This window comes from Arvicanthis niloticus, chromosome 3, assembly GCF_011762505.2.
Source record: "Arvicanthis niloticus isolate mArvNil1 chromosome 3, mArvNil1.pat.X, whole genome shotgun sequence".
Classification (NCBI taxonomy): Eukaryota; Metazoa; Chordata; class Mammalia; order Rodentia; family Muridae; genus Arvicanthis; species Arvicanthis niloticus.
Genome location: NC_047660.1, coordinates 106,955,853 through 107,027,941, shown reverse-complemented (window position 1 = coordinate 107,027,941; position 72,089 = coordinate 106,955,853).

Sequence of the window (72,089 nt, the reverse complement as noted above, 5' to 3'; positions counted from 1 at the left end):
TCTTTTATACACACCAATTCTATGCAGACATTTCCTTATCAAAATTAGGGTTCAGTGGCTGTTCTACTGTGGAAAGAGAGATTAAAAATATTTGAGAACTAAGCTCCAATTTACATGAGCTCAATTGTGGTTTAAAGTAACTAAATAAAAGTACCGGAGTCTAAGGCTTTTTATGGCTCACATGAGGAAACGATTCTAAACCCCTGTTTTCTCTAACAAGGAATTCCTTCGGTGTATTTTGGAAACAATTCTATAAATGTCAGTATGTTTTATGCTAATTCTTCATATACAATGCATTAATTTTATGGGGATGTAAATCACTAGATTTTATTATTCCTTTTACATTGTGTTCTTCTTTGAGAAGAATCATGGCTCCTTGATTTATCTTTATACAATGCTCTAATTGTCGGTACTAGCTTTTTAATAGTGGGTCAGATTTCCTCAGAATTGAACATGCTGATTATGTTTGTATAAATGCCAATACACAGACTCATCATATGAGTATTAATAGTGCCTCCTGGTTTGCCATCTATTATTAACATTTAACTTTGCATTGTGTGTGTTTGTGTGTGTGTGTGTGTGTGTGTGTGTGTGTGTGTGCATGTGTGTGTTTTAATATGTGTTCATGCATATGTGTGTAGATGTACAAACACATGTATATGTGCATGCACATGGAGGCCAGATGTCAATGTTATCTCCTTCTCTATCACTTGCCACCTTGTGTTTTAAAGCCTGGGTCTTTCAGTGAGACTGGAGCTCACCCATTTCTCTAGACTAGCTAACCAGTAGGTTCCAGGGATCTTGCCCTTTGCCTCTTAGTGCTGGGATTACAAGTACATGGTTCAATGCCTAGCTTTCTATGTAGGTGCTGGGTATCCAAACTCAGGTCCCCATGCCTGAGTAGCAAGTAATTTACTGACTGAGCCATCTCCTACCCCCTAATGCTTTATTTTTAAACTCTTAAGTGCACACATATACACATATGTGTGTGCGCACACATAACTTTATTGAATTATGTCAATTTTCTCATAGCTGGTTAAACATTCCCATCACTTTGTAAGTGCTGAAATTTTAATTTAGAGAAATTACGTTCTTTGCTCGAGATTAAGATAAGATTCCGCATTAGCGCCACTCTGCTGTTAGCTCCCCACCCCTAAATCTGGACTTGTATGCTGCCCAGATGGATAATATTTCCCTCCTCGTATTCCAGTGGAGATCAGTCCATCATATCCTAAAGTTTCTTTATAAGCTTTAGACTCTGGATCAAAAGATTAGCTTCATTTAATTTATTACCTTCATTTAAAAGAGCTAAGTAAAGACAGGGCTTAGTGTTGCCAGCCTGCGTCTCTTAGAAAAGGATGAAAATCACCTTCAGAGAATTATAAAAGCTACAATCTCCTAATAATATTTATATTAAAATGATTTATGGTTTGTTAATACTTATAAAAAATAAAAATTAACCACCGCTAGGATTTTAGTGTGTTCTTTAAATGTCATTTTGCTTTCTACAAAACATACACATTGTCTTCACTTAGAGATATATTGTAAGCACTTTCATTTGACCATACACACTCTGCTGACATATATTTTGTAATCATATATATTGTGTGATATATTTCATTTTTAAAATGTACTGCAATAGCCTGAGGCAATTTCTTACTAGTCTCTTCAGATGCTTCCATTCCCCTCCTGTGTTTCAGAAAAACAAATTTTGTTGTCAAAATATTTCTATAGTTCAGAAAACACCTCTATACAATAACCTTACAAAGGAAATCACTGGCAAAAGAGCTCATGTCTCTTTAAGATTTTTGGAAAACAGTTTCTATGCTTACTGGTCAAAACTAGAATGAACATTTGTCCTGAAAAGTCACTCTTAAGACTTCCCAGACCCCAGCTGACTTGCTGGCATTTTTCAAATCTTAATAATTTCCATTTTGATAGCTAGAGACTGATAATTGCTCTTGATATGATTTGAGTAGCCATGCTAATATTTTCCCTACACATCTGTCCTCCCCAGTTTTGTTATAGCAGTACTTTTGTTTGTCTTTTGGGCATAACTTACTTGTCATTATGTGAAAAGAGTTCCATTTCTGTTTAAAATGTCTGCCATATTCTAATATTTCATAAATGCTTTTATCCAAAGTTGTCTTTGATTTTATTGGTGAGCCTGCAGTTTGGATTGGTGTAGTACATAAATATTTCTCATCAACTTTTTTCTTTTTTATAAAGAAGGGTTTTTTTTCTAAATATGTTTACTGAATCACAACATGTGGTTTCATAGATTTTCCAAGTAGCAACCCTGCAGAGCCAGCTTCTGATACGACTGTGATTAATAGAGGGAAAGCCTTGCGTAGAGCCTCTTGTTATAAAATAGACACATATGAGTAGGAACTTCCCTGATGCCAACAGTACTGCTCTGAAATATTTATTTTAAAATTCATTTAAATAAATGAAAACTCATGAAACTTCATATTTGAAATGTCAGGTTTATCATACTTTAAATGTTTTTATGTAAATAGTTTTCCATGGGTATCCATTCTTTCCCATAAATTACTTTTTTACAAAATTCACCAATTTCATGACTCTGGATTTATCCCTATTTTATTTAAATTATAGTTGCTTTATAAAGTATTATATAATCTAATGGTAAATATCGTTCTACATTCTGCTTTTAGAATTATTTTCCTAAAATTTGAATCTATTTGATTCTTTCCAACAAAATTCAAAGCCATTTTGTCAAGTTCCTAGAAAGATTTTATGGATTATTAATTTAAATAACTTTAAAAGTAAAACTGAGTTGAGAGAAAATTTTTTGGTTTTAGACATTTTTCTAGGAAAAAGTATATTTCCAAAACATTTATTGGCATTTATTCAATGTACACAGTGTTTGGTTTCAGACAATTCTTTCAGCCACATCAGGCATTTGATCATAATCATTTTCTCCCACCCACCACCCCTTAGTTCCCACCCCACTGATCTTTTTTCTTCCATTCCAAAGCCTCCTACTTATATATTGTTTTACATATCTATAAAGAACTCTAGGATGAAAAATTGAGAGAAAACATGGTATTTGTCTTTCATTTACTTAAGATGAAGATTGCCAGATTTATCTGGTTTTTTATTTTAATTTTGTTGTTTAATTTTTATGCCATTAAACTATAATAAGACCTTCTTCCCCTTATTTATTGAAATGGTATAGTTGTCATCTTAAAGCTCATTATTCCTGTGTGTATATATTATAACAAAATGCCCTACGGAAGACATTACCATCTCAGTGACAGTTATGTGGAAAGCTGGCTCAGCTATGTGGCTGGTTAGAAAATCTGATGAAATCTTACAAATCTAACAAGTTTGCAAGGTTCCTCAACCATGACTAATGACACCTTTATTATTAACTAATTTAGACAGACTTTCATTCATTCACTCAGCAAATATGTCTGATTCTTCTATAGTCTCAAGCTATAACAAACAGGAAGACAAATGGGGCATAGCAGCCTTGGGAAAGTCTTCTGGGGCCACCATAGGGGCAGTGGCAGTTTCTAAGATCCATCTCATAAGTCATCTCACTCTAAGGGCTTATACTAGTACTCACACTTTATAGAACATCAAAATCACATATCGAACTCAGTAAAATGCCCATGCCCAGGCCTAGGTTTCTTTTCATGTGCCTGGGAGTTTATATTCTTTAGTCCTTTCTAGATGGTTCTGGGATGTACCCACATTTAAGAACTGTAACCTAAAACAACCTCAGAAATTAACTGCAGGGAGGATTAAGCAAGTTTTGCTTATATTAATAAGGATAATAATGTCTCGTTTTATTTACTGAGCACTTAAATATTTTACACTCAAAACCAATTTAAGTGTTAGCTACCACCACTATCCTCATTTCCAAGTGAGCCCACTGAGGCTCAGGAAGGAGAGGTAAAACACTTGGACACTTGCTTCAAGCAGGTGGGACATGCAGTCATGTCGTTCATTCTCCATAATGACTCTCCTGCTTCCTGTTAACGTGCACCTCACTTAACTGTTACATTAATGTATTTTTATATTCTTTTTGCAGAATTTTGGTGAGAGTGGATCAAAGAATTAACTTACAATGCTTAAACAATATAGACAATATGATAAAAAAAATTGTTGAACGCTTAGCCAAGCAAGAACTTTATAGACTTGAGAGCAATAAAAGTAATGAGAAAATCATCCATTTATTTGATTATGAAATAAGTCTTTTTAAATGGTGTATATGAAAAGTAGTGGTTTGAATGAGAATGCTCCTTATTGTATATTCCTGGGTCTTTAGTTATTGTAGCTGTTTGTGGAGACTTGGGAGGTGTGGCCTTGCTGGAAGAAGCAGATCACTGGGGGCGGGCTTTAAGAGCTGAAAGAGTCAAGCCATGCCTGGGTTTGTTTTCCCTCTGATTTGTTGCTTGCATTTGATGGTGGGAACCTTCATATTTTGCTCCAGCTGTGGTGCCCCGTGCCATGAACGCAATAGACCCTCTGAAATTGTTAGCCTACATAAGCTCTTTTTTTCTGTGGGTTAGCTTGATCACAGTGTTTTATCAGACCAATAGAAAGGTAATTAGTACACCAAGTAACCAAATGGAAGGATATGAAGAAGAGAGGATGAAAGAAGGGGAGGGGAGGAAGGGAAGAAGGGAGGGAAGGAGATCAGTACAACCTTCCTCAGAGTCTCCAACTTAGAACTGCCTCTCTAGGTTGCTTAGAAGAACTTTTCCAAGCCTATCAATGAATTTAGCACCTCTGCTGGGACTATGATAACTGGCATTTGTTTAATTGCAGAATACAGAGCACATAATACTGTGATTTTTCTAAAAGAATGTGCTCACATAAGTGATTTTTAAAGTATTAAATTAAAAAAATAAATGAAGAAATCTGAAGTCAGGAGTTAGTTTTTCCTCCAGATCATGGTTGAATTGCTTTATTGCGGGACATTTCTACATTTTTTAGTTTATTTTTTTTCAAGTGTGCATTGTCTCTGTGTTCTGAAAAACTCCTCAATAAACATTTTGGAGAGCAGAAATATAAATGGGTTTATAAATAGAGACTCGTGGAGACAATATTTGCCAGACAGGGGGCTTAGTGAGAGAAAATTAATTTACCTATACTAACTGGGAAAACATAGTCATATATTAAGTCTATCAAATCTGGCTTTTAAAAGTCTGTTAATAAAATTTTGTTCTGCATGAAAAATAAGGTAAGTATGCAGAAATAAAATGATAACAAAATTCATCTCTCTGTGTCTCTCTCTGTCTTCTCTCTGTCTCTCTCTGTGTGTCTCTTTTACACACACACACACACACACACACACACACACACACTTCAGGTTTGTAGAATACCTCTTGGTTCACTAAGGAACCCAATGTAAGTCTTAGTATCCTGAAAAAGTTGTTAGGATGGTGTCAGTTCAACTTTCGTATGCTGATGAAGATGCAGGCTCAGCCTCTCCAACTTAGGACTGCCCCTTTACATTGCTTTGAGGAACTTTCTCAAGCCTATCAATGAACTTAGCATCTTTGGATTGGACTTTGATAACTGGAATCTCAAGTGAGTCTCAGATGATTTAATGTGCACCTAGGATTAGAAATAAAAAAAGAAAGTTTCAAAATATACTTTTTAAACTTGAATTCCTATGCTAATTTTACTGTTTCTAGCCCTGGGGGATAGAGTGCTCACATAGAAAAGTCATACAAACATTGCTTATAAGATATGTCATCTTTATGATATTTAAGGGGCAGCAAGGTGGCTCAGCAAGCCTGACGACCTGAGTTTGAGGCCCAAAGCCCACATGAAGCAGGAAAAAGAGAATACAACAAGGTTGTTCTCCGAATTCTATGTGCATGCTTGATATAAGTGTCCACATACAACATTACATGCATCACACATGCATGCATGCAGGCACTGATAAAAAAAAATAGTGTGTAAGATAGTGAACCATGTCTTTCTTCTAGAGTTTGGAGTCTATGCTCCTTGCCATTATAAATTCCTTAAGAAAATAGCTATTTAACTACAATGCTAATAAGGGGTATTCTAACATTACAATTTACTTACATATAAAAATAAATAAATAAAAATTTTAAAGTCCCCTTCTTGAAAAAAGTGATGAAGAATCCACTGTGACCTTTTTCTGTCCCACTGAAAAAAAAACCAAAACTTTGACATCTTAGGAATTAAGAAAATGAAAGCTAACCTTTGTTGAAACATGAAATTATATTTCTTTAATGTATTTATGATTATACTTTCAATTACAAAGTATTTATAATTTATAGCAAAATATCTGATATGATTACTAAATGTTCAAGTGTTTCATCAGATCTCATGTGTTAATTTTTAATAACTATACTAATAATGAGCTAATGACCATGTTTAATAATTAACATACTGAATTATATATTCAAGAAAATGTCTTCTTTATACATTTATTGGGCAATTGATATTCACGTTATTTTAGCATATGTTTTGGCTGGCCAAATTTATGACACCAAATTTATGTGGTAGAGTTCATGTTTGCCAATAGTGCTTCGTTTTCTTTAATGTTTTGTAGTACCAATTAATAACCCTCACAGGGTAGAGACCATTGATTTATTACAGATGCTTGGAAGACTTTCATTCCATCAGCAAAATATGGGAGAATCAACATCATCCTTCTGCTTCTAAAAATGTCTAATACGGGTTAGCAATTGAAACAGAATTCTATATGCAAGGAAGAAGAAATATCCCACAGAGGAAGAATAGAGTGAAAATATAATCTCAGTTTAAAAGTTCAGTGGGGTGCAGAGGACAACTCCCAGGAGTTTATTCTTTCCCTCTAGCATGTCAGACCAGGGATAGATCTAGTCCTTTGATTTGGCAGTAAGCACTCTTGCTAAGCTGAGCCATCTCCCTGGCCCCAGGAGGAGATTTTATTTATTAAGACATATCTAAGTTCTGAAGTTCAGAAATCTGAGTTCAAGTCTTAGGTCAGTTTTGGTAAGTGAATTAATGAATATTGATTAGGTTTCTTAAACAGTCTAGACCATGTTCTATACTTTCAAGATAGTGATAAAAATATCTACTCTGAATTTGTTGATGTTTATAAGAGATGGGAAATATAAAGCAAGTGTTGTAGCAGAACTTGAAAGAATTTAGTACTTATTTGATGGGACAAATTTTATATTTTAATTGATGGCACTTAGTGCTGAGCTATCAGAAATGGACCCTTCACTATAATGCAAACATGCGGAAGAATGGATCCATGTGTCACTATGTTTACTGCAAGTATGATGCTGTATGTAACCACAGTATAGAAGCATTCAAGTAGCGCTGGCCATATGCCTTGTGGTAAGACATGTTGCTGGTGCATGTGAGGCTCTTCAGCACTGTATAAGTAGGGGGGCTTGTATATAATCAAGGTCAATATTCAACCTACATTAAAAATATCAGATCCTGGGGGAGCTATGAATGATGGTTCCAAATGAAGGGCTTTTCCTTTAGCTCTGCAGTCAGTTTCATACTTTTGAGGAGTGATTGAACCTGATTCAATTAGCCATGACAAAGCCCAGGAGACACACCATTAAATTGCACCTCCTGGAGCCCATTCATAGATGTGACATGTGTTCTTGTGATGACATAGTTCTATCTGTTTCTTCCTCTCACCCTCATAACTACACTCTACTATTCAGTACATTCTCAGGAGAGATGGACTCATGAGCTAATGTTTTTTATAGGGATCAACTACATGGCTTGCTTAGATGGATGGATAGTAACAAAAAGAATACAAGAAGAATTCTGATTAAATTCAGACTTGGTCTTTTGTGCCCTGGAACATTTTCATCAAAACATGCCTGGACTAGATTGATGAGAAGCTGCCCAAGTGACAGACATCTGACATCCAGATATGTTTAACTGCTGTTCAGAACAGGAAGAGCCACCTGGCCAAACCCCAATATTCTCCAAACATATGAAGGCAAGTGGATTGAATGACGCTAAAGCTTAATGGCTATTTGTCACACTGCTTATTTTGACAGTAGGTAACTGTTAACATCAATTCTATAAATTATAAGTATATAAGTATATATTCTATAAATTATAAGTATATATATATATATTAGTATTTTGAGCTGAGAAAATATCCCCCAAATAATCTGTTATATGCATACTTTTTAATCTTTCCAAAAGCTTATAAAATAAATGGAATAATTTCAGATTTTGATTACTAGCTGTTTCTAAAGAGGTACAGGAAAAGTGACTGCTTGGATGAATGTCTACTCCACGCCCAAGGTTAATGGTCTACACCTAGAAATAACAAACTTCTCCCCAGTGCCTAATCTTCCAATGGTAAGATGAGTCTTTATATAAGACTTATATAAATATTTTCAAAGGATTAAGTCCCATGACATGTAGCTCATACACACAACTCTTGAATAGATGCTGACGTCAAAGGCACTTTTCTTTCACAAAGCATTTGTATCTTTAGGTGTCCTTTTCTAAAGCTACCAACAAACAATTCAAAATGTTCACATCCTCTCAATACTTCAAATCCCATGGTTTCCTGAAAATTCTGGGTCTGGACTACTTGCTTGAGCTCCAGAAAAATATTTCAAACTGCCAACTAGGCATTTCCAGTGGAAGAGGTCAGGTACCTGCAACCCAACACAGTGTAGAAGTCAGTGGTTTTCTACTGAAACCTGTAATCATTTCTAACTCTGAGTGAGTCCACCCATCACCAGGACAGGACTTGAAAAGCATCCTTCATGATTCATGTGCCCATCGCCCCAAGCTCTAAGATGATAAAAATGAAAATAGCCTTTTGAAAATATCCCCAGTCTTCTTAGCCCATGAGAGCTATGTTTTGTTTATTTGTTTTCTTTAGTAATTCATTCTCATCAGGAGAAAGAAAATCATGCTCATTTATTTTATATGATAATCGGTTTAAGTGTTTTACCATAATCCTAGGAGATGGGAGGCATAAGGCTCTTTTTTATTTAACAATAATACAAATTCACCATTTGCTTTTATGGTCCTTAGTCCGTGGACAGTTTTGAGAACAAAACTTCAGAAAAATCTTGGGGAGTAGGGTACACCATCTCTAATTAATTCCCCCTCTGAGATCAACTCTTTCCATGTAAGAGTTAAGAAGAAGAAAAGAGAGAGAACTTGAAAGTTAAAACACACTCACAAGATCTGCTTTGAATGTACATTTCTAATGCCTAAATGTTCCATGCTTTTCAGTGGCCTGCTGCCTGAACTTAAACAGAGCTTCAATAAAAGTCACACCGAAAAAATAAATGGAATGGAATCCAAGGAGCTCAGCAATTATGTTAGAAATGTTTATCTAAGGAAGAAAGAAACTAAACATCAAATTTTAAATCCCTTTTCATTATAAAATTTAAAGGGACTGAAAGTTTATCTCTAGATTGAACTGAGCAAATGAAACGCATGTGTGTTTGCATTAGCCAGGTTTCTCCAAAGAAACAATATACATACATACATACATACATACATACATACATACATGTTAGAGATTTATGATAGATTATAAATATATTTGATATTTTTATTAAAGAAATATATATAATGAGATTTATTATACAAATTGGCTCAGATGGCTATTTAGTCCAAAGTTTCTGTTATCTGTCTTTTGCAAGCTAAAGAATCAGGGAGCCTAGGGTATTTAAAAAGCTAAGGAGTAAGAAACGTGATGGTTGTATTGATGCTGTAGATCTGTGTCTGGGTTCTGAGCCCAAAGCCCAAAGTTAATTTTCCAGAGATGCGGTTTCAACTCTAGCATAGGGGACATTCCCTCTTCCTTCTCTTTCTATTCTATTCAGCTCTGAATAAATGGTTGGTGCCTACCTTCAGCTACTTTTCTCAGGTCACCAATTCAAATGTTAGTTTCTTCCAGAAATATCCTCATTAACACAAAGAAAAGTGATTATGTTTTTCGAGTTATATGGGTACTCCTAAGAACAGTCAAATAATGTTTTAACAGCTACCTATATCATACCTAAGTCCAGCCAATTTGTCATATAAAATTATCCTCTAGAGTGTGCAAGATATATTGATGTTCCCCAAATAATGAAACTGCCACATGACTTATTCACACCCCCACCAATTGTGAAATGTTAAAGGCTCACTTCTGATATTCAGCCTAGAAATCTGAACATATGAGGAGTCTCGACGATTCATCTTTTTTAAAGATGTGTTTCTGCCCATGTGGAAGATAAGTCGCTAATGGAACCAAGATCGTGATCACTTTGATTCACTTGGGCTTTTTAATGGTAGTATCACACTGACCTAACGCACCTGGATGTGCATGTCTGTGTCTGGTTGAAGTGTTATTTAATGATAGGATACCATGCCCATTGTAGGATACATAGTAGACGAGATTCGCCTTTCATCTCCTTTCAAAAAAAATCACAGATTTATACATACCTGCCTTTATGTCTACAACTTGAATACAGTACAGAGGGGTCAGAATTATTACAGTCATGATCTTAAAGGGTCAATGAAACAATAGAACAATAAAATGATTTTAAGCAGAAATTATATGTGCAACAGATAACACAAAAAGTGAGTTATACATTCCGGGATTCAAGTACAGTGAACACCAGTAAATGCCAAAACCTGAGACTTGTTTTTGTCTTGACATGATACTGGTCCTGACTAAACTCAGAGACATCTCAAAGCATTGGATCAAGACAGTATAGATACAAGTAAAAGTGTTTCAGGCTTAGATGATATTTGGAGAACAAGAACCCAGCCTGCCCCTAAACAAAGTCATCATACTGGGTAGTTTAATCAGACAACTGGAAATGAACATTCAAGTTCCTTAATTAAATACTGACAATGTGATGGATTAATGGTACTGAACTTAAAATATCTCCATGAAGTAATGAGAAATAAATGCTTATATTTCTGTATCCGTGGTGCAAGGTGAGTACATAGTAAATGCCAAATGAATAGAGGTTTGTTTGTTTTGTTTTGTTTTTTTTTTTTTTTTTTGTACTTTGATGCAGGAATTTATGATTCTCAACAAAATCTTTAATTGCTTGATTACATTTTGCTTTTCATTCTCTGTAACCAGAAGATGCATGTTCTAGCTTTGGATTTGTTTATTATTATTTGTCTTGTTTTACTGTATAAAAAATGGTCCTTTATTTATGGATGAAACAGTAGTTCTCTCACAATTTCTACATGTCAGGAATCTGGAGGCCATCTGAGTCACAAGAAATATGAGAGGAAACTAGGGTTATCTCAAGACCTGAATGTGGCAAATTCACGCCCAAATCCCTTTGTGTGATTGTTGGCAAGGTTCAGTTTTCTCCAAGTGGTTGGACTATGTAGCTCAGTGGAAGACTAGCTTCAGGATAGAGGGTTTTCTTTTCTTTCTTTTTTTTTAATATGTCATTTGGACCCCTCTCTATGACTCTCATGACTGCTTCCTTTATCAAAGGAGCCAAGACAGAAGACCCAGGCAGAATAAATGCCAGGGAGATGCAGGGCATGGTCTTTCCTGACCTGATCTTAAAGTGACTTCCCAGTGCTGACTTTATATTCTATTCCTTAGAAGGAATTTGTGCCTCCAGTTCACACCCAAGGACAGGAATAAACAGGAATATAAGCATTATAGGTCAAGAACCACAAGGAGCCAACAGGAAGCTGTTGACCACAGAGTATGTTGAAAATAACACTCTGCAGACTGAAGTCTCCTGTTTTATCTTGGAGATTAGAACTACCCAATTGCTTGGTTTAAGCAAAGCCTTCAGTGCTGCTAAGGTACTGTGATCAACATGCAGGTCTGGGGATACCTCAGTAGCATTTCAATCATGCTTCATACACAATGAAGTGCAACCGAATGAGATATTTTAAATTATTTTTGTGCTTTTGTTTCTGGGATGCTAGGGATAGCACCAAGAGCTTCACATGTTATAGGCAAGGGCTCTTCCACTAGCCTTCATTCCAAGCTGCAAACTGGAAAAATTATTATACTTCTCCATAGTTCGCTTATCTATAAACTGTGAATAATTGTAATAATACTTCATACTATTCATTGAGAAAATTGTATGAATTGATACTTTTGAGTAATTTAACCAATAGCCTGAGATAACATCTGTATGTAGACTGTGTGATTATTGAAAGAATATAACAGAAGAGTAAGTGGCAGTTGTTATCACTAGGCCTGGCTAGTTCACTTCTGACCAGTGCTATGTGCTCTCTAACTGTTCAATCATTACCTGTAAGAAAGGAGCCTCCAATTCCACTTGTGCTCTGGGTTCTACTCCTTGTTATATTCTTCCCAGCTTGCTGTAAGGAGAATTATCTGACTCTTCTTACAAAACACGAGTCAAAAGCTCATATCGTGTCAGCCTGTAACAGGGTAGCTCTTTGACCTCTAGTGGTTTAATGATGCCCAGCCCAGTACTAAGGGAAAATCAGTATAAATTTGTGCAGCTCCTCATGAAGGGCATAAAAGAGGACTCCACAATAATTCTAGGGGATTAGAGAGAACTATAGGAACATAGACATGGCACCAGGTAGGCCTGCAAGAACATATGAGGTTCTGCACTGGAGAAGTGGCTCCTGGAGCAGGGGACAGTGAGACATGGTTCTAAGGCTCTGGGAAGAATGGGAACATTTCACACAGTTTTGTGGTCCTGTGGAGCAGTGGATAGGGGAAAAAGCTTCTAAGCAGTCTTCACAGAAAGGAAACAGTGGCATTTTCAATAGGGAAAATGAAGTCCCTCTGTTACTTAAGTCCAGACACTAGAACAAATACTAGAATCTTGGGTCCTTTTAATGTCATTTCAAACCTACAGAAAGACACACAATAAAATTGAGTAAGGATTTATGTTCTATAGCCATCTACACGAGCAAGTTGCCTGACTGGCAAACACAGCACAGAGTCCATATTACAAGGTAGATCCCAGACAGTATGTGCAAGGAATTTACTGCACTGGGGAACTAAGCCTCTTATATTAAGTGAAGCACCCTAGACATTTAATATGCTTTTTACAGCCAAAACAGCTCTTTAAATTGAGAGCAGTGCAGTCATAAGGCAGGGGATGGGTTGATCAAACACTGAATTCTAGGGTGACCATATAGTCTATGTTTCCCTTTACATAACAGTAAGATATATTTTTCTATCTTTTTCTTAAACTACAATTACCCCCATGACCTCATTGACAACCTTTGGTCTTGGAGACCCCACATCATGGATAACAAAGACACATGAGAACTTGACTGAGAGCCAAGCAACCACAAAGTATCTTTTAAGTGTAATCTGTTAAACAAATTTGGACAACAATGGAAAAGCCCATAAGAAAAGTCCCTTGAGAGGAAAAAAAAGAATGCTTCTTATATATTATATGTAGTTTCATATACATACATATATTATGTATGTACCAGACATGTAACCATATATATTCACAAAACAAGCATATATATTCACATATATACATACACATTAAGATACCAAATTTGTGTGTGTATAAACTTTGTTGTAGTTATATGCATATATAATGGTGGTCCTAAATATGTAGTTAAAAAAGAAATAATGTATAAATATTAATTTGTGTGTTATATGTGTGTACATGTTTGTTTGTGTGTATGTATGTTTGTGTGCATGTGTAATTCAAAGGTTAGTAAGTATCAACTGTCTTCCTCAGTTGTTGTTCATGTATGTATGCTCATGGGTGTGTGTGTGTGTGTGTGTGTGTGTGTGTGTGTGTGTGTAAAAGAGACAGACAGACAGACTGATAGACACACACAGAGAAAGAGAGAGAGAGAGAGAGAGAGAGAGAGAGAGAGAGAGAGAGAGAGAGAGAAGAGGCAGTATTTCTCAGTGAATTTGAAGCTCTGCAATTCTGCAAGACTGGTTACCCAGCAATCCTGAAAGATACCTGAGTCTCTACTTCCCCAGTGCTGAGGTTACATGCATGTGCTATTGTGCCCGTGCCTGGCTTTTACATGGGTGATGGGAATCCAGACTCAGGTCATCAGGCTTGTACTACAAGCAGTTTACTGACAAAGCCTTTGCCCCAGACCACATACATAAACACTTCTTGATTTTCAGACAAAAAGGCATACTGGGTTTGGCATTGCAACGGAGTCAGTGACAGGCCATCTGCAGTTGCATTTTCAAGGAATAGCTATCAATGGCATCCTTGGGCTGAGGCTCCAGTGTTTAAAAGCTTGAGATTTTCTAACAACTAAGTGGATGACACTGCCATGTGATGAGAATATGAGGGGTTTTTAAAAGCAGCATTTCTCAGAAGGAATGACTAAAATCCTGAGCATCTTTTTGAGAATCGTGATTATTTTTGTTCCGCAGACAGACATTCAGCTTAAAACCCTCCTTTGATCTCATAAAAGCAGACAATACAACAGAGGTCTCCAGAGGCTAGGGGAGGAAGAGGGTTTAGAGGGGTTGGATACCATTAGGCAAAAGATGCTGATCCGGAGTTGATGGAATCCCTAGGTCTAAGATGTACTTTTACTAGATACAAGCAAAACAGAGTCATTAAGTGGAACTGTGTCTACCTTGGGCTGGATTAAAACCAGATGCTTTACAGTAAAATATTTGACTTCTTACAATTCATTATAGCCCATTGGTTTAAGTTCAGTGACATATTAACTGTATGTATAATCATTCCTGTATGCAATATGGAATAACCAAATCTTGGTAATTAGCACTTGTGTCTACTTATACATGTATCATTTTTATTCTAGGAATCTTTGAACTTTTCCAGTTCATTAAGAGATATATGACCCATGGCTGTACACTATAGGTTCCCTACTGTACGGCAAAGCATTTGAACTCTCCCTTCCTATGTAACCTGAGGGATACTTTCATCTAATTGTCTTCTGCAATTCTCTCATCTCTAACCTCTAACAGCCGATACTTTATTCTCGGCTTCTATGGACTACCAACTGTTTAACGTCAATCTATTAGTAAGAACATGCAACATCTGCCTTTCTATGGCTGCCTTAATTCACTTAAATTACCACCCTACACTTCTTCCATCTTTGTAACCTAAAATGACAAAATGTGGTTCCCTTTTATGGTTACTGGACTTCTGAGAAATGTATGTGCCTCAGGTAAATGTTGTGGCTCTTCTGATACTTCAGACTTCCCTATTATGCTTTATGCCAATAAGACAACATATTCTTCTGAGCTGATACCCAGGTTTACAAAGTCCATTATTCCTATAATTCCTCCTGTGTGAGACAAGTAATGACTGCAGGGTGGCTCAAGAAAATTCCTAGTGAGTCTCCTCCATGTATCTATGACAATGGGCTGGGAAAGCGCTTTGGTGAACTGAGGCAAACAGTGGAGCTCCATGCAATGAGAATATTTTACTGTTGAACACAGGGTGTTATCTCTTATAATAATGTGTATATTATTACATAGCATATGGATAACTTCTTTTTAAGACATTCACACGTAGCTTCCTTTTGATAAGTTGGTGCTTTATAGTGCTTCTGAAAGGTCCAGGACTCCCCAGAAGGGAGGTCCACTAGAGTCACAGGATAGCACGCACCCAAAGGACACACGAGAGACCATCTTGCTGTAAAGCACATGAGGTGGTTTATTAAATCAGAGCTCTGGGCCAGCCCATATCCCCATATCTCACATAGGGGATAGAGGGACTGACCCCATGGCTCAGGGGTCTAGCGCTTATATATGGGCGGGGTGGGGAAAAAGCGAACTTTTGCACGGGCACACAGGATTGGTTGTTTTACTTTTTTGAACACTAGCAGGCAGTACCATGGGGGCAGGGTGTAGTTCCTCCCTTGGCGGGTCAGTTTCTGGGATGTTCTTAACAGGCCTTTGTCTTGTAACTCCACCTCCTCTGTAACTAATTAAATGGGCCCAAACCTGCTGGCAGGCACTTTTAACTATTTAGGTTAGGGAAAGGGCCCTGTTATTATTATTAGTTTCGGCCTATTTCAAAAATTCTCTTTTACTTCTATTTCTCAGGTACTCTTCTTGTTGCTCCTGTGGGATATCCATGCCCAAGGTCAATAAGAAATGAATCTTGCTCTCTAGAACTATGCAGTGAATTACTTAGAGATTGGCAGGAATTAAATATGCTGAGTGAAAACACAGAATACAGGGCAAGGTGCTTTTTCAGCTGGATACCAAGGAAGACCTCCCGAAGAAGATAGCATCTGAACTTTGCCTTCCAGTTCCTTACACAGTATCAGTGCCTCCGACAACTGTCCTATGGGAGATGGAAGATGCCAAATACACTTGAGTAAAGTAACCATGAGAGAAATAACAGAGAAGCATTGGCTTCAGGGTGACCAGAAAGTGATGGGAAGCACAGGCTAGTGCACAGATTCACTCTTAGGACCAGAACCAACCCTTGAAAACAGTTTTAAGGGTAGATTTGAACACTGTCTCTCAACCACAGAATGAGGCAGAATCACTCAAGTAGTCTGATTGACAGAATGGAAAATCTGGCTTCTAGCGCTGCTGCTAATCCATGATCCTCAGGCTGAAGTGGTCCCTTCTCAACATCCTTATCCTCTACTGGCATCTTTAAGGTACTTTTCAATACTTTCATTCACAAAGTGTTTTCCAATTGAAAATGCAAGGCTATCAGCCAGGGCTACACAGAGAAACCCTGTCTCAAAAAAACAAAACAACAACAAAAAAAAAAAAGAGAGAGAGAGAGAGAGAGAGAGAGAGAGAGAGAGAGAGAGAAAAGAAAAACAAAAGAAAAGGAAAGAAATGCAAGGTCTTCCACATGCATTGGGGATGGTGGATTCAGATCACCCTTACAAACACAACACAGAGGCCAAGTGTCAAGAGCAGATGACTTCAGTGAACATTCTTCAAAATGGTGGCAGCTGCTCCAATCCTCAAACCTAAATATCAGCCCACCCCGACGACTCACCACCACCTAATTTGCTACCCTAACGAGGGTGCTGAAGGTAGGCACAGTGTACCACACTTTCCTACAAGGAGATCAGCCATGTATAATCAGCAAAGAACCAGAAGTCTACATGTCCCACGTTTGAGAGAATTTGGACTCTGTTTTATTACTATTGTATTCCATGGAACTAGGCCACCTGTCAGCAGCCTGAGGACTTTTGTTGGTCTTTACCCTATTGACTGCACAAATATCTGGTTTGAGAACACAGTGGAGTAGTCTACTGCACTACCCAGTTTTGTGAAGCCTTGGATTTTTTTTTGTGTAAAGTATTTTCTTGGATCTATAAAACCCATGCATGGTGCTACATTGTCTAGACCAAACATAGGTATTCATATAAGGGGCAAAGTTAATAGTGAGAACATCATGGCTCTTTCTAGAAACTGAACAGAAATACTTGTGACAGAACCATGGGACAGGCTAAACTCACTGACTCTTCCATAGAGATAAAAGATTTTACAATGAGAATATACAATTCACGAGTGTATTGGTTACTTTGCTGTTGCCATGTTAAAACATTCTGAAGAAAAACAATTTAGAGAGGAAAGGACTTATTTGGCTCACCCATCCAGATCATAGTCCATCACTGAGGAAAGTCAAGGCAGCAACTCAAATCAGGCCTGCTTGTAATTATACACTACATTATCTGTGGCCAGGGAGCTCACAGCCAAGGATGTACAACAGAAACCACTGAGGGATACTGTTTACTGGCTCACTTACTCACAGGCTCGGGCTTATATAGTTTCCTTACACAATCCAAGACCACTCAAGGATGGTGCCATGCTCAATGCTCTGTGTCTTCCTGCATCAATTAATAATCAATACACTTCCCTACAGACATGCACAGAGGCTAATCTAACCTATACAGATCCTTGTGTAACACTTTCCCCTAAGATGACTCCAGGCTGTGTCAAGTTAATAATCAAGGCTAACCAGAACAAAGATTCTTGGAATATATGTACACAAAGCTTCTGTTGTTTATCTGAAATTCAGACGCAACTAGATCTCAAGTCTCTTTTTACCTGGTAGTCTCGCCTCTGAGAAATTCTATGAAGAAGACATGATGCTTCTGTAGAAGCCAGACTGACATCTCCCTGAGGAAGAGAGTACATTTTCCTCTAATATGGTGACAGGCTGTACACAGAACTTACTCCAAGAGTTGTGTCCCATAGAGACTGTCTTCAGTATAACTCCCAGTAACAAACAGTATAATGTTTGCTAGCAATCTTTTTCTTTTCCATTTCTTTCTCCCAACATCATTCACCATAATACAAAGTTTCTAAGTACATCCCAGGGGTGCTATTGGGTAAATGGGGCATCCCCTGTCTCTTTCCATGCCAGAAAGACTATTTTATGGTTTTCTAATTCAATGTTGGCTGCATGTTCTTCCCCTCCCCGCCCCCCCCAGGAAAGGGATCAAAGAATAAGTAACAGCATCAGGAAAGGGGGACAAAAGGGCACCGGGAAAGCTGCAGTGCTCATATCGAACTTGGCTCTACAATGTACAGAGGGTACAGAAGAGGAAAGCTCTTTGCCACTGCCCCCTCCTCAAGTTGTATAGAGAAAACTTGGGACCACTTAGAGCAGTGCTTCTCAGCTTGTGTGTTGAGACCCCCTTTGGTTACATATCAGATATCTAGTATATCCAACATTTACATTACAATTTATAACAGTAGCAAAATTACAGTTATAAGGTATCAATGAAATAATTTTATGGTCAGGGGTCACTACAAATGAGTAACTATAGTAAAGGGTCTCAGCATTAGGAAGGTTAGATCCACTGACAGGAAGATGGGCACACTATATAGAAAGGGGTAAAGCTTTGCCAAAATACGTTTTTTTTTTTAATTACCCAAATAGAATAGGATTCATGAGAGTTCATAGCCAAGCTCTCCCAGAAAACTTGAACTTCTTCTCCAAAGGAGAGGTGGTCTAGAGGAAGGTGAGCATGACTAGGAATAAACAGGAAAGGTTTGCAGCTAAAGGTTTACAGTTTTACTCACTGGAGAAAGCTTTCCTAAGGAAAGAACTGAAAAGAAAAGGAAGAAAAAGGGAGAGGATGTGACAGAGAGAGTCGGGTGTATTGGAGGGTATTAAAGTGGGGCGTGGAGCCCAAGGGGAATGTGAGTCTGAGAGTGGATGTGATCAATGTATGTCTGTAGGAAATGGTCAATAAATAAAAAAAGATTAAAAGAAACTAATATCAATTCAGGAATCACTATTAAGGGGGGTGTGTGTGTGTGTGTGTGTGTGTGTGTGTGTGTGTGTTTTGTTTTCTCCTGTTTAGGCAATACAACTCCACCTGCTGGGATGAAGGAAACACTGAGAGCTGTCAATGTATTTAAGATCAGAAAAACTTTCCTCCTTGACTCTAAGTCACTGTGGAAAATACCAAAAAAAAAAAATAATAATAATAATAATAATACAATATTAAATAGATGACAAAATGCCTTTACCTGTCCTTGAGAAAGACTGAGATGTGATAGACCCAGAGAACGTGTGTAATAAATTCTTCCCTGGAAGAGGTTGGGGACCCCTATCAAAATGTATATGAGGATGCTATTGGTTTTGGGTATTTAGTATATATGTGGTGTATACCACCTGGAGTCTTTTGTTATTAAATTATTTTTTGATAGATCTCTTTTTATTTCAAAATACATTTTACATGCATGTATAGTTGTTGCCATGACCACATTAACTCTAAAAGTCCCTTATAGAATTTTCTGATCTAATCTCCTCGTTCTGCTGATGAGAAAAACTCAAGACCCTATCTTGACTGAGCTGGCCAAGCTCATATACTTGCAATGAAAAATGTCTCCAAATTGGATTGACTTAAATTAAAACATTGTCTAAATACTTTTTTTTTTTGTAGAATAAAACTGTAGACATTGTGTGTTAAAATGCTTGTGGTTCATCTTACTAAGACGTTCCAGCAATATTATCTGTACACTGCAACCTTCTGGTCTGGCTTATAATTAGTGTCCTGACTAACCTGAATGACAGTTTCTTATAACAAGCTGAAAAGAATCACACTGATTATTTGCAAATCTTTCTCATTTTCATTTTTAGTTTGGAGTCACACCAAATGAATTGGGATAGGAATACATTTATTACTTTAGCTTGCAATTATTTGAGATTAGAAAAACAGATATTGAAATAAAAGTCATTTTGGATGAGTCTGATACAGTATATTAATTTTAATTACATCATTCATGATGATAATATGGTTTTATCATTTGCTTCTACATTTTCTTGCATGGGAATCTATTTGTCCAAGAATGTCTATAGTGCCTATAACAAAGTACTTAAGAGCCTGAATAAAGAAGGAGATTACTACAATAATAGCCTTCTTCTCTCTGTAAGGACATTTTAATGTAGATAAAATGAGAGCATATTAGAATCCGAATTAAAAGTATACAGTAAAGTTTTTTTTTTCTTAAATGTGAGCTTCATGTAGTCCATCTTCAATTTAGCATCCTGAAAGTCTTAAATATTAAAGACAAATGTCTTGTGTCTTTCTTAAATCCTTATGGCAACAATCATGTCTTTGCAACTTTCCATTTCATTTAAAGCGGTCATTGCATTTTAGTTGGGTTCTATCTTTCTGGTGACTTGTTTTTTAAAGTATTTCTTAGGCTGTGTGAGATTTGTTTACATTCATTCCATCAGAAAGATCACTTTCCTATTCAAATAAAATATTGCAATGTATTGAAAATATTTTTTTTAAGTTTAAAGCTCCATAACTTAGATTTATAGTTCTTTCTGGTATATAAGAACAATCATGAAAACTCCATGTCAGACAAGCTTATATTTCTTCTCTTAGTGATATTTACAATTCAAAGAAGCTTAAGAATGTTAATAGATAAGGTCTTTGCAATAATTTTTGGAGAGATGGTGATGGTCAAGGGGAGTCTTCCTCTAGCTAGCCATGAAGGGTATGGTCTATGTTCTAAGTCCAGTCCTTCTCATGTGTCTCTTGTTTGGATCAGGAAGTTGTATTGCATGTCAGCCCATATTCTACCATAATCTCTCCCTGTCTAAGTGCTTTTATTATTTAGAATGTGCACAAAATCCATCTCTAGGTTGGCTGCCATGCCGTTACAAGAACATACGTGTGCATGCAGAGATGAGACATTAGTTTCTTAAGTCAACAGATTTCCCTAGTCCGCAGAGATGTTTGAAGAGTTAGTCAGCACATTTAGAAATTTGTATGTGATTTGTGTCTGATGTCTATGTAGGGAGAAAATGACAATCCATTTCCTCAGCTAAACATCTATTGTCTGTGATGAACCCTCAGACTAATGGACGGAGACAAGTTGGAACACAGACTCCCACCACTTCGGATGAGTAATGATTTTTAATAAGTCACCCTAGGCCAAACTGTAAATGAGTTTTTATCTTCTCTTTCTTTCTATTTATTCATACCCAGTTCTGCTCTATTTTTTAGAAATATGTAACATATCCTGTAACCTTTTAAAGGAACCCTGATCTATTCCTTTTTTGAAGTCTGAATTCTCCCAGGCCATGAATCATAAGGCCAGGAGTACCTTGGTATGAGCTGGATGCAGGGATTTCCAAGATCTGCACTGCAGAATCTAGATATGTCTCTGAATCTTATCAAGCACCAAAACTACGTGGGATGTAGATTAGTAGACAGAACACTGTGTACGTATGAATAATAGTAGGGTTGAGGAGGTGTGATGGCATCATTTCACTCAAAGCATTATGGGTCCTGTATTCCTTACAATTTTGTGTGTTAATTTGTCTAAGAATTTTTTTATATATTTGAATTAAAAATACTGGAAACATGTATGAAGAAGATGGAACATGTACATGAAGAAAGAATGTAAGAGCCACCAGAAGGCAGGGAGAAGGGCTGAGAAATGCTATCTTCAGGCCACTTATATCACGCCTACACACATGGTCTCACAGCAACCATTCTTTCCTATACTGGCATGCACAAGACTAGACCTATTGATAACCAATCATAGATGGGAAGCATCTCATACAGCCCTGTCCTTCCTTGGTGACTGTTGGATTATAGGAAAAGGACTTTATTCCAGTTGTGTACCTGATGGTGATTCCACCAGCCTCCAGTGGATAATTCTACACCTGTGACCACACCGACGGTCCTGGGAAGATTCAGTGGGCAACAAAACAAAATAACATGAATGTGGGAAAGTACCTACCAGGGAGGATAGGGTGTGTGTGGCAGGGATGAGAAGCAGATAGAAAGAGGTGGGGTGAAAGTAAACAAAGTACATTATACACATTCTGGAATCATCAAAGAACAAATTTAAACAATAAAATTAACAGAATACTAAAACATAATACCCAATACTTGGAAACTATAGTTCTAAGCAGATTAAAAACCACTAACCATAGTTCTCTGAGAGCTTGCTTAATATTTTTGCTCCTGTATTAACAAGACATGAGTTTTTGGTGAGTGGCTAGATGCTTGCATGCTCTGTGTGTCTATTCAAAATGCAAGCCAGCTAAAGACCTCATCTCTTTCTGACTGGGATGAAAACATATGCATTCTCTTTCTGATAATGGATATGTAGACACTCCCCCAGATATACTTGTGTGCTTAGGGATAGCCTCATCTGTATGTTCACTGTCGACATTTCATGATTTTTTTCCCAGTCCTCCTTGGCTCTCAAAATTCCAGGCTTCTATGGTTGTTTTATTAGATACTACTATAAATGTATAATAACACAAATTATAGAAATAGAGTACAGCCCTTTCCCTCTCTTTGTCTGGTAATGGAAGAAGTTAAGCTCAATCATTTTCTTTTGATTCCTTACTTTTCTCTGAGATTCCTGAATTTATAACTATAAAGGTATGGTTAACCACAGGAAGTAGAAAGGCAATGCCAGGAGGTTTTCTGTGAAGGAGCCGTTGGGGCAAGATCTCAGGAGAGCGATAAAGACATTGAAGAAAGACTTGAGATCTGTTTTGAACTGTTGAGTCATTTTGAAATCATGTCGCTGAGTACATCGGTACATTTCCTTTTCTGCATAGAGTATCTTTACAAGATTTAAAATACAGTGTTCATAGCTTTGTAGGTGTTCTAAAAGGTAGTATTATTTAGCAAACTTAATATTATAGCAGATTCGGAATTGTAAAACTGTTTGGAAGTTTTTGAGCTCACCATGGTTCCTCTTCTACTTCTCTGTGAACCTCCCCTGCCAGCCCACCCTCAGCGGTAGCCATGCCAGTCAGAATTTTTCTTCGTGCCCCTGAGGAGTTAAGTCATTACCCTCCCAGCTTCAGCCCCACTATCTCCAACTCTCATGCTCCAACTTTCTTCCTCTGTCTCCTCCTCTCTTCCCAGAATCCATCTCCGCCACTGTCTGCATATCTAATTCACTCTCCTCTCCCAGCCAAAGAGCTTTTGCTGGCTCTATTTAGATACAACTTTCTCAGTTCCCAGTTTTATATGCTCTTAGTTCCAGACATCAGCCCAAGCTAACTGGTGTCTCCCAGTCCCAATTCCAAAACCACAGCTGGGAGAATGTGGTCATTGCAGCTCTTCCCAGGTATTCACACCTGGTGGTATCAGTGTCAGCCAGGCGGTTGCAGAAGTGCCCCCCTAGAGCTGAGATCTGCCGCCAAACAAGGGAAACTATTAATATTCCTTATTTCTGTGACTCTGCTCCTTAAAAGGTTCCGGGCTCCTGTGATCTTCCCGCACACACAGGTTGTGAATGTCCCACACTCCCACAATCCTCCAATTTGCCACATCATTAAGAATTACACATAGTCCATTACCCCACAAGCAAACAAATGCACACTCTGTAATGGGGAGAATCTGGGCACTGAAGCATGCATCCTCTCATTGCTTCAGCCTCCCTCTGCTGACGGGGATTACAAGATATTATTTACTCAGAGCTCCAGTCTCTGGAAATCAGAATTGTCTAGGGGGCCACAAGATCCATCAATGCCCAGCCTTTCCCTCTAGTGTCCTGACTATCCTTGGCCTGATTCCAGGCATGTCAAGAAAGCACAGGTGGTTTCTGAACAGCCCATGAATGTGAGCACATAATCCGTTCCTGAGATAGCTGACTAATGGGTCCTGCTGCCAACTAGGTAATTAAGCCGTATCATCTAAACATGATGGAGCTGAGGCAGGGGAACACAGGAATGGCTCAGAGACAGGGAACATCTCCCCTTCAAAAAATGTGCTGAGCCTTTCCAGTAAGGCAACATTCAGTACCTTTTCTCCTGTGGGTTATCTGGGGTCTGCCATTTCCGTACAGAATAAACTGTAAACAAAACTGACTTAAATCAGTGTCGGGCTCAAGGGCAAGGAAGGCAAATCCATCCATGAAGCAACCAGTAAAGGGGAAACCCCTTTTCCACCTGTGTATGCGTGACTGGGTGTATGCATGCCTAAAATTGTAGTATGTGTGGTCTCTGCACAACTAGATCACCCAAAGTTATGTAACCGTCCAGGGCTAAGCAACCATTCCATTCTCGCCTCTGAGAAGCTGCTCCTCAACTCATAAAATAGAACCCCTCACTCCCCCCCCCAAAAAAAACGCAAGTTTGGCTCTGAAGTTACATGCTTGTTCCTGCCAGTCTCATTCTATGGAGTGTATCTCTGCTCTAATCTCACTTTATAAAAACAAAAATCTGTATTTTTGCTACTAGTGCTGTATGTCCTGGCTTATTGGTTGTTTGAGACCCAGACTGACCCTTATGTTTGAGAGAGCCCAAGGCTCCGTCTGCTGATGTATTATCACTTCACTAACACAGGACATTTCCATCTGGTCTCATCTTATTTACTTAGTCATTCTATTGGACTGGCTGACCTATGTGTGTGTCCCCCAACTTACAGATCGACCCCTTAATCCCCAGTGCAAGTGGATTTGGAGATAATACCTTTAAAGGGGAAATTAAGATGGAATGAGATCCTAAGGGTCTGTCTCTAATCCAATAAGACCGGTGTCCTTGTAGGATAGGCTAGCTAAACCAGAAGAAAGTGTGAATAGAGGTAAAGGCACATGAAGAGTCAGGAAGTAGGGACTATATACAGCCTAGGAGAGGCAGCGTTAGCACAAACAGCCCAACACCCCAGGCAGCACCTTGATCTTGACCCAGTTTCCAAAACTGTGAGTCAATAAATTTTTGTTCTCTAAGCCATTCGGTCTACAGCATCTCCATATGGTAGCCTGAACAGATTAATACAGCGGATGCTCTGACACTTGGTCGAACAGAACGTTAAAACAGGATGTTCATCTGTGGCCCAGCCACCATGAGCGGAGACAATCCATTTTCCCCGAGGTGGGTTTCTCCAGTGTCTTTAACATCCGATTACTGCTTCATTGATCGATCTGATCAGCTCTTAGCTGATCTGGACAGGTCACCAAAATCTCAACTCAACACTGCCAGCGTCTGCCGTGTTTCAGTTGTCTAGACATGCTCATAAATAGCTGGATGATTGCCCACTATAAATTTTTAATGGGAGATTTTGAAATTGGGGAAGGAGGGAAGCAATTGCAATTTATGGCCTGGAGTTATTCAATAAACTGGGGGCGGGGGCAGGAGGGGGCGGGGGAGGGCTTTGAAAGGCCAGCCCTGCTTCCCCATTGGTCCTCTCACAGCCTTAGCCCCCGCAGTTAAACAAACCAAGAGCATCAGTCATAGGCTTCCCGCCCCACTCTTCCCATACAAACCCTACAGCATCCCCTCCTGAACCTCAGCTTATGAATGATTATCAAGAAAGCATGACATTTAAATGGAATGTAAATGACTGAGGATTATCTAGCCATTACAGTAATTAGGCAGTTCTAACACTGACGGACTCCTTTGAAAATAAGAAGATGGATACAGTTCTGCAGAGAATATGACATATTGTAAAGCACTTTAGGAACACTCAGGTGTCCAAGCATCTATGAATACCTGATCAGTGTTTTGACAATACTACCGGTGTCTCAGTGTCTCAGCTCTCTTCTCTAGCACAAATCTGGGTATTCTAAGCTCTGTTTTCATGTAGATTTTGATACTCAGAGAGCAATATGCTAGAACCACCTAGGATTAAAACTGGTCTTTGATGTAGTAATCTATTCTAGTAAACGAAGATATGAGCAAAATGCTTGTGTATGTGGGTGGGGACTTTTTTCTTTAGTATCAGAACTTGAGTTCTCCCTGTTATCAATGCATCATTTACATGAAGATACTGGTGGTGATTGTTCCCTTCCTTTCCACAGGTTTTCATTTCAGAGGCAATACAATGACACAATTTAAATTTTACCTTCTTTTTCCTTGGCACACAGGAATCCTGTAGCTAAATTTTATTGCTTATTATCGTGAGCAACATTCTAAGTTCCTAGAAATGTTTCTCTAAGTTTGTCTTGCTACTTTTTATAATTTGAAAAATATTTTTCAGGCCTAGGAAGCATAAAAAAAATGATCAAACATCGATAAGTGTTAAGTTTTAGTAGAAAAAAAACCCTGGATTTTGTAATTTCTTGTGTTGACTCAATAGAGTGAATGGAAGTTTCCTCTCAATAGTATGGGGCTATCCATTGTGCCATCCATGAGTGATTCTTGTGGGTTTTTTTTTTTTTTTCAGTAACCTGGATAGAGATTATAATGAGAAGTCAAATACTTTACCAGATAGCCATAGAAGGGAACAAATCAAGCACATGATCTCATGGAATAGGCCATTCCTAATTTGGGGAACACATAGCCACTAAAAACTAGGACAGATATTGCAATGACAAATGCTATATTGGGGATCACACAGAATGCAACTTTTCCATGTTCTTTTTTCAGTAGCTCAACACATGCTCAGTCCCCATCCCCACCTCTAAACTACACCATTGCTCTTTCATGTGTCACAAAGTCAGCATCCCCAAGAGCTTTGCTTACTCATTCTGTGTTCTCAGTCAAGAAGTATACTTTCAATTTGGCAAAGGACAAGTAATGGCCAAGTGTGTTTAAAAGCTTAAGTTTCACTAAATATAATTTCAAGTTACAAGTACATGTTTTTTCCTCTAATTAATCTTACCAAAAGAACGTGTTTGCTAAATACTGTGAACAAGGACAATATTTATAATAAAAAGTATCTAAAAATTATCCAGAAAACACATAGTCATTGGAAAAGGTAGTACAGAAAAATATATACTGTCCTAAAAACTAAACTCGTGTTACAGGTCTATGATTTCAACTACTTGGGAAGCTAAAGGAAGTGCAAGATGTATTATTTATTGAAAACAAATCAAATTATAAAATCAAGCAAGTTAATTTTTAATGGTAAGTTATTTATTTGATTGTACTTCTTGTTTTATATTGAAAATAGTTTCTTCTTTCATACAGTACATACCAACCAGCTTCCCTCCCCGCCTCACAATTACCTCCCATCTTCCCCTAGTTATAAAGCATAATATCTAATAAAGTTGGGAGGACTGCTTGATTGTGTACAGACACATAGATGGCATAATAGAAATGTATAAAAACACATGGGCACAAAAATCTAACAATGATGCATTACAGGTCTCTCTCTAAATCACTGTTCCTAGTTTTGTTCTTGAGCCAATAGCACAGCGATCCATGGGAGAATTTGGCAAAAATGCAGAGTATAGAATCTGAATCTTATCCTCTGAATCAGAACAGTGAAGTGGGGCAGGTATCAGTAGTTAACAGGTTTTAAAGGTAATAGCTGTGCAGAGAGGAATTGTAAAAATTAAAAGAAATGATATGAATGAAAATTTCCAGTTAAAGTTGCCTCTAGATACAGGAATCAACTCACAACAGCTTGGAATGTCCACAGTGGCTTAGCATTTTATACTTATATATATTACTTATATAAGTATAAGTAATAATAGTGTGTGATTTTAACCCTAGAATAAAATGTGAATGCCAGAGTGATAAATTTAAAGAATGGAATACTTTTTGTCCCTTTAGAAGAATTCCAAAGCCGGGCAGTGGTGGCGCACGCCTTTAATCCCAGCACTTGGGAGGCAGAGGCAGGTGGATTTCTGAGTTTGAGGCCAGCCTGGTCTACAGAGTGAGTTCCAGGACAGCCAAGGCTACACAGAGAAACCCTGTCTCAACAAAAAAAAAAAAAAAAAAAAAAAAAAAAAAAAAAAAAAAAAAAAAAAAAAAAAAAAAAAAAAAAGAATTCCAAATGAAGCATGCAAGGAGAAAGGAAGAAAAAGAAAAATCACCACCAGGCAAACACATAGCAACTGTGTAGATGCTAAAATCAATGGATATGAAATGGAGGACAGAAAGTTGGCTCCATGACTTCCAAGTCCCTTTTTAGAGACACTCACTGATTTAAAAGTGAAGTTTATCTGTTGATTAAAAAAATGTGTCAGGAGGAAGTCACTCCCGTCCCAGAACACTGGTTCCTTCCGGTCTGGGCCAGAACACTGAGCAGATCTTGGGTTGCAGCTCTGCCCCCAACATCCAAGAACCCAGAGGAAGCAGGGATCCCAGGAGCTTGAACTCAGGCAGTATTTTAGGTAAGCAGACAGCAGGGCCTGCCCTAAACAGGGAGTAACTGGGAACCAAAAGGACCCAGGAAGTCACTCCCGGCCTGGAACACTGGTTCCTTCCGGTCTGGGCCAGAGCACTGAGCAGATCTTGGGTGGCAGCTCTGCCCCCAACCTCCAAGAACCCAGAGGAGGCAGGGATCCCAGGCGCTCTAACTTGGACAGTGTCTTAGAAACTAGTTCTCAGATCTGAGGCCTAGATCAGACCTCTGCCAGGTCTGCTGTTGTGTGGACCTCGGATTCCACCTGAGACATACTGGAAGGTCCACTCAATCCAGATCCACAGAGGAACAAATGAACTCAGAGCTTCAGACAACATATCCTGAGATATTCTAGAGGAGACACTGCACCCAGAACAGCAGACACCTAGCTGGACTACTACCTTGGAGGCACCATAGCCTGAGGCATCCTAGAGGTACCACTGTAATCAGTGCAGCTGGAAAAGATCACAGAGACATCTGGACCCCTAGGAGATCAGACACAAGCTAGATAACTAGAAAGACAGGCTTCAGTCAGAGACAGCAAGTACAGGCAGCACTAGAGTTAACCAGATGGCAAAAGGCAAGAGCAAGAATGTAAGCAACAGAAACCAAAGTTACATGGCATCATCAGAACCCAGCTCCCCCATCAGAGCAAGCCCTGAACACCCTATCACACCAGAAAAGCAGGAATCAGAATTAAAATCACTTCTCATGATGATGATAGAGGGCTTTAAGAAAGACATAAATAACACTCTCAAAGAACTTAAGGAGAGCACTGGTAGACAGATAGAAACCCTTAAAGAGGAAACACAAAAATCCCTTAAGGAATTTCAAGAAAATGCAACCAAACGGGAAAAGGAATTAAACAGAACCATGCAGGATCTAAAAATGGAAGTAGAAACAAAGAAATCACAAAGGGACAATACCCTGGAGATAGAAAACCTAAAAAAAGATCAGGAGTCATGGACACAAGTATCACCAACAGAATACAAGAGATGGAAGAGAGAATCTCATGTGCAGAAGATACCATGGAAAACATTGACACAACTGTCAAAGAAAATGCAAAATACAAAAAGCTACTAACCCAAAATATACAAGAAATCCAAGACACAATGAGAAGGCCAAACCTAAGGATAATAGGTATAGATGAGGGGGAAGACTCCCAACTAAAAGGACCAGTAAATATCCTCAACAAAATTATAGAGGAAAACTACCCTAACCTAAAGAAAGAGATGTCCATAAATATACAAGAAGCTTACAGAACTCCAAATAGTTTAGACCAGAAAAGAAATACTTCCCGCCATATAATAGTCAAAACATCAAATGTACAAAACAAAGAAAAAATACTAAAAGCAGTAAGGGAAAAAGGCAAAGTAACATATAAAGGCAGACCTATAAGAATTACACCAGACTTCTCACCAGAGACCATAAAAGCCAGAAGATCCTGGACCGATATCATACAGACCCTAAGAGAATACAAATGCCAGCCCAGACTACTATACCCAGCAAAACTGTCAATCATTATTGATGGAGAAACCAAAATATTCCATGACTAATCCAAAATTTACACAGTATCTCAACACAAATCCAGCACTTCAAAGAATAATTGGTGGAAAACTCCAACACAAGGAGGGAAACTACAACCTAGAAAAAGCAAGAAAGTATTCTTCCAAAAACCCCAAAAGAAGATAGTTACACAAACATATCTCCACGGATGTTAGCCCAAAAGCTTGGGTTAGCGAAGACTCAACCCACAGACCACATGAAGCTCATGAAGAAGGAAGACCAAGAGGGGATGCCTCAGTTCTACTTAGAACGAGAAATAAAAATGCTCAAGGGAGCAAATAGGGAAACAAAACATGGAACAGAAACTGAAGGAGGGGCCATCAGGAGACCTTTCCACCTGGGTATTCACCCCATGTACAGCCACCTAATCTGTTATTGACCCCAGGTGGAAAGCAACAATACCAAACAACCAGAGCCCCCCAGGGTCTAAACCACCAGCCTGGGAACACATAGGGAGGGACCCAAGACTCCAGAGGTATATGTAGGGGAGGATGGCCCTGTCCCATAAAAAAAAATGAATGAAACATGAATGAATGAACACACAGTGGGGGGGGGATGTGAGGGCGGGGAGGGGATAGTGAGGGGGTAGGTGTGGTCACTGCCTCATAGAAGCATGAGGAGGGGGATGGGATAGGTTTCTGGGTGGTGGGAGGAAGTAGGCTAAGGGGATAAAATCTGAAACGTAAATACTACAACCAATTTTAACAAGCGGGGGAAAAAAAAGTCTTCAGAACCATCATCTTTAAAAAAAAATGTCAGCCCCCTGGGGGTGGGAAATTTTTTTTTTCTTGATACTAAAACTTGTTCTGAGAATTGTATATTGCAGAATACACAGCCTTCGTGTATCTACTCATCAAGCATACTGAGCAGACCTGCCCAAACCTCTGATGTCCTGGAATTCCATCTGGATTCAGTGAAGACACAGCATCAGAGGCTTATCAACTTATTCTCCCCCCCACCCCTCTTCTAAAATCTCAACGCCCTTAATCAGCTTGAAGAAGTTAAAGAAGAGTCAGCGCCCCTATTCCCTGAGCTTGGGGACTAATGTGATTAATAATGGTCTGTCTTTCTAGGGACAAGTAGTGGTTTTGTTGGAACAGGGGGGATTAGCTAGGACTTACTGCATAGCCATAACCTACTGGTAGAAATCTGTATAATTATAATCAAGATGAAGTTATAATTTCTTAAATGGTACAAAATTTACTTTGATCTCAAATTTAAGGTTTTCATTGGTACGAGCCTCTTATTAATATAAAAATGAGATGAATGTTGATACACTCATGGGCATTGTGCCTGTATAACACATTTAGGAATACAATGCCTAGACCCAGCCCTTTTTTAACTTTTTTTAACTGATTTGGGACGGTTAACCTATGAGTTAAGGGACTATAGCAAATTCATATTTTTGAGTTTATTGTTAGGGTGTTTTCCATATTTTACTTAGAAATAGCTGAGAGGAGTTAACGGAAAACAGTCCAGGTTACCTTACATGGATAGTTGGTTTTCAAAACATCAGAAGTCCATAGAACTGACGCTACATATATTTATATATTAATGTTCATATTGATTAGAGACCTGCCTGCTCCTGACAGCTTCCTGTCGTGGATTCTAAGAAGAAATTGAGCATCCTTGGAGTTACTCCAGTTGTGTGGTAACAGCCACTAGGCAAGAATTGCCTCTCTCCATCTACAGACAAATTACTGTCCAGAAAAGGACACACATGCAGAATAGTCGACTGATTATATCTGCCTAGACAGAGTAATCAGTCCTTAATAATCCTGCATCACCAAGGTCTGTCAGATGATTCTGGGCCAGAAGGCTGAAGATTTGATGCTCCAACGTTCGGTAGTATAGGGGCTTTTCAGGTGTTCAGAGGTCTCTATAAATTGGCTAAGTTTTAGAAGCTATGCTTTGTGCTTCCCACAATTATAGTTAACTCAGTCATTCTGGATTTCTGACGGGGTTGAAAACTTATAGCTATTTACCGTAAGAGAAAAGATTTGAGTGGCTGGTCGTCAGCTGACATTCATCCTAAAGCCAGGTTCAGAACTAAATGTTTTAGTTAGGATAGATGACAGAGGTGCTGGTTAGTCAACAAAATGATGGACTGGGTATTAGGACTATCTTGTACCTCACTGGTACAAATTGGCATAATTATGCTCTAATTGTATTTTGAGAGAAAAGTTTCATTTTAACAGGAAGGGTGATGTGCAGGAGGAGCTAAGGTAGGAGGAGTACTGAGAGGAAGAAAAGGAGTAAGAAGAGGAGGAGAAGAAGGATAGGAGAAGGTAGGTGATGAAAGAGAGAAAGAGGGGGGAGACAGGGAGGCAGATATTCATGTATCTCCACCAGTCAAAGATAGTTGTTATATCTAGGTTGGTCAGTGGGTTACACCTCTGATTGAACAATTCCAAACTTATAACGCTTATGATTAACATTATTTTAAAAAAAATGTATAAATGCAAAAAGGAAAAGGGGGCATGGGATAGGGGTTTTCTAAGGGGGGGGGAATGGGGAAAGGGGATGGCATCTGAAGGGTAAATAAAATATCTAATCATTATTTTAAAAAAATGTGTCAGAAACTACCTGAATCAGGAAGTCAAAATTAACATCATCAGAAAAATAGAGCACCAAATCAACCCTTGGTGGGAGGTACCAAGAACACTATTTTGAGGCATTCTTACCAAAACAAACAAACAAACAAATAAACAAAAACAAAACAAACCCCTATGACCCCACCAAAATACCAGGACACCTCAGACACATCCAAACTGTGATACAGACTATGGATTTAGCGTTTCTCAAAAGTGTCGAAAGGATGGAAAGCAAAGAAAGACACAGGAAGAAGAAAGGAAAAATAACTCAAAAATCATAGAACCCTGCCTGTTATCCTGAATAACAAAGGAATGTTTGAGAGAGAGAGAGAGAGAGAGAGAGAGAGAGAGAGAGAGAGAGAGAGAGAGAGAAACAGAGAGAGACAGGCAGAGAGACAGAGACAGAGAGACAGGGAGAGAGACAGAGACAGAAACACAGAGAGAGAGAGAGAGACAGAGAGTTAAAGGGGTCAGTGAGATGGATGGCTCAGTGCTTAAGAGTGCTTGCCATCCAGGCTGATGACCTGAGAGAGAGCCACCCCTGGAACACAGATAGTAAGAGAACCAACTCTAGTGGGTTATACTCTGACCTCTGAATATGTTCTGTGCTCTCTCTCTCTCTCTCTCTCTCTCTCTCTCTCATACACACACAAACACACACACACACACACACATAAATAATTTTTTAAAAAACATTAATGGGAAAACTGATAAATCCCAATTTCAAATACGAAGTTAGTTTATTGTCACACCACAGTTGATTTCCTGGTTTTGATTATTAAACTGTGTTTATGTGAGGATGCTAATGTTAGTGGTAGTTGGGTGAGGGCTATAAATAAACCCATTCATTGTAGCTCATTTTAATATATTTAAATATTAATAAGTTCCTTGATTTGCATTTCCCAATTCTCACCAGTGATCTGATAAATCATACAGCCATCAAAAACCCACATGAACCTAACTTTCTTCCTGGTCCATATATTTTGAAGAATTCTCTCTAAATAGAGCTAGTGGTGTGAAAATGTGAAACCCAGCTGCTAAGCCAACAAACAGCTCAGCCCCTAAGAAGATGTGCAGAAGGACTGAACAAAGAGGGTGAAAGGTTACTACTGCTTGGTACCTCCCCCAGCATCTGTACCTGGCCAGAAAACTCTTTAAGGCAGAAAGCCTATCTACTCAGTATAGCTCTCTGAGGCAGCAGAGGCTCTTTACTTCAGGCAGCACCTCCATGGATCTCCACTATCTGCCTGAAACACTGAGACGGTTTGGCACGCTTAAGGCTCCAGAGACAATGTGGCACTTGGCTCTGAGGTTCCAGAGCTATGGCTGCACCTGCATTTGTTCAGTGCCCAACAATCCTGCAGCATTGAGCTCTGGGAACTAGGGACCAGCCATGGTGGTGAGGCATCCTTCTAATGTATCCAGTCCAACCTAAGAAGAGAATTTCTGCAGAGAGTAACCCTGCAGGGGCCTGAAACACAACAGCAACAACAAACCAATAAAGCCACTGACTTGGCTGAAAGTACATGTGAGACATTCCTGAACTTTTAGAAGTGGTTGAAAACCCTTGATCAGTATTTAGCATACTGGTTAGTCAATACTCATATGAGTCATGGGAATATGGTTTTCACATCCCATACCTCCTCCCCATACCCCTGTCTCCACAAGGATGTCCCCATCCTCATGACCCCTCCCCACCAGACTTCTAAGCTTCCTGGGGCCTCCAGTCTCTTGAGGGTTAGGTGCATCCTCTCTGACTGAACGCAGATATGGCAGTCCCCTGCTATATATGTATCGGAGGCCTCATATCAGCTGGTATATGCTACCTAGTTGGTAGTCCAGTGTTTAAAAGTTCTCGAGTATCCAGATTAATTGAGATTTCTGGCCCTCCTACAGGATCACCCTCCTCCTTACCCTCCTCCAGTTTTTCCCCAATTTAACCACAGGGGTCAGCAGAAACACCCTATTCCATCCCCCCTCCTCCTTTTTACTTTTATACCATTTTAATTACATGTATGTATTAAGATCAGTTCTAGTTTGAGGAACTAGCAATACAATAGATGCAAATAGTCAAGGAACAAGCAAGACAATAAACCCAGATAGTCAAAGAATAAGCAGGACAATAAACAAAGTCCTGTGATCACTCCCATGATCACTGTTTTGAAGGACTTATCAGGGTGACCAAAATATTTGAACTGACTTCCCTGTCCTAGCCTAAAGTCATTTTCATACCAAAGCCTATTTCTTTGTTCTAGCCTAAGATTTAGATTCCTGCCTGAAATTACTTCTTTGTTCTAGCCTAACGTCAGATTCTTGCCTAAAGTCCATTTCTTTGTCCTTGGCCAATGTCAGATTCCTGCCAAACAGACCCCACCCCCAAATCTCCACATTTCACCCTTTTTTATTTTATAAAAAAGACTGAGCCTGTCTTAGGTCATTCTGACAAGAATGTCTTCCTTACCTGTCGTGGAATATGCATTATCAAAAGCAATACACTCTGTCTTAAGTTGGTAAGGCTCTGTGCAGAATCTTACCCATCCTTGGCTTGCCAGCCTGTTAAATTAATAACTCTGTCTGAGGTGGTCTATTTTCAGTTTCAAGTCATGTACTTTGGCTGCTCTGCTGAGATTTGATGCTGCCAATACTACTGATAAAATTATCCATGGCTTGAGGTCAGTATTTCCATTCTGGTCAAGCTTCAAGAATGTCATACATAGCTTGATCATGCTACCCCTTTTTTGTCCTGGGAATACTTTTATTCCTTCCCATCATGTTAAAACCAACTTTAAAAAAAAGATGTATTTATTTTATGTATATGAGTACACTGTCTTCAGACACACCAAAAAAGGGATCAGGCCGTATTATGGATGGTTGTGAGCCACCATGTGGTTGCTAGGAATTGAACTCGGGACCTCTAGAAGAGCAGTTAGTGCTCTTAACCATTGAGCCACCTCTCCAGCTCCATCAGGGCTTCTTTCAACCACAAAATTCTGTATACATTTTCCATGTTCATTCATTTTCCTGAATCACAATCACTCAAGCTCTTGAATTCTTTTAATTTCAGTAGAAGGCAGAGAGCATTTCTTAGAGATGCAGAACCCAGATGTTTGTTCTAGCCCCAGGGTTGCTGAAACTCCAGTTGACACTACTACCTGGTGAAGTTTCTGCTGCTCAGCTCTGGAGTCTTTATCACTTCTCAGGGAAGAAAACTGAGGTTCTACAGAGAAATGTTAGTCATCTAAAGGCCTAGAGAGCAGAGCAGGCCCTGATTCCAGGCCTGTTTCTTTGCACAGTAAGATGATGGCTAACATTAAGTCTTTCTTATGTGTCAGGCACTAACCTAATTACTAGATGAAGATACTACATCTAATACTCCTAGAAGCTCTATTAAGTAAATGTTGCTGGAATTCTCCTATTCAGACTAGTAAACTGGCGTTCTAGAACTTAGGTACTATTCCGGATGCCAGACACGCAGCCCTCCCATGCTCTATCCTGACCTTTAGTTCAGTCTGGATAGAGAGCCAATCCAGAATTAGTCATAGCACTGGAGTATGTAGGAAGAGTGACACTACCATTTCACTTCTCCCTTCTTCCTTCTCTCTCCCTCCTCCTTCTCCTTCTCTTTCCCCCTCCTCCAGGTCTACTACCATGATCCTCACCTGTCCTTACCTCTTCCCTCTACCTATTCCCTTTCCCTTCTTTAATCCTCTTTTCTGTCTTCTCCTCTTTCTCCTTTTCTTGCTACAATGCTGATTCTTCTCCTTACTATAGATACAAAAGTGGCACAAAAGCAGAAAGCAAGAATGGCCTTCTTAGAATTTAAACATGAATTTCCTTAAAGATGAAAGGGAGATGTTTCAAATCTTAAAACACAAACCATGGATTAATAAGTAAAACCAACCTAACATTTTAAAATAAAACATACACCTTTAAATAATGTCTATCGTGTGCAGCAAGATGACTCACTTTCTCTATAAGCAAAAGAGCTAGAGGTTGGATTCCCAGAACCCACATAAAAGTTGGTGAAACAGTGTGTACTATCAGTTCCAATCCTGGGGATGTCTTCTAAACTCTACATATGCAACATAGCATAGCATGCATGTTTCTGTGCACATGCATACACACACACACACACATATACACATACATACACACACACACACACACACGAACACACAGATAAAAACATATGGTATGTGCCATACAAACATCTGCTTCAGGTTATCCAAGAGATGGTAGAGTTCAGTATCTAGTCCTCTCTGCATGTGGAAACTCTATGGAAACAGTATATATCCCAAACTGTATCCATCATATCAATGTGTGATTTCTGTAATCAACAACAGATGCATAATGAAGCTTTGAATCTTACTAGCAAATTCCAGCCACTATGATTAACTCATTAAGCAGGGCTAAATAGATACCACACATCCTTTGCTTTGAAAGCTCTTGCCTCTTAGTTCACCTGTTGCTTAGCTTCTACCCAAGCTCCTCAGGGAATTATCTGTAGCACAACACTGTCAGCATTGTGGGACTACAAATACAGAATCTCAGACTCCAATTCTTTTTTTTTTCCAAGTCAAAAATCTGCTCTTGCACAAATCTCAGGAGATGTCTATGCAGCTAAAATCTGAGAAACATTGTTCCTATCATCTACCTACTCTCAAACTTAGCATCACCAAATGTGTGGATCTTAGACATAACAATTCAAAAATCCTGGTGACAGGGCCAGAATTCTATGCATTAACCCCTGTAGATGAAGTTCAAACCGTGTTTCACATTCAGTCATCTGGAAGAGATGGTTAAAATCCTAGTGTTTAGATATTTGCTTGGTAGCAACAACAATAACAACAACAAAAGTCAATCCCTGGACTGGTTGTTCTCACCTCTGGGTGCATGATAAAATCCCTAAAACCATTTTCAAAATCACCAATGCCTGAGCCTACTGTTCTGGGATCTCAACTTAATTTTCGAGGGTGATGTCCAAGTATGAGATTTTTTAAAAAATAACTTCTCAAGTGTTTTCCCCTGTGGGTATAACTCCCAGTTTGCCTCTTCTCCTCTCTGATCACTTCTATTTATGGCTTACTCTAATATCCTATACTCTTAACAATCTAGCAGCCCTCCCTGCCCCCTCAGATCCACTGGCAACTACTATTGGTACCTATTGTTCAGTTATATGCCTTCCCTCTTTGGATACTCAGTTTCCTCCACACCAAGATCAGAGATCTACTAGAGGCTATTATTACAAACAGGTGCTCACATTCATAGTCCAGTCTGATGTAGTAATTTTGTCTGAAGTCTGAGGCTTTTTAAGACCCAGAAGATCAAAATGAGGCAGTTAGGACTCAGGAAGTAAACAACTAAAAAATCTGAGGAAGTCCCTAAAACTTACCAAATTCACAAGGCTCTTTATTCTCCATGGCTGATTAAGTGTTAAAGGGCTACTGATGAGACTCAGGCCAGCTGAGTTGCCTAGAAGAGACACTCAGAGAAGATGAACCTTTCTCTAACCTATTAATCCACTTACAACTTACACAGAGAGGTTTGAGGTTCTGGCTTTCCTGGGTGTACCCCTGCCGGCTGGGCTTTTGGTGAGGCAACTGTCCCTGCTCCTGTAAGTAATCATTTTTCTATAAGTAACCCCAATAAACACATTTGTTAACTCAAAGTTGTATTAGTAATATCATGAGTTTAGTCTGTATCAGTTCCCTCTCTGGAGTACAGGATATTTGTTTGTATCTTCAGGGAAAACATCATACAATTCCCTTGCCTCTTCTTTTCTTTTGGTTCTTTACCTAGAAAACCTCTACATTCTGGTGCATTCTAACTCCTCTATGGTTGTCTGACTGCACGTGCCTGTGGAACATCATCCACAAACACCTGACATGCAAACTAATAGAGGCCTTCTTGGGTATTCCAATCATGTCTCTAGTGTCTCTCACTCTGTCCAGCAGCCTGACAACTATTGCTAGGTGACATCACTCCCCAGTCTTCCAGACAGCCAGACCAGCTCCTGCTTTTCTCACTCCTGAAGCCTCAGATCTCACTGCTCACTGCTCTGCAGTTATGGCTTATGCCATGTTTTCACACTTTAATACAGAAACAGAAGCAATAGAAGAGAATGGTTTCTTCTGCTCACCAAGGCTGCATGGGGCTTGCATCTGGAAAACTGTCACCTGCCTGCCTCTTCCTGTCTGGCTGGGGTTCAGGGTATAGTAGGACAGGACTGCATCACTTTCCATCCTCGTACTCAAAGACGTGGTTTGTAGTTGTTCTTGTTTCTCTTCCATATTGAATAATACACTTTTCTTCTCTACTTAATCATTATTACCACCTTTGCAATATTTTCATTGATAGACATTCTTTTACCCTATAATCATCTTCACTTCCAGCATCCTTTCTTGGTTTTACTAGAAAACAAACATTGTCAAAGTTAACTTTCTCCATTGTCCATTCATATAGACTTGAAACCACTTGTATGAACATTTCTCCAAAACCTTCCTACTTTTCTACTCCAGTGAAACTATCAGCATCACTAGGGACTTTCATATTGAACAATCCAATGGTTAAATCTTTCTGTATCTTTTTGAAAATTCTGAACAGTCTCATTAAGAGCATGCCAGTCCCATGTTTGTGCTTTGTTCTGACCAGGAAGATATGAGCTTGACATTACTTCAGGATTGTCTATCTCCAGGGTATCTAGAGATTCAAGTATAGAATGAAGATATCTATATAAATGTATTTGTATATGTGTGTATATAAATATTCATCATGTATGCCCATGTATAAGGCAGATGGACAGCTTCTATGGTTGACTTCTCACCTGCTTTTTTTGCCTGGGTAAGAAGCAAATGCCTCTCTTAAATTTGTCTCTCTGCTTCATTGATTATCCTGGTTCCATATTCTATTCGCTACCTTCAACTTAAAAGATCCTTCTTAGGCCGGACAGTGGTGGCGCACGCCTTTAATCCCAGCACTTGGGAGGCAGAGGCAGGCGGATTTCTGAGTTCGAGGCCAGCCTGGTTGGTCTACAGAGTGAGTTCCAGGACAGCCAGGACTATACAGAAAAACCCTGTCTCAAAAAAAAACAAAACAAAACAAAACAAAAAATCATTCTTAATCACAAACTACCCATTCTCTTGCTGACATATCTTAGTCACTTTCAACACCATTTGAAATAGCACCTAGTATCCTAATAGTACAGAGTTACTCATGATGATGACCCTGCCACACTTAATCCCTCTATTCCAGGTGCACTGGGCCTCCAACCCCACTGCCTAGTTTCCACTGTGCTCCTCTAACCCAGCAGGGGCAGTTCCTCTTTGATGCCTTGTCCTGGGTATTCCCTCTCCGGAGAATCATCCTCTCTCACACATCTGCATTTCTCATTTCCTTCCTTCATTGACATTCCTTTTCAAATCTCACCTCACCTCTTCACAGATGCCTTCCGCTGTCCTCCAGTGGCTTGCTGAAGCCAGCTCATCCTAGCATGCAGGAAATACCCTGACTCAATGACACCATGCTGAATAGCCAGAACCTATGCTCACTCGTGAGAGAATTTATAGTATGGAATCAGTTAGCACTGTCAATTGGAGATTCCCCACCTTTTTCTCCTAAGAGCACATCACCACATCTGGAATATTACTTCTCTCTTTTTATTTTATTTATTTTATTTTATTTTTGTAACACGTAGTACTATCTGTTTTACATACTTCTCTTTGCTGTGATAAAATATCCAAGAAGAAGAAATTTAGGGAAGGGAGCATTTTCATGGCTTACCTTTTGAGGATATAACTACATCGCTAAGAAGCAGGTTGGTCATATTGCATCGACAGTCAAGAACCAAGAATGACTAAGAAGTAGAATCGGGGTATTAAACCTTGAGGCCCATTCCCCAATGACTTCCTTCCTCCAGCAAGGCTCTACTTCCGCATGGTTCTGTAACCTTCCCAGACAGTGGGAATCAAGTGCTGAAACACATGAGCTTGTGGTGGACATTTTTTCATTTAAGTCACAGAGCTATCTCACAATTCATTAAAATACATAGAATCATTGACTTTTCATTTTCCCCATTGGCATGTAAATGTAGTGATGGCAGTGGTTTTTGATCTATGTCTTTAAACATTTTATTTCCAATTTGTAGAACAGTGCAGAGCAAGTCAATGTTTTGACTTTTAACCAGCTGGAAAAATACATGGACTTCACACTCAAAAAAATCAAAATCAGCCAAGTGCTTGTCGTTACATTAGCCATCCTGTTTGTCCCCATGCCCTTCTCCATATAACTTAACTACTTCCTCAGTCCCTATTCTGCCTGCATGGCCCTCGTCTTCTCTTCCTGATGTGCTACCTGACTTTGCTTCTCAAACTCAGACTCCTTGATTGTCTAATCAAAAGCCTTTGAGTTGTACAAGTCTCTTGTATCATCAGAACACTTTCTGACCTCTCCCTCAGGTACCAGAATTTCACAGTCTTTTTTAAAATTAATTTTTATTGGATATTTTATTTACATTTCAAATGTTATCCCCTTTCCCCATTTCTTCGCCACCCAGAAACCCCTATCCCATCCCCTCTCCTCCTGCTTCTATGAGGATGTGCTCCCACCCACTCCCACTTCCCTGCCCTTGAATTTCCTTACATTGGGGCATTCAGCCTTCACAGGACCAAGGACCTCCTCTCCCACCGATACCTGACAAGGCTGTCCTCCCCACATATACAGCTGGAGCAGTGAGTCCCTCCCTATGTGCTCCCAGGTTTAGATGCTGGGAGCTCTGGTCACATAGTCCTTTATAGTAAGATTTCTCCAACCTATATCTAATTTTAATTCATAAAATCATGTCATGAAAACCAACAAATAGACCTGTATAGACACAAGGCAAATAGGGAGGGAAGAGGCAGAAAATACTTTCTGATGCTTGCTATTTTAAGGAGGTGAATAGAGTTCTATTTTTAAACAAGAATTGCTTTTCTTATTTTCTAGTACATACCTCCCATTTTAAACTCTGTGATCCCAGTCCCACCCCTCCACAAATACAAGCCCCGTTTAAAATCCTTCTGAAGCACTGAAGCCATATTTTAAAAGCCACTGACCTGAGACTGTTTCTGTTGAGCTCTGTCTGTTAATGGACTTAATGTGCACAGGAGTGAACAGCAAGGACATTGGGTCACTGTGGCTGATGCCCATGTTTCATTACAGGGTCTTGTAGACAATCAATACGGAGGATGGAGATGTATTCAGGTAAATAAGAAAGCATGTTTGGATTCCCTTGCATCCTGTCAGCAGAGTCCTGTATTTGCTGACAGTTATTTGCGGGCAGCTACTCGATTGTTCCAGGGGTTGCAATGCAAAAGAAGGCTGACAAATGAGTGGCATGAGCTTTGTTTCCTGCTTTGTGCAAAACAGCAAGATGCAAGACAATAACCAAGTGCGTTTGCTACGGTCTTATAACATGAAAGTTGGCAGGTTAATTTCATTAAGAATAGTTTAAAGACACAAAGGTACCATGTCCTACACCAAAAAAAAAAGAATCATATGACAACAAACCACACTGTCATTTCTTTCTACAACCTAGAATCCCTCGTGTGTCGTAAACACTTTCACAATCAAACAGGTGTTTTAATAATAGACTGGAATTAGCTTTAAAATATATTCTGAGATTTTTTTTTGGAAGAGTTTAAAGCTAATACTCACACTATATGTATATCAAACAGGAAAGCCCCATCCTAGAGAAAAACCAGTCTGATTTGGGGGACAGGTAGAATAGGTAGCAGCCAGACACATGTTCTCAGGCGAGCAGAGATAGCACCCTGGCTTCAACTGCTTCTTCAGCTGATTTATAAAACTTCAGATTGAAAACCTGATTTTTTTCTTTGCTTTAGTGATTTTACATCCAGATGGAATGAATAATTTTTTCTTGTGTATATCTACTGATGAGTTTCTCCTCTCTCTCTCTCTCTCTCTCTCTCTCTCTCTCTCTTCTTCTTCTTCTTCTTCTTCTTCTTCTTCTTCCTCTTCCTCTTCCTCTTCCTCTTCCTCTTCCTCTTCCTCTTCCTCTTCTTCTTCTTCTTCTTCTTCTTCTTCTTCTTCTTCTTCTTCCCTCCCTCTTCCCCCCACCCCCATGTACATGCATGTGCATTTCAGGAGAGATGCCACAAAGTATCTTGAAGATGGTAACGTTTCTGTATGTGCATGTGTGTATATGCATGTGTACATGATGCATGACTATGTGAGTACATGTACAAACAATGTCTGAGTGTGGTATTTGAATGTCCTTGTATATTTGCTTATATATACATCTGTGTTTGGAGTAAGCATAGCTATGATTATGACTAAGCATGTGTATTGGCATAAGTATACCATATGACTATGTGTCTCTATGTGTGTTTCTGTACGTGGCATTTAGGGATGCTGAGTACTATGCCTCTGTGTGTGTTATATGTATGAATATGCATATGCTGATGACACCTCTCCTTTATGAAAGAAAAAGGAGTTGTGGGCGGTGGGCTGTGAAAGGCAGCTGAATACCTGGTGGAGCAGGCTTTGAACACCAGACACCCTCAGGTACAGTAGGAGTATGGCCATGCTCCTGGTCCTCTGGCTCCTTTCACATAGCGACAGCCTCCCAAAGCCCCCCCACAGAGAGGTCTGTGGCCATCGGTCACTTAGGAACAACACCCCATGCCCTCTCACCTGTAGATAAGGTATCCTCAAGCTCTCAGACCAAGCCAATAGGAGGTACCTGCTGCCAGACCCTGACCCACCCCAAAACGATATATAAGAATCTTATCCAGATGGAATAAAGGTGTGCAGAATTACTCCGTCGTCTAAGAGCTTCTGTCATAAGAGCTGTAATACTGCCACTTGGGAAGAGATCTGCTCTCCCGAAACATCTTCAGGAGCTTCTCCACACTCCTTGCTGGCTAGTCGGCCTCTGGCTCAGCCTGGACAGACTCAGCATAGAGTGACAGAATCAGCGTCTTTGAGCAACTGAGGCAGCGGTGGTGGAGACTGGGCTAGAGGCAGCTGCAGCAGTGGAGGCAGCAGAGGCAGCGGAGGCAATTCCCCCTCCCTGCTCTCACTCTCTCCCCTTTGCCTGAACCTTCTTACCCCACCAGGCTGGAGATCTCTGCAGAAAAGCCTCCAATAGACAGGCCCGCACATGTGGATCCATATGTGGCTGTACCAGTACATTTTCAAAGGGCAGCTTTGGGTTTAGAGTAGACAAATGAAACACAGACATCCTGGCACTCTGCTGAGGGAGATAAGGAAATAGAGAGCCATGGATAGAAAGGGTTTTCAGACATCTAGACTTCAGCAGGAGGGAGAGGGCTGTGTTTCCAACACCCCCTTTCACCCTATTGGTTTTCTCACATCAGCCCTGATGGGGCTTTTCCCTTTCTTTTTATGCCTACTTCTTCCCAAGTTAAGGATGGTTGACTTTTCTTTTTAAGATAGAAAACACCAAAGAACATAAATGCTGTAATCAGCAACTAGACAAATGCAGAAAGTATCAATAGAAACATTTAGTTATTATTGACTGGCACTTTGCAAAGTGTGTGTGTGTGTGTGTGTGTGTGTGTGTGTGTGTGTTTATGAAAGAGCCATTTCCCGACCACCAGTCCTCAAACAGCCCTCCCTCCTTTCTCCCACCCTGGTCATTTTCTCATTTGTCATGTTCAGAACTTATCCTTTGTTCTTTGTATATTGGAAATCTGTGGCCAGTGGCATGCGCTTTCCCTGGAGCAGCAATAGTTCCAGGAGAAGCCCTGTTAGGACTTCTGAAGCCTCACCACTATTTCTACTCTCTTGATCGGCGCCTGCGCTACCAGCAAGGCACAGAACTGCATGAGAAAAACAGACATAGTTCAAGAGGGTGGTGAGCCTGTCTGTGCATAGATTTTTTTACCATAGGCTTTCAGGAGAGACCCCAGGGCACTTAGCCCAAGTTTGGGGAGTCTGGGAGGCTTTGAGCATCAAGAGAAAAAAACAGCACAAGGATGACCTAGAAACGACTTGTCCTCTGTGTTTCAGAGCATGAAGTCAGAGAAACCAAGGGATGGAATGATCTGTTTTGTGACAGGCTCTGGGTCAGGCTCCCTGGAACCTAACACCATGCCTCATACTATAATGGCATTGGATGGGGCTTTTAGCTCTTTGTTCTTCAAGTTTCTAACATGGAAAGTGACATTAAAGGCCATGAAACAACAAAAAAAATTGCTTTTGTTTGTTCTTAGATTAATAGAAATATATAAAACAATTCCTACATGGTTTGGAACCTGTAAGCATTCAGCAAACTTTGTTATCGTTGCCCCTATTATTTTTTATTGCCACTGCTTGGATTTGTCCTCTTAATCTTCTTGCTGTTCTCACCATACCCCCCACAGGCTGGTTGGCCCTGGACAAATAGTGTCTCAGGTATTAAATTTATGAACTAGATTGAGGCTCTGTTACACATGGTACAGGATAAAATGCTGTGGGAAAACATTGATCATCAAGAAAACACTGCCTGACATCTATTTACAATCCAGTAGGGTATGGAAGCCACACAAAATTACAAAGCACATCAAGGAAAGGCACTATTTGATAAATATCATAAAGGAGAGATAAACAATGGTCTACAGGCCCTATAGAAGACAGAACACTTCCAGCTGCTGCTTCACTTATTCATGCTGATGCAAATATGGGTGGCTAGAGGGGATCAGCACATCACAGGATGAATGGGAAAAAACAGTTCAGGGGGTTGGAGAGATGGCTCAATTAACAAAGGCTTGTCTTGCAAGCAAAAGGATCTGAGTTCATTCTTCAAAAACTCATGTAAAAGAGGGAGGGAGGGATGGAGAGAGAGAGAGAGAGAGAGAGAGAGAGAGAGAGAGAGAGAGAGAGAGAGAGAGAGGATGGAGGCATGCATGTATAATTTCATCAAGGGTGAGATGGGAGGTGAGATGGGGCTCACTAGCCGGGTAGCTTAATCAAGCTGATAGTATCCCAAGCTGGTAAGAGACCCTGTCTCAAACAAAAGTATAAGGTGCTTGAGTAATAATACCTGAGGCTGTCTTCTTGCCTCCACACACACACACACACATGTACGCGTGATCACATTTATTCTCCTACGCACAGGAATAATAAATAAATAAATAAAATGATATTTCACAAATACAGACACAATATGTTGCATGATAAGAAAGCAATCGCGTTCTAAGCTCAGAAGTCCAGGAAGATGACAGACAGATAATGATGGCAATAATGAAGAAAGAAAGGTGATATTTGCTCATCCAAGGCATTGTTGGGTCTCCTATTCTGGCCATATTGCCCATTTGGGATGGTCATCAATAAGTAAATTTTCTCACTGTTGGGAGCGGATGTAGGTGTATAAATAAAACAGCAAAATCCTCTCGTACGTCTCACTGAACTAACCCAAAGCCATCAATAACTGCATCAAACTCTAAGAAACAAGTGAGACTTTTTGAAGCCAAATAATGTGGGTACATAGATCACACCTGCTCCCTCCTAACAGATGCTTGTGTGGTGGCGACATATTGGCAGAAAATTCACACTCAGTGGCCCTTGTCCCTTTACTCCCAACTGTGCTGTGTGCTATTGTTAGTATTTTGGCTCAGAATAGAACACATATTGTAGAAATACCAGCTGGCTCCTGCGTAAGACACTCAAGTTAATTTTTCTCCAAAGACTCTGTTCCTGTGTTCATCTGGACTAATTATTTTTGTGTTTATCCAAACAAAAGGGCATATTGCAGAAAAGAGAAGTCACTATCATTCTCTGCACAAGCATTGGTGGCCTTGGATAAAAACTCGGGGCTCTGACAGAACTCAGACTCTGTGTTCTAACACCAAAAGATGCTAGCACCAGACAGAAGACTTTATAGCTACTATTTACTTACAGAAAAAAAAAATGAGAAACAGAGGCTAATCAAGTAGCATGACTATTCCAGAACATAAAGGGAGAACCAAGATTGGAATCTAGGATTTGTAAATTCTCAGAATCTTAGTACCGAAAGAAAGAAAACATATAGATAAAAGGCGGCGGCCAGGTACATGACATCTATGGCTGCAGCCATCCCTCTCAGTCCTGAGTTTGGGTACAATGGAGGCCAGAAAGTCACACCATCAGTGCATGCTGGGACATGGGTGTCTTGCCAGAACCTTCAGATTGACAAATGGCTCTTTTTACATAAAGCAGGGCATGCAGGCGAGAAAAACTGGAAATATAATAGTGTGATTTTCCTCCAAACGTTTGCAGGGATCTGAGTTCTTCCTAAAGCTTGCTGTTTTGAACGTGCTGATGGCAAAAAGTGCCCATCCACTCTGCAGTTCCGCTGCTTTGTAAAAATCGAAGTAGCAAATTGGAAGCTCATGGAGTATGTGTTAAGGATCTTCCCCACCCACGAGTTAAACGGATCCGAGAGCAGTCAGGTCAGCTGTCTGTCCTTCTCTTCAGGAAATGAATGCAGGAGCACACGTCTTTTCAACCAGTGTACCCTTATTTTCCTCCTCTCATCTCACTGGTCCCTTCTCTTCTCCTGACCTGGTTGAGTCTGACCTGCAGTCATAGATGATAATGCCTCACCTTTGCAAAGTGAACTCTTATAAAAAGCAAGGAAAGGTTGGGGGAAAGGGGGCCAAGACATCTAAATACAAGCATCAACCTTGTCCGGATCATTCGAAGTCCCTCCTTAATAAACTTCAAATGACCATGAGCAAATGTATTAGAAGCAAAATGTAATAGAACACACCTGTTAGCCATCAGCATCTGTTCCATCCAAAAAGACCTAACTCTTTAGGCATTTGTGAATTTGGCTATAAACATGATGTCACGAGATATTGGAATCAAGGAAGACAGCAGTTGCTTTTTCTTTCAGATTAATGTCTCCTAATTCCCAGTTTCCTTCGATGTAAATGCGCTAGAGATTTTCAGGGATAGCTAATTTCTAAAAGCCATTGACCTACCTTCACATTTCCTGCTGTGATAAAAAAAATAATAATAAAATAAAACCAGCCTGTGCCTTGACACCTTGACAATGATAGTCTTTTGTTCTAAGTCACAGAAGAATGGTTCGATTGGATGTGGGTTTTGGTTCTAATGATGGAAGGCCTAACTGTCTGCCTAATTCACCAGCAGCTGTGACAAAGAGGATACTGCTTTACTCACTCTCAGTAAGAGCAACATTCCAGTTTCTACCTGGGAGCATTTTAGCTCCGCTACTTCATTCCTCTCAGAAAGGAAGGAGAGGCAGAGTCGTCCTCCTTAAGGATTAAGTCAGCCACGTTACTTTTTCCAGAGTGTCAGGATTTTCTCGACTTACCTCCTCTGTCCTGGTGTCGCTCAAGTCGGAATTCAGGGTTATTTCTGAGCTTTCACATAAAACAGGAGTCAAAAATAACCCTTCAAACATCAGCCCTCCCTGCCAGCCACACACTCTGCCTCTTTCCCCACAGGCAACAAGGCTCATCCTCCTACCTTGAGCCTGGCTTGGCTTTATAACTGGTCCGACTAGATGAATGAGGCCCTTTCAACGTTTCTTTTCTAGAAATAGTCTCGGTGAGGTCCACAAGTGTGTGAACTGCCTATGCTTTCTTCCACATTGCCAGGGGCAACTGTTTGACTAATTATTCTATCAGATACTATTTATAGCAAAAACAAACACAAACCAACCAAACAAAACCACGGGCTTCTCAGTGTTTACTTTCACCCAAAGACCTTGAGGGTCTTCAGAGTCAATGTTCCCTTTCTATAATACACTATATTTCTGCTTCCAAGTCTTCACTAATTATGTATTGCTGTGAAACTCACTATCTCCACACTTAGTGGGGTTTTTATCCTTTTATTGAAAATAGAGTTTTTTCTCATAAAATTTATTCTAAGAGTGTTACAAGGCCTCTCTGTCTCTGTCTCTGTCTCTGTCTCTGTCTCTGTCTCTCTCTCTCTCTCTCTCTCTCTCTCTCTCTCTGTCTCTCTCTCTCTCTCTCCTTTCTGTACAATGTCTAGCTGTGGGTCTTTGTATTTGTTCCCATCTGCTGCAGGAGGAAGCTTCTCTGGTGATGACTGATCAAAACACTGATCTATGAGTATACCAGATATTATTAGGAATCATATTATTGCTACATTCCTTTAATAAAGCAGTAGTATTTAGTTTTGCTTGGTCACCCAAGCTGTATCAAATATGGGTTCCATCTCGTGGAGTGAACCTTAAGTCACATCAGATATTGCTTGTTTAATTCTACAAGCATCATGTGACCACAGAACACTATTGTATGGCTGAGGGTTTATAGCTGGGTTAGTGTTACAGTTCTCCTTTGCTATCATGCAGAGTGCCTTCCTATTCCAAAAACTAGCATGCAGAGTGATGGCTCTATGTAGGCACCAGCTCTACTTCTCAATGTTCCATGAGTTTTGTACTGTAGTCTTCAGCAACTGAGTTCCATGGATTGTATCTTGGTTATCACTTACTTGATAGCTAATGTCCACATATAAGTGAATACATACTATATTTGTCTTTCTGTGTCTGGGTTATCTCTGTCAGGATGAGTTATTCTAGTTCCACACACCAAGCTTGAAATTTCAGAATCTCAGAGGATTTTTTTTTTTCTATTTTGTTTTGTTTTTGAAGGCAAGGTTTCTCTATGTAGTCCCGGCTGTCCTGTAACTCACTCAATAAACCAGGCTAGCTTTGAACTCACAGAGATCCACTTGCCTCTGCTTCCTAAATGCTAGAATAGAAAGCATGAGCCACCACTGCTCAGCAAGAATCTCAAATTTTAATAATTTAATAATTTCAGTAATATTTTCTTGTGCACATGCAGAACATTTTCTTTATCTGTTCATCTGTTATGGGAGATCTAAGTGGTTTCCAATTTCTGGCTACTGTGAAAACAGCAGCAATGAACATAGTTGAGCAAGTGCTTCTGTTGCAGCATGAAACATCATTTGGATATATGCCAGAGTAATAAACTGGATCTTAAGGTATTTCTTCTCTCAGCTTCTTGAGGAACAGCCATACCGATTTCCATAGTGGCCGTACAAGCTTGCACTGCAGTCAGCAATGGATGAGTGTTCCCCTTATCCCACATCCTCTCCAGCATGAACTGTCACTTGTTTTATTGATCTTAGTCATGGTGTAAGATAAAATCTCAAAGTAGCTTTGGCTTACATTTCTCTGATGGCTAAGGATATTGAACATTTCTTTAAGTGTATCTCAGCCATTTAATTCTTTTTTTTTTTTTTAGATATGCACCCCCATGTTTACTTGAATTATTTGTTTTCTTGATAGCTAGTTTTGAGTTCTTTATGTATTTTAGATATTAATACTTCATTGGATGTGTAGTTGGTAAAGAAAACGCTTTGGCCATTCTGTAGGCTGCTGCTTTGTCTGCGTGATGATGTCCTTTGCAGTGCAGAAGCGTTTTGGTAGCATGTGTCCCATTCATTAATCGTTAAGGTCTTAGTGCCTGCACTAACAGTGTTCTGTTCAGAAAATCTTTTTCTGTGTCAATGAGTTCAAGGCTATTTCCTGCTTTCATTTCTATCATGTTCAATGTATTTGGACTTATGTTGAATTCTTGGATTCACTTAGAGCTAAGTTTTGTGCAGGTTCATAAGTATGGATCTATTTGAATTTTTCTGCATGCAGCTATCTAGTACTATTTGTTGAGGATATTGTCTTTTTTTTTTTTTTTTCTAGTATGTAGTCCTGGTATCTTTCTCAAAGGTCAGGTGTCCGTAGGTATGTGGATATATGTCTGGGTTTTCAGTTCGGTTCCACTGATCAATACTGTTTTTCTGCCAGTACTATGCTGTGTTTGTTTACGTTCAGGAATGATGATGCCTCCATCAGCTCTTTGCTCATTTGTTATTATTTTAGCTATGCTGGGCTTTTTGTGTGTGTTTCCATATGATACTGAAAATGGTCCTCTTTTGATTTGCTTGTCTAGGATTATTTATTTTTTGTAAATTTTGGGGTGTGCTTAATCTCTTTAGGTTTACAATTCTCTTGTGGTACCTTCAGTGGGGCTGATTTGTAGTTAATGTTGGCAGCTGACATTCAAATATGGAGATAGTCTGAGAGAAGGTCACTGAGTAGATCCACAGGACAGAGGAAAGTAGGGCATTCTGCCAGGATTTTCTTAGTTCCATAGGAATGGGGACAGGAGAGTGAAAAAGGTCACAGTATGTAGTCTGCTACAGAGCTGGAGATGAAACTGGGGGATTGGATTTGAAGAAGAAGGGTGAGAGTAGAGATCTGAAGTTCACCAACCTGCTTGGCTGGCCTATTTGTTTCTCTGTCAGGCTTGGCTGGTAGGTGTCCAGAGAATGTCTGTTGGAGTTGGGGGTTCAGATAACAGGATGAGTGAGGCAGATATTGGAGACCATCTGCCTGCTTCACTGGAAGTGAAGGCAGAGAGGAGGGGAGACCACGATAGGTGGTCTGCTACAAAGTTGGGAGTGAAACTGGGAGATTGGTTTAGAGGAGAGGAGAGAGAGGTGATGATCCATAAGAGTTAGAACAGTTTGGTTATCTGCTTCCCTGGCCCAAGTGGCCCTCGTGTTCCCAGTAAATCCATTTAGTGGTTTCAAAACAGCAGCAATCTGTCAAGTCTGTGGGCTGGTTCAGTTGAGATGTTCTGTGGCTCTGGGTAACCTCTGATCCAGTTTCCAGGGCTAAAAACTCCACAATGGCCTGTCTTCTAGCTTGAAGGGAATTGTTAGGTCAGCCTGATCTGTGTCCTGGGCTGTTTTCTTATGACCTTGCCTTGGAACATGTCAATCTTAGAGCAGAAGTGTTCCCAAGGGAACTGTCTCAAGAGTGGGCATTAGTAAGGAGAAAATAGAAGATACAAATACTCCTGGGCAAGCACTAGACCTGATCCATCAGCCTTTGCTGTGTCTCAGGGGTTAGAGCTTTAGCAAGGGAAGCTCCAAAGGAAATGAATGAAATTATCCTTTTGCTGTGGAGAGCGTGCATTCCTCAATACCCTCCTTGTCTTGGAATCATGTCTTCCTGGGGAGCTTCATCTAGCTTAGAGAGCCCTTGTCCTCTCCTTCCTCTTAAGCTTATATCTGTTAGGGAGGCAAAAGCACCCTGTATCTTCTCATGTCTTTGTGCCACCTGGAAACATCATCAGATATTCATATTTACAGTATAGAAGTTAAATAAACAAACACCAATGTACATAACTAAGCTGCCTTGATAGTTGCTGCGGCTAAGAGCTATGGTTAGCTATACCAGATTATCTACCTTTGTACTCATTACAGACTTTCCATTGTGAAAGGTAAGAGAGGGCTGAATATAAGCGATTGGGATACAGTTTTAATCAATAATCTTGAGGCAGCACCAAGCAGAGAGCAACACTCTTGGCTGCTTTATATCATTCTTTAAAAACTTCTCAAAGTTCTCACATTCACATAATATGGTCACAGGGAACCCAATTAAATGTGTGGATTTACCTGGTAGCATAATATAGAATACAGGAAAAGGACATTGTTCTTAAAATATTTAATGGCCTAAACCTTAGGAGGCAGAACTGTATAATTACTATACTGTCAAACTTGCAGCAACAGAAAAGAACCCAATGAAGACTTCATTACGCACTCTGAGTTAGAGCCTCAGTGTATCCAGACAGATTTAGACTCCTTTTTATTATATCAAGATCTGATAATGTGTTATCTGAGACATAAGCTCAGAATGCTTCCTGGGCTGTGTAAGCACCACAGAGGCATTTTCCACCAATGCATTGTGGGTAGCAGCAGCAAGAAGTGACCTGGCTAGCATTGATTGAGCAGTATGACTCTATTTTGGGGCATAGTTATAGAACCACAGAGGGCAGAGAACAAGTCATTAACTAAAGCACGGACAAAAATGTCCACATCTCAGGGATAAAGTCTTCATAGGTGATTTCAGACTTCCATGACTTGAAGTCCACTGGCCAGTTGGAGTCTACCGAGTTCATAAATCTTACAATAAAGGCAACTGATAAATTGGCTGGAAATAACCACAGGTATACTGAGAGCCATTGTCCTATGTCTCCAAACACCAGTATCTTTAAGTCTCTTGTTATGTCATGAAGCCTCCATTGCCCTTGGAAAGCTTTCTTTTTTGACTGTCTCACCCCAACTGGACCCTAGAAAAGGGCCATTTCATCTTTTCCATCCTTGATTGGCATACAAGATCCACAAGGGCACAAATATTTGTCTCGATCTCAGTATCCCAAACAATACCCTGAAGTATTCAATGATTGATTATAAGCTGAAGAACATCATTTAGCTATGGCCTTAGTCCAAAGAGTTTTTTAAATTAATTTAACTATAATTTTTTTCCAAAAAAATCTATAAATTAACTTTTTATTTGCTCTCTATGATGATTTTCAAGGTTGAAGGTAGAGACCACCTTAGTAACATTACTTAAAAAGAGACTATCTCTGTTTAGACATGCTTTACCTTATAAATAAACAAGCCAATGTCATCATTTTGGTACCTTGTCTATCTGGCATTGGTGTTACTTATCTGATAAGAAAGTAAAATCTATTTTGAGAGAACTCTACCTAACCACATTTTAACTTTGAGTTTACTAAAGTTACCCTATAAGTTAATATGTAATATGCACCTAAAATCAAATCATGAAAAATATTTTATATTTATATATGTAAGTATACATATTATATATTTATGCTTATGTATATAATTTAGTTTCTCTACCCAAAATTATACCACAGAATATAGGTTTACATTTATCTTTCTATATAAATATATGTATGTGCGTATATATTTTAACCTGTCTATCCCTCCTATATTCTTATATAAAATATAAATTGGCTTTTAAAGTGACTGATCAATGCAAGTCTAAAGTGGGACTTGGTTATGCTTGTCAATTGAAGAATTATCAAAAGTACAAAGCACTACACAGCCTTTGCAAAACACTCTGCCAATAAACATAGTCACTTGGCATTATTTTGCCCTGCTCATACATACTAATGCTAACTACAAGCAATATTTTTCTAGTACTTTAGAGCTGGGAAAGTACTTTCACACAGTCATTTTCCTGTCAGCATTCATCATCACTCTACTGCTAATGTATTGATTCTGTCCCAATAAAACCATAGCTATGATGCTATTTTTCCTTCTCTTGGTGTAAAAGTTGAGGACTGATTACCTTGATTGACTTGCGGTAATTTTTAACCTATTGGAATTCTCACTTATTTAAATATCATGCATTCCTGGGTGTCTTAATTATACATTAAGCTCTTTAAATGTTTTCAGTCTGTGCAGTCACTAGACCACTCACATATCACGAGAGATGAGGCTATTGCACTGGTTTTGGGGGTGCACTTGCTGCTTGGACTGAACAGAGTTAAACAAGCTTACATGCCTAGACTGTAGAAGCACGAAGACATCTTATGACTACGTTGCCTTCTCTCTGAACAAGTATTTAATCATTTCACCCCTCTAAAATTCACATCTGTTCATGACATAATGCTGTAGGTCAGCCTGGGTTCTGTCAAAATGAAGCCTGTATTACCAAATCCCAAATTACAGTATGTTTTACTAACCAGTTTTATAGACTAGACATTTCAGTCAGGCAGAAAGGAATTCCCAGTGCACTTGAGGGGTAGCAGAACCTCATGAGCAGGCAGGCTACTGGTTCTGCGTGGCTGTGTCCTGCCCACAGCCTCCAGACACCGAAAAACCAGAGAAGCCAGATACAGCTGGCAAGGAATGAAATGATGAAACCAGCCTCTTGGATTTTATTTGTTCTTGTTTGTGGATGTCATGACCTTGAGCTGGGCTGCAGCAAAGGGTTCAAATCTAAAAATAGGCCTTCTAAAAGAGTAATCTCATTTCCTGGTGGTTTGGTTTTTTGTTTGTTTGTTTTTACTTGTTTGTTTTTCAAAAAAAAAAAAAAAAAAAAACCAAACAGTGAAGACTTCGACAGCATGCTCCCAGTTATTAAACTGAAGAGGGGGTGTCTCACTCTGGCTTTGTTCAAAACTTGTTGATGAACTTATTCCAAACTAATATCAATGTTCTAGACATCTTAATTTATCCTTTTTATTTGGCTGTTGCTTCGTAAAATTGCATTACAATATGCTATTTTATTTCTCGGGTAATCTTGTCAGCCTAGTTCCCATGCTAGGGACAGAAATTATAAACCAATATGTGAAGCAGAAGAGGTGAAGAGCCATAAGACTCATAACGTGAAAAAAAATCAGGGCTTGGTCTGAGGCCTTTGAAAGACATGCTTGATCATGTACTAAGTTGAATCCTGCTCACAGTTTTTTTAACAGAACATGTGTTTAAGTTTGTAACAAGGGTCCCAGATTTATGGCTTAAGATTTATACCTACTATAATTTTGTTGGTCTGTTTCTTGATATGCCAAATAGTTACGGCATACCTAGCATGAGCCAGGCAACATTCTAGGGTGAAACAGAGAACAACAAGGGATAAAGTACCTGCCAAGCCCCTACTTATTCTGTAGTAGGAGATATAGATAATTAACAAGTAAGGAAAGTACACAGCATAATTTCAGATATAAATCATAACATCATTTATGTGAGTCTAGAAGGCAAGTGGGACTTAGCATAATTTCGGGTCTAGCTTGGGGAGCCCAGGTTAGCAGGCAGTATGTGAGATGTGAGAAGAGGGTAGAGACTTGATCTAGTGGCTAACTAGAGAGAACTCTATGGAGCTGCGTGCATGATCAATGAATGGACTCCATACACTGATACTGACTCCCAGCTGAGTTTGTCAATCACCAGGACATCCCCAGATACTTATCTTGGGGGAAGGGAATCATGAAGAGAGAAACAGCCTCCATGTTCAGAAACTCAGAACCTGAGCATCACACAAGGTGACACTCCTGAGCATAAGCCTGGGGCCTGTACAGTCCCCCAGAATCACCAGTGGCTTTGGATTCTGCATGTTGGAGGCCTTAAGGGATAAACTAGGAAAAAAGAATTGTAACATTGACAGCACTAGGATTTTTTTTCCACATTCATGACAACTAGTATAAAGTGATAGCTGTGTGGAAGAAGGTCTCCATTTTATGTTGGGGGGGGGCATCTCTACCACTACTTCACAGCCTCAGAGAAGACCATGGGAGGGGTATATAGTGGTGGACACAAGTTTGTGTTCTCTTCCTTTCCTGAGAAGAATTCACTCAGTATAAGCTGGGAAGATCCAAACTCACTCACTGTGACAGTGACAACTTTTTTTGGCCCAGTCAAAATATACTTTAAAACGAAAATATATCGCTGAGGGTAGAGTGCTTGACACACACACTACTAGTGAGAAGCCATGGGAGAATGCTTCTGAAGTGATTGGCTTTCATGGGACAGTTTTTATCTCTGAGAATGCTAAAGTTAAAAAGACTATAGTTGCCAGCTGTCATCTATGACAGCCATTGCTTCACAAGAGAAAGTGCTTCTGAGGGGAGACAGACAGAATCCTCATGACATTTATGAACACTGGCTCCATTTGAAGTTACATCCACAGATGCCCCAGGTACATTCCTGGGTTTGCTTTTAAACTAGTTTCATTGGGGTTACTGTAATAATCAGTTCAGGGGAGGAAAGACCCACATAGTTAGAACAATGGATCTAGGGTGACACATTAGCATTAGGAGAAGGAGATTTGGGGAAGATCTCAGCAAGTGACCAAAGTCAGCACAATGGGTCACGCTATAAAATACAGAAATAATATACAGAAGAATATGAGACCCACAGCTGTCTAGAGTCATCTGCAATGCACACAAGAACATCAAGGGCTAGAAGAAAAAGTAATGTGAGCAATAGTCTGTGTATTCTATTGAGAGTCCACCTAGAGCATTACTATTTATTATCCCTGATAGATCAACACACTTAGGTTACCATGGCCTTGCTTTTTTAGAGTTTCTATTGCTGTGATGAAACACTACAACCTAAATCAAGCTAGGGGAAAAAGGGTTTATTCTGCTTATGTTTTCGCTTCACAGTTCATCATCAAAAAAAAAGAGTGGATAGACACTTAAGCAGGGCAGAAACCTGGAGGCAGGAGCTGATGCAGAGGCCACAGAGGGGTACTGCCTACTGGTGTGCTTCTTGTGGCTTGCTCAGCCTGCTTTCTTATAAAACCCAGGATCACCAGTAGGGATAGTACCATCCACAGTGGGCTAGGCCCTCTCACATTGATCACTAATTAAGAAAATGCCTTACTATACCCTGAACTATGGAGGCATTTTCTTAATTGAGGTCCCTCCTCTCAGATGACTGTAGCTTGTGTCAGGTTGATATAAAACTAGCCAGCACGGGCCTATTACTGGTACTTGAACCCACTTTCTTTGCTAATAGGTCACAGAAAGCTGTAGATTTTGACATTCATTCAGCACACATGTTTTAGGGCTGTGTGAGATTGAGTCTGGAGAATAGGGACAGGGTGTTGCATTTCTTTAAAGTTTGTCAAAATCGGCTACCAGGCTACCACACTTCTTACCCTTCCCAGCAACGTTGGAAAGGTCAAATACTAGATCAAACAGAATGTTTTGTTCTTGTTTCTCAGAGGAAAAGACCAAAACAAAAGAGAAGGAAAGAAAGGGAAAAAGAAAGAAGGAAAGAAAGAAAGAAAGGAAGGAAGGAAGGAAGGAAGGAAGGAAGGAAGGAAGAGAGGAAGGAAGAGAGGGAGAGAGGGAGGGAGGGGAGGAAGGAACAGATAGAGGGAAAGAAAGAATAAAGGCAGAGACAGAGAGAGAAACAGACAGACAGACAGAGAGAACACAACAGTCAACACTTCCAAAAGACTGCATATCAAAAACTATGTAAGATACTTACTTTGGACTGCCTCGCAGAAATATAGTGTTGTGTTCTGGGGTGTATTTTTAAGAGAACTTTTAGATTACAGGCACATGGACAAAGATGTGGAGCAGAAGATCTGTACCTCCCACTGGTTCTGTTTCCACATAGGCCTAAGCTCCCCATTGAAGTGAAAACTTCAAGTTTCTTTGGAAAATCAGTTCTGTCAAATGATGTTTTACTGGGCACACAGGTGAAAGGAAGATTTACTAAAGCAGACACATGAAAGAATGTTTTGCTAAAGCAGACACAGGTGAAAGAATGTTTTGTTATAGCAACCAATTAGAAGGACATATGATGTTTAGAAGGAATATAAATAGGACCCCACAGACAGTGGGAGCTCCACCATTGGTCTACCTTGCTCTGCCTCAGTCGTCTTCACTGATGACATGCATGTATTGGTTCACACTGCCTTCTATTGCCAAGATTCACTTGTCGTGACTTCATAGAGAGAAACTCTTCAAAGAACATTTTGTGAGGTCCCTGGAGCTTCTTGCCACTTCCATGAAGGACTCAGACCATTTTGCAAGCCGTGCAGTTTCTTCTGGATTGAACTGCCCTTGCTGATTTGTGTGTGGTGTCTGCCAAGTGAACTGGACTGCAGCTGCTGATTCGTGTTTGCTGTTTGCTAGTGGACTGGACTGAGAACAATGAAGATTGGAATCACCCCAAAGAACTACCTCTAAACCGTTCCACTTCCCCCATATCCTAATAACCTTTCTTGTCCACTACCTCTGGTGGGTGGTGGGCAAGAGGGGAGCTTAAACCCTTAAAGTAGATTGAGAAAAAAATATATTCCTACACCCCATTTTCACCACCCACCCTCCCTCAGTGACATGTTTGTTGTAACTGACACACTTAAATGAAACAAAGAATTCACCCAAAGTATATAGTTCACAATAGGATTCATTTTGGGTATTGAACATTCTATTGGTTTGAACAAACATATAATACAATCTACCCACCACACAATATTATGCTGAATAGTTAATACACTAAAAAAGAAATTCTCTGTATAGTCAGACATGGTGAAGCATGCTTGTAATCTTGTCAACTTTGGAGGCTGACACATGGGAATCACAAGTTAGAAACCTGCCTAGACAACTTAGTGAGACCTTCTGTCAAAATACAGAGAAAGGGGGCTGGAAGTGTATCTCAGTGGTACAGTACTTGTCAATCTCTACTCACATGAACAATGTTCTCTGTACAAGTGTGTGTCATGGGATAACTTTAACTCAACCTAGAGGAGTCAGCTGGCTCACTCTCTTGTTCTGGATACTTACCTGAATCAATTCCCAAACCACTGGCAGTATTGACTTTCTAAGATGTGATGCAAAAGAGAAGGCAATCTTTGGAATCTAGACTTCCTTTGTGTCCCCTCCCCCCTCCCCCCACTTGAAGAAACTGATCTATTCCTCAAAAAAAAAAAAAAAACAAAAAAAAACTAGCTTTTGCTAAAGCACTTGCTGAACATAACTCTGACACTCATAACCCTCGTGCTTTAGCAAGCTGCCCCTGAATGAATGCTTTGATGAAGAAGAACACAACTGTGGGAGACACCATTGAAAACATTCTCAGATGTCCTTCTATTGTTCCAGATGTGTCACTGCATTCAGGATGCAGGGATTTGGTAAAAGCAGTGGCCCTGGCAAAGGTTTGCATAACAAAGAGCAGAGGAGAAGGTGGAAAATGGAAAGAAGGATGTAGCATCTCTATCTCCCATCCTGTATGACACACCCAAATCTAAAGGAAAGCCCTGGTGCTAAAATGTGCCCTCTGAGAGATGAACTAACTCATGAAAAAGCACAGCAGCATCCCTGCAAAAGAGACCCGAACAACCTATCCTCTTTGAGCCTGGGCTTCTGGGGCTATCATGATCTCTTCTCTCCTCTCACAATCCTGTATTGTTCCCATACACTGACCATGTAGTAGAAATCATCTGTGGTCCAGGACTGTGGCTCCCAGGGAAGTTCTGGGCATGTGGCCAGCCACCTGAAGAACAGAAGAGGGCAGCTGCTCCCGTATGTTCAGCAAAAGATGGAAGAAGAAAGAGGTCTAAATGTCACTGTGTCCTCTCACAAGCGACACAAAACAGAGCTTATCAAGAGTTTCCTACAGGGCCTGCACAGTTCATTTAAACACGTTCAAATTAACAGTCTGTGTTGACTGAAGGGTGTACTTCTCTCTGTGTTGGATAAAACCTAATTTAAATGTGGTGGTACCAGGCTGAGAGCACATTCGTCCTAAGAAGTAAACAAATGTTATTGCCTTCACTTAGAGAGTCTTGCCCAATTAGGTTGATTACAGTGGTCACAGAGATAGATCCTGAATGCAGAAGTGGGTAGGTATGTTCAGATTTGTTATGTAATATTTATAGACTGTGGTAAAACTTCCGATGATTCAAAATATACAATCACGGATTTCCATGGACTAGCAAAATGCGACCCACATGTTTGCTAAAAGTGAGGAGCAGAACCAACAAATTCCTGACATTTTCGTTGATAAGACCTTCTCAGGGAAATTGTAAACTCCTGCTGGAAACTGGTATTTTAAACAACGGCAAAAGCAGCTTGGCTCTGTCACCTGTGAGCTTTACCTTAAATCACAACTTGGTCTTTGCCTGACTTTAGAAACTCTATCATTTTCTTCCTGGCTGACTGACTGATGGCAGCATGTTCTGTGTGGAAATAACATGGCTTGCAGGTAACCCATGGAATTAATTTTCTCATGCCCAAAGTTCTACTGGCAATCTGACTTAGATATGGCCATAATGAAATGCAATGTTTATCATACTTCTGCAACTATGATGTGCTAAGTGAAGGGCTTTTTATTTTGTTTTTTTTATATTAAAAAACAATTTTTAACAACAGCTATGCATGTTTACCATAGAATATATATGTATAGCAATTGAGTTGATAGAGTATGTTTGGCATAATAAAAAAAAAAAAAATCAAAGATAAAGCAGGATGAAATTGTGGAAGTGGCTTTAAGCTCCCAAGACCTGAGTTTCTTCATGTAAAGTTATGGAGTTGTCCTGTGTCATGTAATAGCCATAAATGATCTGTGACCCTGGATTGTTAGCACATTGGTCCTGTGGGCAGTGTGCTATACAACTTAGACAAAGACCTCCTTCAGTATGGCACACCCTTGTAGATATTTGAAACCAAAGCTACCAGAGTCATGGAGGAAAGTAACACAATCAAAACCGGAGCAGCAGTAAAGGAAGGAAATGAAGAACTATTACCACACACACACACACATACACACACACACACACACACACACACACACACACACACATTAATTAACAAGTAGAAAACATGTTTATATTTAAAATAAATATTTACTGCAAGTTCTTGTGCATAATAACACATGTTTTAGGAGATCTAGCTAACTGTTTATGAGAATGACACACTGGCCATCTTTGAGTGTAGGAATTGGACCTAATTTTGGAATAGAAGAGAGTCAAGATGGACCTCTGCCGCAACTGTATGTTCCTCCATCTACATGACCTAAAAATGGGAGAAAATCACCAATATCAAGCATCATTTTAATTGCATTTGGCTTGGCATCAAGCTTTTTTTGCTATTGATGGCTGACCTAACTGATTTGCTGTCTTGCATCTGAGCATTCTTAACATGGGCTGGATCACTAACAAAGTGTATGTGGTCTGGTCTCAGTATGAATATTGTTCATCAGCTGCCAGAAAGTATAAGCACATGGATCATTATGTAAAGACTGGACCAGATATGTTCAGGGTACCATCTCATAGACTTTTTTCTGGATCCTCCATGAGAGAATGGTGGGAGCCAAAAAAATTCTATTACTACCAGGATTTCCAGGTGACTATGCAAATGAAGACTGTTCCATTCTGAAAATTCCAACTTAGCACATATTCCCCATTGATGAAGTCTACAGACTTTCCTATACTTGTCCCTTCTGGTCCTTTCCCAGATGTCCTATCTTCTCCATCCATCATTTTTATGTCTAGTCTCTTGACAGCTCTGCCAACTTGCCTTTGCACATGTCCCTTAAATGGTCATGAACTGGCCCTGAACATCACCAGAAAACAATACTATAATAGAGTTGTCTCTTTCATGCTGGACATGACCAATGACATCTTTAGTCAGAGCGGCTGTGATCCCTCCCTGAGGATCAGTCCCATTAACATTCCTTATGGGAGGAGGAAGAAGGCTCCCAATGTCCATGAGATCCTCTCCTCCTTGAGATCATGTAATATATACACATTTGACTGTGGTTAATCTCTTTGGAGGTAATGCCTAAGTGGTGCCCATGGGTCTCGTCAGGAGTGCAGTTTTATGTGAATCATCCATGCCACCATTGGGGCTGTGGTGCTGCTTTCCTATGAGTCACGGATGCTCAATGTCTGACTTCCCAATTGTGTATGCTTTTGAGCCACATGCTTCTGTATGCAACGCCATTTAAGTCATTTAGTCACTACATGCAATGTGGATAAATCATCTCTTTGGTAGGATGATATTCTCTCTCTCTAGGGGGAATACACATGGATATTTCTCACATAGAAAAACTCATGGAACAAAGAGTAGAGACTGGATAGCAATTATAAAAGTTTATCAATTCATTACTCTAGTCAAGGCTGATTTTCTTGAGTGCTTTAGACTTGAAACAGTTTTTTTTATGAAAACAAAATCACCTTTGATGACATTAAGTATAGTCATGTTATATAGAAGACACAGCTACCTTTTTATTAGATCTACTAGACTACCATGGAATACATTATCTAGGTAGTTAAAAGAAATCTAGATTGGATAAGCTTAAGAACGAATATGACTAAACACCCCATGGTATATAAAGAAAATTTCTTTCTTAAAGTACTGAGCCACTGAAGTCAAAGCATAGATGGGCTAATTAGGAGAGTCAGAATGGTGCCACATTTTGGGGGTAAATAATGAATCATTTAATCAATCTACTCATAAGCTTTTATCAAACCTCTTTGCATGGGGTCACTCGTGCATTTACTAAATCGAACCATCCCATGGATAGGAAAGCACAGCTGGAAAATAAATTGAAAAAAAAATCTGAACTTTTGGGTATTTTGTTTGATTCATTCCTTTCCATAATTGTAAAATGCATGTGGGGGTGAAATTTATGATCCCTGTGCAGTAGAGAAGCATTGCCTTAGGGTAGGGGGGTGATGGGACCAACTGCTGGTTCCTGAAATGTGGTTAGGATGTGTATTTAAAGAAGACCTATCAAGCCTTTATTCTATAAAATACCTAGACAAATAAATCTGAGGCATCTGAGGGTAATGGCAGCTTGAGAGATAATGGATATTCAATCTGGGAGATGGGAGGGAGATAAAACCTTGGCAAGGGTATGTTTAAAAAAAAAAAGAAAGAAAGAAACTCAGACCGCTTGTTAAACTGCAGGATACACTAGTCTCTATAAATTTTCAAAGAGTGTCCTGGGTTTCATCCAGGAGGCTGCTGCAGATGAGATATACACTGCTAAAACTCTCCCTCGGTCTTTGAGAAATTTTAGGGCAGGTTCATGTAATGTATACCTCATGCCTGGGGTCAATCACCAGTAGTTCTTGGCAGAACGCATCGCAATCTGTAATGTACTTAAAAGAAAGGAGCAGAAACCTTCATGACATTTTACTGCAAATCTGAGATGGGTTCCCTACCTTGTCTCCTATCCAATATGGCCCAAAAGTTAAAATAAAAAAATGGGGATAACCCATTAATATTTTTGTTTGTGTATTCCCAGGAAGGTTCTATTTTACCTTATCCATTCTTAGAGAACATTCTTTCAACTCGTAGGATACAGGAGTTTAATGTGGCATTTTTTGTAAGCTTCAGGATGCTCTGTCATTTGTATTATTACCCTTTAAACAAATACCTATATTTACAGGCAAAGTGGTTTTTCATTACTATTGCCTTTATTTCTCAGACTTTCTAGGTGGTATAGAGATAGGAAGAGGGTGTAAATGAATAAAGCACTTTACAGTCTGTAGGCAGAATGAGTTTGAAACTCATCCCTCTTGTGTTCTTGCCCTTTGTCCCAGTGTGACTTGTCCTCATGAGCTTCTGACTCTGCCTTTACATAAATCCACAACCTGCATGCCAGAGGATAGAAGGCCATATCAGGGTAACCCAACTGCTCCCACAACGTTTCTTTAGACAGATCGTCTATGGGCAGATGATTTTTCAAAGATATAAGGCAGTATCATTAAAGTCAACTGATCCGGAGACTTAGAATCATCACAACCATGTGCTTATTCTGGTCAAATGAGAAAGACTGCCTATCTGACATACAATGGTTAACATCATCTGAATGATAATAAATGCTCACCGTTAACAGGCACATATCTTTAGATATTTTTATAGGCAATACATTGATATTGGTAAGCATATTAATAAATAGGATATTAGTTGGGGGAACAGGTACATCTTTTTTCAAGGGAGCAAAAAAGTCTATGCTATGTCTTCAAAATATCCATAATGGTAAGGGACAATCTTTTGACTCTTAGTTTCTAACATGAGATATATGACTGCAAAGATGACACAGCATTAAGAAATTACAAGTGAAAAAAAGCCCAAAGAAATGTAGATAGATCTTATCCAGATGGACGGGACATTTTCATGTTTACTGATATTTTTTAAAAAGGACCTTCAGATGTGTGCCATACATTCAAGCTATGCATCTCATTATGCTATATATTTCATTAGGCTATAGGCTTCATTAGACACTCAAATCAAGAATCTCATTACACAAACCAGACACGCATCTCATTATGCTGTGCATGTCATTAACATCCCAGCCAGGAACAGATGTAAAATAGACACATTTCAGCAAGGCTTTGATTCTAGCCCACATGGCACTCTCATCAACAACTGAGCAAGGATGGACCAACAATTGGGTGACTTTTGAATGACACTTGGCAAACAGAAACCAACTCAAACAAGCACTGTAAAATAACCCAGAGGAAAAAAATAGCTTGGTGTCACATTCCACTTTCCTGTCCACTCTAAGAATCTGTTCCTACTGTCACTCAGAAATCACCTATCAGTGGAAAGCTGGTGATAGGGTGAGAGAGGACATGTGTCTGTAACAATGCAGTGTCATCTGTCATGGGAGGCAAACACAACAAAGGGGGCCATCAATGTCACCTTGTGGTCCCAGCAATTGTGGCTGTTCTGCGTTCCCAGTTGGCATTGCATTTGGCATCTTTATGGATGGGTCCCATGATGACATCCTGGTAAGTAGTATATCTGTAGTTAGAAATGATAAAATCCCAACTGACACTAATATAAGACTAGACCATTATAAAAAGCCCAGAGGTGTGAGTTATTCAAGCCTGCCCAACCCTAGCCAAAGGTAACACCATGTCTGTGGACATGTGTTCACTGCCCCTCGAATCTGATTCACTGGGTGTCGATTTCATCATTAGGTACAGTTTCTACATGAGAAAAGTGCAAGTGGTTCTAAGCCTTGCAATCATCTCCACGGCTCCCAATTCTAATAAAATATAGTGAGTGTCTTCTAAAAGAGGCAACCAAATCCTGGAGTATGATTCTAACAAGAACCTTGGAAGAGAGAATGTATAACTTCAGTTACTAACACTAGTTCCTAGGGCTTCTCTAAAGGTCATCATGGAATGAACATGGACAAGGACCTTAAGACAGGAAGGTGGCCAGTAGATTCGAACACATTTATTTACTGTCACTGATTCATAGATAATAAAGTAATAAGAATGTGATAAATCTACAGTCTGAGAACTTGGGAGTCTTTGTTATTGCTCACCTGAAAAAATGTTTGTCATCAATGAGTAAGAGATGTCCATATGTCACAGGAGCTGGATAAATAGCATGGCTATTTCTTCAGCTACTACCAAATAAGAATAATTCTTTTCTCCAGCAGTTTAAGCTAATGTGAGAAAGCAAGACTTTCATAAGCCATCGAGCACTTTGTTTGGAATAGCCCAAAGCATTTTCTGTAACTACTGGCTGATATCTTTAGGAAGGTTTAAACTGAAGAAGACAAACACACCAAAAAATCCAGATTAGTGGTACAACATTTGCCTAGCACTCAGCAGAGCCTGAGTTGGGTTCCTGGTACTGCCAAAAACAAAAGCAAAACAAACACACAAAAAAAAAACAAAGAAAAAAAAAAAAAAAAACCCTAACCAAATCTAGGGAGAAAATAAAAACAACCAATTCCAGACATGGGTGCAAATGACATGTTGACTAGCTTCTTTAGAGTAAATTGTGGACGGGACACTAAGGAGAGTCCTTAAGATTCCCCTTTGGTTAAAAATAGGACAAGGAAGAAGATGTGGAATAGAGGAGGGACGGGGAGGAGCCATGAAGGTCAAAAATAGTGAAGGCAAAAATTTTCAACTTCATGGACTGCCTGGGGCTGTCCCCAGGTAGCACTCTGCAACTCTGAATAAATAAAAAAATGTCTCATCTAGAATGAAAGTAGTTTTGTTATACAGGACTATGAAGTGATGTCCAACCAAAAACGGTTATGACAGAATTTTTTTCCAGTGGACTTTGCTGCCCATATTACTCTGAGAAAAGCAATATCAATATAGCTATGACCTACATGTCCTTGTGAAACTCTAGGCTGTGCAAACACCGAGTGTACACATTTCTTCCACATTCTTTCAAGATGAAGTGCTGCCTTCATGGCCTGCTCAGAGTAGACCACGCAGGTTCCTTTTCCAGCAGAGGAATTTTCTCTCAGAATGGTTCGGCTGGAAGATGTTGGAATAGAATATGATTCTGGGTCAACTTTAAGCTTCATGTTGTAATGGACTCCCTGGGGTACCATGCTTCCCTGAAATCAAAGAAATAAACCATTTTTCCTTTGTAATTGATTCTTCATCTAAGAACATCCAGGGATAGAAAAATTTGATACATTAGGGTTGCTGGAAGTTGCAAACTTTTTACATAGTCAAGAGACCATTAATTCTTATTTATTATTAAAGGGTGAATACAATGACTAATAAATCAAAAATGATAAAAATTTTAATCTTTTAAAATTTAAATTTTCACATCTTTCTTCCCTGCTCCCCTTTTGTTTGATATAGTTTGTCTTTGAACATTTATTTTCCAGTCTCCGTTTAGAATGATTGACTGTTTCAATTCTTAATTTTCTTGGTCCTTGGAAACATTACCATTCTTTGGTTCAATCACTAGTTTTGAACTAAGAGAGAAAGAGGACACGTGCCTGTAGCAGTATTACTTGTGATTCAGAAACAGAAGCAAGCTATCTTTGACTCTTTTACTTAATCAGTATAATTTTGAAAACTCAGATTGGATTGTAAGTACAGGGTTTAAAGAAAAAAAGTCAATTGGTTTGCTCAGCAATTGTGATAGGATGCTCAAGACCTGCACAGGTTTAAACCAGATAAAATCCCAGCACCGAAGCAAGAGAAGTTGACACAAATTCCCACCCCTAATCAAGAAGCTACTTGGAATTGATACCTGCTGGGAAAGAGAAAACAGTGTTCTCCAATGGAGTATCAAAGGATATTTCAAACATACTCTAGGGCAGGCCCAATGACCAGGAGTAATTGACCAACACAAAACAGACTCCATGGAGAGAGAGAGAGAGAGAGAGAGAGAGAGAGAGAGAGAGGGAGAGGGAGAGGGAGAGGGAGAGGGAGAGGGAGAGGGAGAGGGAGAGGGAGAGGGAGAGGGAGAGGGAGAGGGAGAGGGAGAGGGAGAGGGAGAGGGAGAGGGAGAGGGAGAGGGAGAGGGAGAGGGAGAGGGAGAGGGAGAGGGAGAGGGAGAGGGAGAGGGAGAGGGAGAGGGAGGAGAGTTAGGGATGGAGAAAGATAGAGTTTTGTTTTGTCTTGGTCATTTTCTGCTTATTTTTATGAGAGAAAGTTGAAGTTGAGTGGGTAGAGAGGTGAGAAGGAGCTGGGAGAAACTGGGGGAGTGAAAAGAATATGACCAAATATATTGTATGAAAAAGATTAATGTCAATATGTTAGCTGGGAGATGTATCTGTAAAGAATCCTGAATAGAAGAATGCCATGTCATAATTTCTTTTCCTGTTGATATGATACAATGCCTCGATAAAGCAACTTAAGGGAGGAAGAGGTTATTCAGGCTCACAGCTCAAGGGTTCAGTCCTTCAGGGTGGAGAACTCAAGGTGGCTGGAGCTTAAAGCTGTTGGACACATCACATCCATACTCAGGAAATGTAAAATGATGAACACATGTTGGGGCTCAGCTCACTTTCTCTATCTATACAGTCTAGGATCCCTACTGGGGAATGCTGCCTCCCAGAGTGGGTGGGGCTTCTCAGCTCAATGAATACAATCAAGATAATTCCCCACATACATGTCCACTGGTCCTTTTCCTAGGTGTTTCAAGGTTCTGTTAAGTTGAAGATTAGCACTAAACATCATAATGTGCAATTCTGAAAATCTATGCATTTATGCTGTGCAATAATGACTTTTGGAATGCATGTTAATGACAATGATGAGACAGCAAACAGTTCTGCTTCTAGATATCATTTAGGAGATGGTTCTGTGAGAGTTACTCTCAAAGAGTCTGCTGACCAACTGTCCATTCTGAACCTTTCTTAACTCGAGCCAATGTGTGGCTCAAAATATTGACCTGAAAGACCTGCTGTCTGGAGCCAGAGTCCTTTACTTACACAGTGTCTCTGCTCTCCTAACAATCCCAGGTTGACATCTCCATGTTGTTGAGAAACACTTGCCACTTGGGTCTCCTTTTACATCCACAATAAATAATATTTAGACTTTCAAAGCTGGAAGGATTTGCTCAGTAGGCTAAGGTAGCAGCATATGTCGACAAAACAAAAAAAGTGTTCTGACCTTTGGGTGAACAGAAGAATTTAAAAAGCTATTGTTAAAATGTGGCACAGGGAAAGCATGATTTAAATGTAAATCTTTTATCTCCAAAGCCATAAAAGACTATGCCTTGGAGGTACAAGAAAATACAAGCTCTAATGTGCAGCATATAAAAAAAATTAAAACATTTAGTGCTGCAGCAAGTCTACTTTTCTGAACTGCATTTTCTCCATAAAGCACTTAGAGTATAGAGTATTTTATATATATTTAAAATGAGTTGTTCTTTAACCATCTCATCTCCAGTTCCTCGGGCTTGGGTTGGAGAGCTTGGAATCTTCACTTCCTGGCAACCCTGCCTCTCTCATGTTCCTTATCTCCAAGAGTCCCCTGTGCCTTTAAACCTGTAAGGACTTGAGTGCCCTTAGCAAACACATCAACCCCTTGGATACTCTCCAACACTTTGGGCTGCAGAAGTCTCTGGGAAGGATAGAATCCAGATCAAAGGTCATAGTTCCATATCCACATTCCTTGACCTGCTCTATGGTTTGGCGGGGTGGGGGGAGAGGGGGAATAAAAAGCCAGCAATTATTTGGACTAAGCCACGGGTGAGGTGGGCTCCTGGCAGGCATGGTATATAGGCTACAGATTGGGCACAGTTGGAGCTCAGGTTCTTGCCCAGACTTTCCTCCTCCTTCTCCATATGGCTCTCTTGGTGCTGATTGTACCTCTTTCTAAACCAAGTCTGCTTGCTCCTTTAGGAGTTCCCCACCCTTCCCCCATGTCCACCTTCCTGTGGTGATGGTCCATCTACTTTGGCTCTTGTTTCTCAGGCCTTTTCCATGATAGCAAATTTGGATTTGGCAGATATCTTCTGTCACTGACTCCAGAAGAGACACATTTCTTATGCAGCCCTAACTTGATATCTCTTTTTCCTGAAATGAAGCATTCTGAGAGCACCTTGACCTAGGAATGCCATCTTCTGGGTCCACAACACTGACAAACAGTAGACATTTAATCACTTTTGTCAGTGCACAAAGAAATGTGATTTACACACTTGTGTATGCTGAATTTATTTTTCTAACACTCTGCATAACCTAAAGGTAATTGTCTCTGTCAAGAAGCCAGTCCTACTATCCTCTCTCTAAATCCAGACTAGAAAGGTTCATCTCCTATGAAGTCTGATGACATACCCACATGTTTTTTCATAACCCTAGATCAATGACTAAAAAATCATACACAAAATTTAATATTTATTCCTTCCCCACTTGACTCTAGGACTGTTGAGAGAAGATTATTTATTGTGTTCTCTGTTGCGATTATAATGCCAGAGTAGTGCTGAATATTTAAGGCCACAATACTATGTTTGTTAGCTTAGAGATGAAGGGTGTGAGCAAATGATTTCTAAGAAGCCCGCGTATTTATTTGTATTCTATTTGTGCAAGGTATCTTTAGTTGTTATTTCAAAATCTTTACATTTCCTCCAATGTATCTGTTACTAGCCAGTCTTTTTTGGCTTATGGGTCTTCAAGTCTCACCCTCCCACTTTTTATTCACTTGCTCTGCCATGGTGGCCACACATACACTCAGAATAACTTCAATATATTCCCTACTGAGCTGGCTAGCTTTCTGCTAACTTGACACAAGCTAGGCTCATCTGGGAAGAGGGAACCTCATGAAACAGTACATCACTCACATTGGTCTGTAGGCAAGTCTGTAGGAAATGGTCTTGATTAATGATTAATATACAGAAGCGCCCTACCCACATTAAGTAGTGCTACCCTGGACACGTGTTCCTGAGGTGTATCAGAAAGCAGGCTGAGAAATCCAGCAAGGAAGCAGTGCTCACCCATGACTCTACTTCAGTTCATGCCTCCAGGTTGCTGCCTTGAGTTCTTGCCCTGACTTCCCTTCATGCTAGACCATAATAACTGTATGCAAAGTAAACCCTTTCCTTTCCAACTTGCTTTTGGTCATGATATTTTTATGACAGCTCAGTGGGGAATATGTCGAAGAAGAAGAAACATGACTAGGATACTCACATTCCTATTTAACCATAAACATGTACCCTAAATTCTTTATTGTGAAATTGGACCAGAAATTTTTCCATATCCTTAAGCGCATAAGACAATGTATGTAACAACTGTCTATCACTTTTTACCTTAAAACCATTGTTTCTGTGAAGTATTGCCATCTTGTCTCATATTTAAACAATATGAAGCTCCCACCATACAACAGATGGCTATCAATCCACTCTACCACACACAGGTCCAACATTTCCATTGGTCAAATGGCTACAACTTTTTCAGTTGCCATCAAAATGACTCTCAGCTATGGTTTCAACATTTATCACCTCCAAACTCATGCTGGAGTTTAACTGCCACTGAAACATTCTTGAGGAGTAGAAGCCTCAATTCTTGCCTAGGTCAGAAGAAATCCATCCTCAGAGCCAGGACAGGCACTGGTGTAAAAGGGAAATGTTCATCCTACTGTGACCCCATGTCTTCCTTCCTGATCCCCTGCTGCGGGTTGGTGCAACAAGAAGTCCCTTGTCCAGTGCTCAAAATCAGCTCGTTGCATTTGAACTTCCCAGATTCCAGAAGTATGTACATGCCTATTTGCTATATATTATTTAGTCTTGGTTTTTCTGTAGTAGCACAAATAGAATAAGATATTTTCCAGTAACCCAACCATCTTTTTTTTAATCTAGCCTGAAGTCATTATATATTTTAAAAAAATAGAAATATTTTTCTATTTTGCTAGATCAGATACTAATCTAGAAAAGACCATTTAAAGATAATTTGTGGAATAAATAATGGTATCATATCAATATTGAGTTTCTAAAATTTAAAATAATATGTTGCCATGTAGAAGAATGTTATTTTTAGGGAAATAGACAGGGAAGACTTTGAAGAGTTAGGGGAGAAAGAGACAGTTTTTTCTCAAATAGTTTAGAAAGTGTGTGTTGGTGTTGGGGGGATGTGGGCACAAAAGAAAAAACTGTAAACATCTGAGGTGAAAGCTATATGGAAGGCCCTCATGTTGATCCCACAACATTTTTCCTACGTTTAAAATTACATGAAAACAAAATATGATCAAGCAAAACTCTCCACTGTGTTATTTATAAAAGTGAGAGAGGAAAGTGGAAACAACCCACGTGTTAAAAATAGGAGAAAGGCTAATTAAATTATGCAGCATTTGCATGTTGAAAAAAGATGACTTTATAAGTGTTTGCCAAAAAAAAAAAAAAAAAAAAAAAGCCAAGGAAATGGAAGGATGCTTAGTTTATAGCAAAATAAAAATAGTTGAATAAAGTTGCAAATATAACATTAGCTTGGTAAAATCATAAAAATATCAATCATTAATGGGGAATTTTTTATTTTCTATCGTATTGTTCCCTTTTTCATACATCTAAAATGACTATTGTGTATTAATTTTATAGAAAATAAAAATGCGTTATTTCCTGGTCTTTGTTTTCTTTTTCTAGGATGTGTTTAATGACTAGGGATGAAGAAACAAAACAACACTTGTTTACTAGAAGGGCTAGCTTGGGGTCCAATGTTATAATACAACTCAGTGTCAGAATGGCTAGCATCCTATCAACCTGTTCTGTACATCCTTCTGCAAGCCTGTACTCTATGTTCACACAGGAAGCCTCCAGCATGGAAAAATATACTGTAGCTATTGTTTTCTAGTAGTTCTGAGTCACATGAGAAAGCTGCCTCTGCTGGGAGGCTTTCTAGTCTGGACCCTTGGCAGGGTCTGAAGCAACAGCTTAGTGATCAGGAAACCTGAATTTGAAAAGTGACTCATAACTAACTCCATGACCTTGCAAGAATTCTTACATTTCTCTGAGCTCT